The sequence below is a fragment of the Xenopus laevis genome, chromosome 3L (genome assembly GCF_017654675.1).
Source record: "Xenopus laevis strain J_2021 chromosome 3L, Xenopus_laevis_v10.1, whole genome shotgun sequence".
Classification (NCBI taxonomy): Eukaryota; Metazoa; Chordata; class Amphibia; order Anura; family Pipidae; genus Xenopus; species Xenopus laevis.
Window position 1 is genome coordinate 60,714,458 of NC_054375.1, and position 72,089 is coordinate 60,786,546.

The 72,089-nt window shown below is 37.3% G+C and overlaps 1 protein-coding gene across 2 annotated transcripts; it reads right to left on the reverse strand.

Moving 5' to 3' along the window:
- Nucleotides 1-15,835: 15,835 nt before the first annotated feature.
- On the reverse strand, nucleotides 15,836-54,405 carry slc6a15.L (solute carrier family 6 (neutral amino acid transporter), member 15 L homeolog). Of its 2 annotated transcripts, XM_018252373.2 has the most exons (12): nucleotides 54,105-54,405; nucleotides 31,557-32,043; nucleotides 30,210-30,367; nucleotides 29,341-29,467; nucleotides 28,585-28,766; nucleotides 28,206-28,316; nucleotides 25,379-25,620; nucleotides 25,104-25,296; nucleotides 23,029-23,221; nucleotides 21,253-21,412; nucleotides 20,168-20,330; nucleotides 15,836-16,882 (listed from the first exon to the last, which is right to left on the reverse strand). In XM_018252373.2, the coding sequence occupies exons 2-12, from the start codon at nucleotides 31,843-31,845 to the stop codon at nucleotides 16,508-16,510; spliced, it is 2,193 nt and encodes a 730-aa protein (XP_018107862.1). In that variant the 5' UTR covers nucleotides 31,846-32,043; nucleotides 54,105-54,405; the 3' UTR covers nucleotides 15,836-16,507. The 2 variants fall into 2 exon arrangements, with proteins under 2 accessions (XP_018107862.1, XP_041442230.1); XM_041586296.1 differs by lacking the exon at nucleotides 54,105-54,405 and having other exon boundaries at nucleotides 31,557-32,151.
- Nucleotides 54,406-72,089: the final 17,684 nt, after the last annotated feature.

A 72,089-nucleotide genomic window follows, 5' to 3' on the forward strand; every position in this document is an offset into this window, starting at 1 on the left:
TTAGTACAGATTCCCTTAAAGCAATTAGTACCAGTGTTAGGGTTTTCTTCGTGTTTTGTGCCATATTTATAGTTTCATGCCCAAATTCCTAACAGCTGGGAAACATTTGTTAGTGTAAATTATACAGTTCTTTTGCTCCTAATGGAATTTACCATAATGTGTGTGAATTTGATTGGGTTCTTGGGAATGTGCCGCATCACATTTTGGTGAATTTTTTGCAGTTTCGCAAATTTTAGGTGAAGCGGGTCAGATTTGCCCCTAGCTATGAATGATATATAATCTCTTCTGTGGAATATGTTGACCCTATATAAATACTATTAACATACACTTCAATTAAGCATTACAAGTACAGAACCTGTAATACAAAATGCTCAGGACCTTGGGTCTTCCAGATAAAGGATCTTTCTGTAAATTTGATCTCCATATCTTAGGTCTACTAAAAATCATTTAAACATTAAACTAAATAGTGTCATCAGTAAGGATTAATGATATATTAGTTGGGATCAAGTATAAGATACTGTTTTATTATTTACAGAAAACGAATAAAGAAAATCTTGCACCATACTCTAATATGCCTGTAGCTTATAGTAAAGGGAGAAATGTGCACCTGTGTTAAATCTGAATGAAATCAACAAGGAATGGGGGTTTCAAATAAGTAATTGCACCAAAACTCCAATGGTCAGTTAGGATTCCAGTAGTAATAAGAATAAGATTTAACTTGTAATGATAAGAAGGTAAAAACAAAGTATTAAAAACAATACCAAGGTGTATAATGAAAGTACAACAGAGCAAATGGCAACTGTTTATAACTTATCAACAAACAAGACTTGCTACTAGACCACCAATAATACCAATCATTTGCTGCTCAATTTCTTTGGCTTTCTGGGTATTTTAATCTTTGCTTTTTTGCCTCCACTGTTTGGCATTAGCTAGATACTGGATGGGTGGGTAATAAGTACACTGGGGTGCAAATGGGTAGTCCTGTACATAGTTAGAACTTTCCCTCTTCCTTTGCCTCCAGTGAGACAGTGCCCGTGCAAAAGCCAGTTTTTTTCATATCATATGTAACTGCAACTCGCAGCCTCCCTTAGGTAAATCAGTTTGTGCAGAACTTATATTATACATTTGGCTTTTGCCAATCAGAGAGGCTTTAGAGACATTACCTTGCATCTTTTCATGTGTATGATAGTATAACATTTTGCTCCATAACACACCAAAATATCTCTGGTGACTTCAAAGCCAAGATTAGTTATGGAAAGGGTGATATATATATTATCTTTGTAAGAATACCAACACTTTTATCAATGGTTGAAGAACAAAATCCATTTGATCAGCAGTAAAACAATGCAATTTATTGTAAATAGTGATGGGTGAATGTGAGCAGTTTTGCTTTGCCAAAAACTTTGAGAATTTACTGCGAAATTCGCGAAACAGCAAAAAGTTCATGAAACAAATTGAATTCAATGTGCGTCAAAGTAATTTTGACGCAAGCCACAATTTTTATACTTGTGACTATTTTGCCCAAATGCATTAAAGACAATGGTTGTCAAATTTTTGACGCAACAGATTTTCCACTGTTGAATTGTCTTGCAGCGAAACGTGGAAATTCAACACGAAATTGTGTCTGCTGAATTTTTTCGTATCATCTTTTCTTTTTTGAAAGGACAAATATTTTACTGCAGGACTTTCCCGAAGGGCAAATTTATGAAAGGTTGAATTGTTTTTCTTAGTAAAATGTTTAATTTTTCATGCTTTTTTACTGTTCAAGTCTCTACAAGTGTTATAAACAGATGAGATCCACAGTAAGTACAGGTAAAGGAATCTGTATATACAGTATATTTTATATATGTGACTGTATAGATAGGTGGGTTTCATTTGGAGGGGTTGAACTTGATAAACCTTTGTCTTTTTTAACTATGAACAAATGTTTTATCTCAACATTTGAAAAATCTTTCCCTTAGGAACTTTTTTAGAAAGCAATAATAAATATGGGACGTCTTGAATTCTTTGGTGATAAGAATGTGAAAAAAATATATTTTCCCAAACTTTTAATAAATCTGTCCTGTGTTTTTTAAAAATGATATTCTTAGTCATCTAAGCACGACCACCAGATATTAATTATAAATGTCAGTTTCTGCTATTTCATCCTATTTAGAAAAACACAGTGATACAGTTAGCTGTCTATATTCACTAAAATATTTTTAACTGGCATTTTTTTTATTTTAAACATGGGGCATTTAGGAGTTTTTTGCCTTTCAGGTAGCAGTGGTGGAATTATACAATTATTTTGGTGCTCCCAAACTTAACCTTAGATTGTGATTAACATGTAAAGGGACCTGCTATTTACATTAGCTCTCAAGACTTCTGATGGTATGTTTGAAAGTATATAATAAATTTAACCATAAAATGCACAGATGTTGTTTTCATTAATGATCACTGCTCTCTTGGAAATGTTCAGGCCATACTTCTGCAGTTCCTCCCCACACCTTAAATGTATACTACTGGAACATATCATTTATTTTAAAGTATGCACATAATGGGCAAGAATATTTCACTTCCAAGATAGGCTGATGCATGCAATTTCAGACACTATTTTCATTGAATGTCTATAAAATCGCTTGCATCTGGTTTTGCTCTTAGGGACGTACATGATTTTGTCCATTTTTTTTAAATACACTGTATAAGTCACAGAGTTGCAGGTTGAAGCATTATGCCTAAGTTTCAGACAAACATAAAACAAGCCTTCTAGGTCACCTTTAACAGATGTTTGGATCTCTTTGATATGCAATATTGGCAATATTGAATACGTTAATTTGGTTTTTTTTTTTATTATTAAAAATTACTTTTACATTTGCAACCAATGCAGAAGCAAAACCAGATTGTTCATCTATAAAGCAGACCTATATTAGAAGAACTGTTTTTATTAGATTGTTCCAAGAGAAAATGAGCAATTAATCTGGATTTAGATTTATAACAGATGCTTTAAAAAAAAAAAAGATCTGTTTTCTTTTGCAGTTTCAAAGAAAAAATTTATTAGAGTAAAAACATTTCCAACCAGAATCAAATACCACAGAACGGGGTGTACAAGAGAGGTGGAAAGCAAATGAGACAATAACATTTCTTCATTTCTTCGCCTAAAGCAAACGAAAACAAATTCTGTTTTCTATGTATAAGCAGCTTCTAGGGTCTAATCTGCAATATAATTTTGCATGGAAACGTCTCTTTCACTCACTTGCACACATCACTGTTATTCACTGCTCATCTGTTAGGGTAATGCTTTATAACAGCACTGCCAGGTATAATCCACATTATGAGGCTGATTTATTATTTCTGCTTAACAATAATTACTGATCAGTAAATATTACCAAGGCATTGGATTTAGCTATTTAGGAAACAGCTCAGAATGGGATTCAGATAGGTGTTAGCACTCAGCATTGTTTCTAAGATGAATTAATGTATTGTGCCCAACTACTCAAGGCTGTCAAAGAACTTTAGCAGCTTTGATAAAACTGTTAGTTTGTTCATTTCTTCCTGACAGTCAGGACCATTTTGATTAGCATCCTTCTGCATTCTCTAATTCAATCTTACATAAACCCCAAAATGTTTCAATAACACATTGACAAACTGATATCAAAACATAACACACTTTTTGTCTGTCTAGAACATACTGTTATAATGTACATTATTTTATATCAGATACAAAGCCGACTAATCTGGAATTTCAAGAGTAAAGCACTGAATCTTTAAAGCAGGCCTTGCACTATAGAAACTAATGAATACAATTCTCTATATCTCCATTCGTGCCCCACCTGAAGATATCTACATCTAACAAGACAAGAGTTTCTTTTTATGTATTGCAAAGGTTATACGTTGTTATACTGCACCTTCAAACCTACAGCACAAATTAATGAAAGAAAAATATCTTCAGTGCCCCAAATAGTTCCTAGATCCTTTTCCAAATTCCCAGCAAAAGAAGATTTAAAAAGAAAAATGTTACAAGTCCTAGAAAGCTCCTGAGCATTAAATCATGATTAAATCATGATTTAACTTTCAAATTACATTAATTAAACCCAATAGACTGGTTTTGCTTCCAATAATAATTATATCTTAGTTTGGATCAAGTATGTGTTATTATTACAGAGGAAAAGGAAATCATTTTTAAAAATTTGGATTATTTGGAAAAAATAAAGTCTATGGGGCAAATTCACTAAGATTCGTAGTTGCGCCAGGCGCAACTTCGCCGCACTTCGCCGCACTTCGCCACACTTCGCCAGGTGTAGTTTCACTAGCGCTCCGCAAATTTACTAAAATCCGAAGTTGCGCTCAGGGGTAGCGTAAGGTTGCAAAGTTGCGCTAGTGTTGATTCGCGAAGCGAAGTTACGCTAGTGATGGTTTATTTGCATACGGCGCCAAATTCAAATTTCAATGGAGGAATATGTAGCAGCACTACAAATTCCTGGGAAACCTTCAAAACATCAAATAAATTTTTTATTTTGCCCTACACATGTGCCCACTGTATAGTTAAGTTGCCATGAGTTAGGAAATGTAGGGGGAAGGAGGGGAGCCCCAAAATTTTTTTCGATCTTTTTCAGCCTATCACCCATAATATAGAAAAAACGCCAGCGTTTTTTGGGACTTAGAAAAAATTTGAACTTTTTTTTAAGCAATCCCTATCTACTCTTTTGTGCTTCGCCTGGTCTGAGGTGGCGAAGGAAGTCTAGCGTAAAAGGTAGCGTTCAGTACAATGCGCTCGTTAGTGTATTTGCGTAGTTACGTCCGTTGCGCAAATTCGCCAGGCGTAAGGGTGCGAAGTTACGCTAGTGAAGTTACGCTAGTGAAGTTACGCTAGCGTCCGTTAGTGAATTTGTGAAGTAACGAAAATGGCCAACGCTAGCGAATTGACGCTAGCGTTAGGCGCTTCGGCGCTTAGTGAATTTGCCCCTAAGGGAGATGACCTTTCTGTAACTTTCAGATAATGGGTTCCATACCTGTATCAAAAGTCAAAGACTGAATCTGAAAACTAATTCAAGCAGTTGAATTTTTTGCAGATAGACAAGGGGCAGATTCACTAAGGGTCGAATTTCGAAGTTAAAAATACTTCGAAATTCGACCCTCGAATTGAAATCCTTCGACTTCGAATATCGAAGTCGAAGGATTTAGCGCTAAACGTTCGTTCGATCGATCGAAGGATTTTAATCCAACGATCGAAGGAAAATCCTTCGATCAAAAAAAGGTTAGCAAACCTATGGGGACCTTCCCCATAGGCTAACATTGACTTCGGTAGGTTTTATCTGCCGAAGTAGGGGGTCGAAGTTTTTTTTAAAGGGAAAGTACTTTGACTATCGAATGGTCGAATAGTTGAACGATTTTTCGTTCGATTCGTTCGATTTCGTTCGTATTCGAACGAATTTAACCAATTCGATGGTCGAAGTACCCAAAAAATACTTCGAAATTCGAATTTTTTTCATTCGAATCCTTTACTCGAGCTTAGTGAATCGGTCCCTTAAACATTCAGAAAGTGATTAAAACAAGGAAAAAGGACTGGTACAAAGAAAGTAGCACTGGATTTAAAGAGAGACCTCTAGACTTTACAGAGCTCGAATTTTCTCCATTAAGCCATAAAATTATAAATGTGCAGAGTACAGTCCTGTGCCTAACAGTTAGGTGCAGGCACGGGCAGATTTCAATATGGTGATCACACAGGCTTCTCAACCACTCACCCCAACCGGCTTTGTCCATTGCTTGCACCAACTCCACCCTGACCCTCTAGAGACCCACTCCTTTTAAATTTAATCCCATTAGAAACTGGGTGAGTAAGAGATTGTCAAAATCTACTATTAAATCAGTCCCCAGTGCAGACACATCCTGTTGGCCCAGCGCTTATTTCCCACCAATCTGGGACGGAGTATATAGCATTGCGATGCCTTGTGCCTGAATGACTCGCATATTAAGGTCATTTCTAAAAGTCGCCCACATATATGCAGTGCAAATATCTACTCTATTGTTACTGTTTTCACTTTGTGCAGAGCAAAGAAATGAAAAGCACTGTCATTTTGCATCTTATATGGTTCTTCACAGTGAGAGGCAGTTAATCAATATACTCTTCATGCACTATGAACTCCTCATTATACTGTATGTAAGCATTAGACACAGGCAACAAAGTAGAAGAGAGGAGTTACTGGTGGGAATAGGGATGTAGTAAGGATAAAATCAAAAGTGTATTATAATAAAAATAGAGAACATTTTTATTATTAACATAATAGAATATGTTTCAATGTAAATCAATTTATCTTTCAAATACTGAACACAAGTGTATATTTTCTATTATATATCCCTGGGGGTTGTGCTTAAAATGTATTTATGGCCCCCATAAATACATAAACAAGTCAATACGGTATATTGCGGGTGTCACTTCTCCATTTATTCTAAACTATAGAAAGGGTTAAAGGGTGGAATAATGACTTGGTTCTCCCACAGTTTCTGTTTTTCACTAGATAGTGGAACAATTTTGGCGGAATTTACTTCGATTTTGCCACAAAAGCATTAATGATGTTGGGGATCAAGCTTGACTTGCAGTATGTTTTGCAGTATATCCCACTCATGAATGATATTCCTAAAATCTAGGGGATGTGAATAATGTCAGAGAACCCTTGAACCCTCCATCACCTGAATTTTAGTGAGTTACAGTATTTTATTGTGGTGAAAGCTGTTGTTTTTTAATGTTTATGTTCTTCACAAGAAGTGGATATGCTCAGTAATTCTTGTCTGATTTTTACATTTCCTATATCCATTGGGATGATAGTTAGGTACAAATGGCCTCTGCCTTGTAGATTAATTCATCATGGATTATAATTATACCTAATGTCATTTTAGTCTTCCCCTGGAACAAAGCAGCTGTTGCTGAATCTTGTATAACAAGAGTATTAGTAAATATGCTTCATATGTATTGGTTCAAAGATTTGACTTTCCAAATGGTAGGCATTAGTGTCTAAAAGTCAGACTGTTACCAGTGTCCCTTTTGTACCCTTTCCACTTACATTTCCTGAATGTAAAGAAAATTTGCTATGTTTTAAAAGCAAACGTGATATTAAATTGCTAGAGTGCAGAGAGATTTGCTTAGATTGGCAATGTAATTTGAAAATTTCCTGCAGTCCCTGTAGAAACTCTTAGTTGGGAAACAAATTGACACATAAGGAAAAATGGCTCATTTCAAATGAAAATATAATGAAATGTAGGCAGCTTGTGGTAAAACTACTTTGAGGTTTTTTTTCTCTTTTTTTTTCCTTACACAAGTCTTTGCCTGCTGTTTTCTATCAAATACATTTCCCATTTTTAACAGTGCAGTAGGTAAAATTGACACTACTGCTTCATTCTAAAAGAAATATGCAAGATCACACTTTGGGGTCCGTTTACTAAAGTGCGTTAAAAATATTCGCACAATATATAGACAGAATTTTCACCAAATATGTTATTGCCAGTTTACTAACCTGCGGTAAATATAAATTTGCAAATTTTCTTGCGCAAGAATAATTGCTCGCCAGTTATCGCATTCGCTGAAAATAACGATACGTACACATTAACGCATGGTTTACTAAACAGCGAAATGTGCTAAAGACAAAATTAACGCCAGAATATTCGCAAACTTTTACCGCCACCTATGCAGTGGCGTAAAAGTATTTTTTTCGCCAGAAAATTCTCAAGGGGCAGGAAATATCCCATAATACTGTTTTTTTTTTTACCAATCATTCTTTGCTGACAGGAGAGAGATCTGTAGCTATTGCTGATGGGATGTTTTGGCTTCTGCTTCTATCTGGTGCAACAGCAGCAGTTTCAGCTCAGAGTCGTATTATTGGCAGCGGCATCACAGTCCAAGGATTCGTCAGCCTCTACACTTTTTTGGTTTCATTGGGATTGGCTACATTAAACTGTGCATTTCTATGTAGCAAAGAGATTGACTGGCATCATTTCTTGTTCCTATGATTCTATTGGCAGAAGGGTTTATATGATGCAGACATGTTTGATTGGTGTCACTCTGGTAATGTTGTTGGATGGTATATTCATCAGTCAATAAAGTTTATGAGTTTTGAAGATGCATTTCTGGCCATAAATGTCACAGTAAAAATTGCCATAATAACCGCCATAAAACAAGACTATTTTATAGCGTAAATATTCGCAAAAACGAAATTTTTTCGCCAGAAAATTCGCAACTCGATAAAATTACCGCTAATGTAAGCTGGTTCCTTAACGTAGTTACCGCAAGTGATCGCAATGACTTCTGAGCACATCGCTGTTTAGTAAACTTAGTCGCTGTGAATATTCTGGCGTAAAAATATTCTCAGCGATAACATGCGGAAACTTAAAGTCAGATTTACCGCACTTTAGTAAACGGACCCCTCTGTTTCAAAAGGCTAACGTAGATATAAATTGCTTTATTTTAGGTGAGGTTTTATATCTAACGAAACTATTACAGTAACCGGAAGAGAAATGGTGTAGACATGGGTAGTTAATTCTAATATTTGAAACAAAGTGCGATCTTGCAAATTTCTTTACTATTTAATTAAGATTCCTTAAGTATGAGCAATTTTGCTTGTGAGGCCTGATGCAAGTGCTTTGACATTTCCCTGAATCCAAGTAAAACCTTAAGAGCCTTTTTTTAGATCAGTGGATATATATATACACACACACACACATATGTATGGGACCTGTTATCTAGAATTCTCAGGACCTGGGTCTTTCCAGATAACAGATCTTTCTGTAGGTTGGATCTTCGTACCTTATGTCTACTAGAAAATCATGTAAACATTAAATAAACCCAAAAGACTGGTTTTGCTTCCAATAAGAATTCATTTTACAAACTCCCATGAACTCGAAATTTGACCATTGATAAATCTGCCCTAAGGATTTCTCCCATAGTATTCCTCAAATAACCAAACCCCTTACACTGCTGCCAGGGATGCTACTCATGGGATCCAGGAGCTATCCTCCATATTAGGAAGGTTTTAACAAATACTAATAGGACTGGGTCTGCATTACCCAGATTCAAGATTGGACAATATGGCCTGCTCGCACACCATGGCCTTTGAGAGTAGAAGCCTGGTGCTCGGTCCTGGAGGGATCGCACCCTCCCCAAGAGTCAATTGTACAAATACACTGGCACTCACGGCAAGTTCAAGCAGGGAGGTCCCTTGCGTCTTTATTTGCAGAAAAGCAACGTTTCGGGGCTATACCCCTTTGTCAAGTGTATCATGTCCATGCTTGACAAAGGGGTATAGCCCCAAAACGTTGCTTTCTGCAAATAAAGACGCAAGGGACCTCCCTGCTTGAACTTGCCTTGAGTGCCAGTGTATTTGTACAATTTACCCAGATTCAAGGTCACCACAAACTAAAACATAGTGGTTTATGTATTGGATGATCCATGTTACTTCACCCAGCAGAATATATCTGAGCCAGATCCCTGTACCAGCACAGACTTGCATGCAATGAAAGGCAGTCGGTCCAGCTACAGAGGGTATCAAGTGTATCATGTTCATATCTATAGTGTAGAATTCTGCAGGCAAAGGAGGGTCCTGGTCTAATGGGCAATTGCAAGTAGTACGTAGTAAAAGAGTAGTAATGTTCAGTGCAGATGTGAGTTATGATTAGCAGTCTCCAGGTCTTATACTACAATCTCAATCATGGTCCCTGGGATTCAGGGAGTTGTAGTCCATTAGAAGTTCAATAGCTGAGCTATCCCTGATAACAAGCTCACAATGTGACCCCCTGCAGAGAATAAGGGATCACAACCAAACTTCTTAGCACCTCTAGAACAGCTTCATCCACAATCTCAGAACCACCTGTATTCTCTGTACTAGTTAGCTCATTATAAAAACGGAATATCCATTGACTACTGAATAACCTTACAATTCACAGCTTGATTTATAGGCTATGATTTATATGACAGAATGTGGCCATTTGATATCATGTTACCCCCAGGAATGCACTTCAGCACAATGAAATAAATCAATCTACGTGAAAAGTCAAGGTGGCAATATATAGTACATGTCAACTTATTTCTTTGCTGAGTCCTCAGGGCAATGTGGCTTGGCACTACTATACAGTTCAGCAAAAAAACTTACAGTAGAAAAGGGACAAAGGAGCACTCCTGATCCTTTACAAAAAGACCTGCTTTCTCAGGGTGAAATAAAGTTATACACTGGGAAAGCTCCACCCTTATTTGTTAAACAATAAACATATATATATATATACCCTTATGTAATAAAAGGCAAAAAGTCTGCACATGTGCAGTAACCCATGGAAACCAATGCGATATTTGTTTTAAAATAGGTTATTAAGGATGGGCAAATTTCTGCGTTTCGCTGCGACAAATTAATTTGCAAAACTACGGCAAAAATTTGACGCGACAAATTCGACTGTCACTGCAGGTTACCTGTAAATGCTAGTTGCCAATTGGTTACTTCAGGTGATAAGACCTGCAGCAAATGTTGCACCTTTTATTACATAACCCCCATAGTTTCTTTTTATACAGTGACTCTGAACGAGAGACAACACCTCACCCTGTTACAACAGCCATTAAATCTATATCCTATGCTATGTGGTTCATGAGCATACATTTAGATGCATGATGTGTCCCTGCATAGACTGCATTAACCAGTTACTACAAAATGTATCTAAAAAATGTTTGTAATTATGTATATTGAGAAGTTGCTTCTAATTCGGCTTCCTATCATTCTGAAAAACCTATTTATTTTTCCAGTATTTGGGAAGACACCACCTTTAAACGCATCTGTACATCTACTAAGTACTTTTGATTCATCAAAAATGTTCTAATTGTTCAGCTTGGCTTGGGTTGCTTTTAACTGCAGTAATTAAACTGCATGACATTGGTTACGCATTAGCAAGGTAGTACCAATCTATACAAACCAATTTCTCTTTGACCGAATGATAATGACTATTTGATAGCTGAAAACAGCACAATAGCGCCATCTTGTGACAGTTTGAAAGCACACAGTATACCACATAGCAAAGGCTAGGATCTAACAAGAAAGTGGGAAATTACTGGTATCAGTTGATCCGGAAGCTAGAATGGATAGAATGTCAATTGCTGTCCAATATTTCTATTTTTTTTAATTTCCTAGTTCACAGTACTTAATGGCCCAGAGTGACTAGAGAACATTAAAGTTTATAGGCAACACCGCAATTCATTGATATTATTGGAGTTAATATCATTTGATACAATTATTATGATTGCCACAAAAGTGCATTACTTTTGCATCACTCACAACAGCTGTAGCATTCTCTGGTACAGGAGACAGCACCTTTTCCCTTTCCCAGACCTAACTGGCAGGTTACAACTCCCTGTAACTCCCAGCACAGCATGCGCTACACAGGAATCTCTTCTCTTCAAATCACTTTAGGGTTCCCCAAATTATTGTGAAGGTAATTATTTCTAAACTTTGAAACTGCACCCCGACAAGGACCCACTGGTGCCTCTATATTCCCCGCCCTCAGCAGTTGCACTGTTTGTTTCTGATATAAACACCTAATTATTTAGTGGTATGAGCATAAATGTGTGCTAAATGATTTTTTAGGGGTTTAAGGCGACACTGGACATGCTGCACATTTCTGATATTTATGTGTGTGCAGAACTAAATGACAATTCATATTCATCTTTTCTGATAGCTACTTGTTCAGGGGTTGGGTACCAAAAATGTATTGGAGGTACTTATCCTTATGTGATTATTATTATTAATTAATTAATAAATGGCAGCCCCCATGGCGTAGGAGAAGCAAATAACCTATAGGAGCATTTCTGCAGCAACTGTGATGAAGTGAACTTAGCAAAGAAATGTGTTTTTTAATTCTTAAACGTTAATCTGTGTAAAAAGAGACGTATTAGAGCTCCAGGTTTGTACTTGCAGGGTTACTGGGTGGTGAAAGTGTGTACTGCACCTTTGCAAAGAAACATGTTTTCTTGCATTTGCTAAAAATTAAGCACACATTTCCACTGAAGATCTGTCTGTCCAATGAATGCACATTTTAACAGTGCAGAGTAACAGTACATTATATTTTAATGACTTTAAAGGGCTGATTCGCTTTTAAGTTAAGTTTTAGTAAGTTATAGAATTTCAATTGGTCTTCATTATTTTTTATAATTTTTTTTAATTATTTGCCTTCTTTCATATGGGGGTCACTGACTCCATCCAAAAACCAAATGCACTGTAAGGCTACACATTTGGGGGCCGATTCACTGTACAGTAAGATACTAGCTAATGCTAGCGCAAATTCGCCAGCATGACGTCATTTCGTTACTTTTTTAACTTTAATTTTTTTTTACTTTTTTAAGGGTGATAGTATGATTAATAGCGTAAATTTTTTGGGGGGTACCCTCCTTCCCCCCTACATTTCCTTACATATGGCAACTCAACGATACAGTGGGCACATGTGTAGGGCAATAGAACACCTTTATTATATTTTTTAAATGTTTCCTGGGCTTGTGTAGTGTAATGAAGTTGCTGCAGCATATATGTCCATTATATTTTAACTTGCGCCGTATGCAAATTAGGCATCGCTAGCATAACTTCGCTTTGCCTGACGAAGTAACGGTAGCGCAACTTTGCTACCGTTCACCTCCCTGAGCGCAACTTCGCATTTTAGTGAATTTGCCTAGCGCTGGTGAAACTACGCCTGGCGAAGTGCGGTCGCAAATACGGATCTTAGTGAATTTGCCCCGTAGTGAGAAAAAGAACCACAAACTGTATTGATCTAATTTATTTATGCATGTAATACTGTATACATGTTTAAATGTATATGCATTATACATATATGAATATACATAGTGTATACATTTTCAAAATAGCAGAAAAATAGGTAATCTCTTCGGTGAAAAGAGATGAGCGAGATGCATGTGCATCATTTGAGAAAGACTTGCTAAGCTTTGACTCTTAAAAGCAAGGTAGTTATATACATATTTACAGTAGTGGGGATTCTATAAATATACTACATGTCGTACATGATGTAGCTACAATAAATATCAACCAATAATTGGGTTAAAGAAGCAACATTAAAAACTACACAGGTGTCATTTTTCTATTATTTCTAACAAAACATAAAGGGCTCAGTTATGAAACGGGGTAAGACGCAAAGTGAAAACAACAGCCACAAAGCTCCATGGTTGTTCTGCCCAGAATGCACCTTGCCCTGCTGTATCTGTGACTGCAAGTGAATAGCTTGAAATCGGTACAAGTTGCATCCAGCAGGCATTTGGCAGCACGTAGGTAAAGGTGGCCATAGACGCATTGATAATATCATACAAAAAATGTTTTCGTACAATAATCGGTGCGTGTATGGCGGGAGAAGACTTGGTTATTGGTTGGCTCATCAATCGGGCTGGCTGCAAAATTTAGATCGGGTGCCTTTGAACATTGCCCATTGTTAGTGCTGAATCATCAGATACAGGTAGAATTCTATTGTTTGTACTTGTATATCTGACAATTGAGCTCTAACGCGTCTGTATTGAAAACCAATGGTCTCAGGAAAGCTTCTAATTGTTTATGGCCACCTTTACTCATTGCTGAGCACATGCATGGCCCTTTACTAGCGTGTTATCTCTTATGTTATGTTAGATGGAGCAACTGTGTAACAGAACCCTGTACCTAGTACCTGATCAAGCCAGAGGCTTAGTACAGGGCTTTGGAGTGCGTTATACACTAACATTATTCTAATGGACATAAGTTGGCGCCCATTAGTACACGAGCACTTGTGTCTAACCCGTCATAAATGAGCCCACATTATCTTGTAACTAAACCATTTTCTTACTGAAAATATACAGTTTTAGGTCATACAGTACAGCCACAGCAACAAAGGGTAATATATTTGTACCCACAGCCTAAGTGCTATATTTCTTCTGGTTACAAATGATTTATACAGCTAATCCATAAGAAAATATAAAGCACGCTGATTTATCTTACACAGCTAACAGCCAAAATAATCGTTCAATGTTAATAAAATAAGTATAGTCTATAACATTCTATATTATACATTAGGAACATGGAAAACCTAAAAAAAATTAAATTCTCTTACAAGTTAGTAAAATAACAGAATTGGATACAGATTGGTGCGTTAATAAGGGGGGTATAATTCATATTACATACAATGGAGTTTGCTTAATGAAACAATGGGCAGCAGAAAGAAAAAGAGGAAGAAAAGAAAGATTAATGAAGAAATTGGGTAAATGAAGATATGAATACACAAGTTCAGATCTGTCATTTCATGGAATTAAGCCTCATTTTGATTCTTTTCTTTACCTTATTGACCTGTCCTTCTACTCTGATGCTGGAACTGCAACACATCATGCAGTTTCCAGGTCCCTGGCTGTCAGCAACTTGATTGGTCACGTATTATCAGCAACCTGGAAACTCTCAAACTCTCATGACCAACCCCCTCCCACCACAAGCAGCACCTGCGCAGGGAATGGGACAGGCAGGTGGATGGGACAGGTCATATAAGTGCCTCAAATGAGTTTCTGAAGGGGGTAGCCGCCAGACCTTTTTCACTGACCCCCTTCATAACATCAGGACACATAAGTGATCATAAAAAAATTATATTTTTGCACCTTGGTTTACTTTAAATAAAAGGGAAAAAGAATTGCCTTACCTGACAATTTTAAAAACCTTTTTTTTTTTTTTTAGTTTTCAAACAAATTAATATTTGGGAGGAGGGGAATGAAAAAGTCCTAATGGTCCATAAAATACATTTTATGCTGTCTTTTTTTTTTCTTTAGAAAAAAAGTGCATTGTTTCAATTTGTAAATTCAATTAACAGTATGAAGCTTATAGCAGTACATTCTCTGTGGTTGTGCAAAAACTTTTCATCAGTGCTCTCTTCCTTATAGTACAATACTTTCATACATTTAAGAAACTTTTTTTTTTTTGCTTTTCTATAGATGTAACAGAACAACAAAATAAGTCACAGACCCTTTTAAATTTTGGTTTCTATCTGACAACACGTTTGAAATGTGAACCAGCAAGCAAACTGTAGAGCTCTCATCTGAGTACAGTTCACTACTTACAACAGAGGCAGGGCTGTATTTTCTATAAAAGCACCCAAGGGAATGTGGCTAGGGCAGCATTTTTAGCAAATGAACCCATGGATATATAGAAAATAATTTATGTGTTAACCTTTGGCCAACGACAGACAATTTTGGCTAAATATGGCAGACCCGACTTTCCTGGCACGCACCAATTCAGCTGGCAGGGCCACATCTAGTGTGCCGCCTCATGTAAATTCAGAAGTGAACACAGGGCTGATTTATGAAAGGTATTTTCTTTACTGTGCAGTAACATTTACTATAGTTTATCATTTAAATATCTTAACTCAGAGCAAAAAGAGCAACTTTTAATGCAAATCTGCATAGCTTTTTGGTCAAGTCAACCCAAAAATAAAAATGTGCCTAATAAAAGAAAACCTAATTCTAAGCAACTTTCCAATATACATTTATTTAAAATTGCAATGCTTTTAAAGTTATTTGTAAAAACAATTGCTATTGAAAGGAGCAGTTGCTTAACTCCTGGTTGTTACTTTTATAAACAGTGTTACAAAAGTCTTTAGTTCCCCAGCAAAGACAGGTCTGTTAATCAGCTGCCTTGTCTTACATTGTATCAACAATCTGAGCCATCAGGGCAGAGAATAGAAATGGACAGACGCTGCTTTCAGTAGCATAACATATACAAATAACTTAAACACCATAGAAAATTTGTAAAGAATATATATTGCAAATTTGTTTAGAATTATGTTTTCTTTTATTAGGCAAATTTTTATTTTGGGTTGACTTGACCAAAAAGTTATGCAGATTTGCATTAAAAGTTGCTCTTTTTGCTCTGAGTTAAGATATTACTGAGGATAATTAAATGATCTCAACTATCTAATGTTAAAACATTTGACTTGGGGAAGGTTAGCTGATGCTATAATATAATACATCCCTGGTTACCTTCTAAGGTGCTTAAGCACAGTGACTTAGAATTAAAGCTCAAAAATAAACAAAACCAAAATATTATGGCTTGAAGAGTATGTATATGCAGCACCCGACTTCCCTGTTAATACTGCACTTACATTTGGTGTGTGTGACTGGTTCGTTGGTGATAAGTGCTTTTACTGACTTGCTGTACTTACTGTTCTTACAACTGGTCGATCGTATGCATAAATGTAAGACAGTACAAAGATCTTGTATGCTGAAGTATTGTTTTTAGAAAAAGAAACCAATACTGGGACAAAGTTAGGCACAGAGAGGTAAGACACCAAGTAGTAAAGATCCTAGAAAGAACTAAGAACAAGAGCTTTATCCAGTACACCTCAGGCCTAGTAACAAGAGTGGATTGTATATTATAACCCTCTCTTTTAAACACTGGATTATTGATTCCATGAACATTAAACAACTTTGATTCCATTAAAGCCAACCTCTCCTTTTAAGAAGAATAAATGTGCAGTACCAAAGTACTTTTTGTTGCGTCAACTACAAGTCTGATTCAGGCATGTCTGGCATATCTGCCATTAGGTACCCAATGCCGTAACGTCCATTCGGAGCAGTATCCACTTTTAATGTTGGTGATCCGCTCTGCTTTCGATAAATGCTACTTCCAATATTTGGAGATGACATTTCGCTTTGAATCTTCTCGTGGATTAAGCTTGCGTCATCTTCGAGATTTGATGTTTCTTTGATCATTTTTCCTCTTTTATAGGACACCGATGCCAGGCTTCCAGTGCTATCATCAATGAGGTTACAGGAGCGGATGATGAACACTAATGGCACAGGCAACAGTGCAAGTACAATTAGTGATATACAGACAGCGAGGCCCCATGGAGGATAACTTTTAAGTTCTTCACCGGCCTAGGATGAAAGCAAAGAAAATGTGGCAAGTTCAGACAGGATTTCAACTAAAACTACACTAAAATATATGTTGTATTTTTAATTGTTGCAAATCGCTCTATTTTAGGATTGTGTATTCCTACACACTAACACATTTTCCCTCTAGCTCTTGCTGTAATGCGTCTCTGCACTGATCCTAGTCCAGATGTAATAGCTGTATCTGAAATGTAGCAGCCAAAGGAGAAACAGCATCCAACATAGTTATGTTTTCTGCCTGGGCTGGTACGAATGCATGGGCTTAGATTTATTTTTGAGCTGGAATGTTTGTAAAGTATTATAGGCACATTTTTATTAAAATAAAAACTTTAGATTAGATTTCATTTTCTGTTGAATATAATTTATACATTTGTTGAAATCTTCAAAGACCTATAAAAGATACAAATTCACAAAATGCAGCAATCCTGCAAGTAAATTTCCTAAGCAAATCTCTAACTTGCAAACTCCTGATTAATTTGCTCTTTTCCAAAGTGCAATGATTCGCTCTACAGCACAAGACAGCTTTTCTGAATCATTAACTCCCCACTGCTGCGCCTGTGCACCCCATTACCTCGTATTACATTCATCTAACATCATTCTATTCAAATTTTGGTGTTTAATTATGTGGTGGGGGACACTGATGACAGCAATAAATGATTTGATTAATCCATCAATTTGTTAAACATTTTCCTGACAATCACAGTAGTGTTAAATTTGAATGGTTAGAAATTCCTTATAGGTTCCTCAGTTCAATATTCAGTAAAAGTGTCCTTAAGTCTGAACACAGCTCAGGTAAAGAAGTGTCCTGTTCAGTATACAAACTGCATTAAGTGTTTATGAATTATGGCATGCAATATGCTGGTAACAGTAAAACGTTTCAAACAAACCGCACTAAATCTGTGTATTACTTTCTGGGTTGAGTGCACGTCATAGGGCTTATCCACCATAGCTCCTTGAAAATGTACATACATCCTTTAAAATGCCTTTAATGGTCACATGTCAGGGCATCTTTGTACTTTGACATGTGACCATTAAAGGCATTTTAAAGGAAATTACATTTTAGAGTGCTGCCATTTGACACGATATATGTTGGTAACAGTTCAGGCAGTAACATACATAGAGGCCCATGGGACATAGATCATATGCCTTACTCCTTGCCACCATTTTCTACCCACTCACACCTGAAGATGAATTGTGTCTCAAAGGGTCCACTAGTGGTCAAAACCTCTCCATCATTGTAAGTATGAATTCAAGTAGTCAATTAAGGTATATAACACTTTAGGGATGATTTAAGAATGCTTGAGCCTTCATGCTCAGCTACTAAAGCCACAAAAGAGTTCCTAAACTCTTGAGTGGTTTCTTCATTTGAATACCTGAGCTTACTTTTGAGTTCAGGTGTGAGTTCAGGAACTTATTCACAATTTCTGCAATTGTTTGCCCGAATCCGGACAGATGAAACTTCATAAATCTGCCCCTCGGAGTTGCATTCATTAATTTTTAAATTTGACTTTTTTTAGAACTTGATCACAGAACAAAATTGCAATCTTAAATTATAAAAACTCATTTGCATGAAGTTAAAAGAAATGGGGCCAAATTGGGGATGTTCACGCTGGAGAAGAGGCGCTTACAGGGGTAGTTCACTTTGAAACAACTAGTTGTTTTCAGATAGATCACCAGAAATAAAGACATTTTCCAATGACTTTCTATTTCTGTTTTTCTAATATTGAAGCGTGAAGTGTCATTTTTCACCTTCTGAAGCAGCTCTGGGAGGGGGGGTCGCCGACCCTGTAAACTGTTCTAAATGGATACATTTAGTTGATACATTTCTTATCTTTGTCCCTGCTGAGCAGAATCTCTGGGGTTCACTACAGGCAGCTGTTAGAATTGATACAATAGTTGCTAGAACTCCAGAGATGCTGCTGAGAAATGTATCAACTAAATGTTGCAAAATCGAAACAGTTCAGAATCTGCACCTGAATTACTGAGCTGCCAGACTCAAACACCAGAGACACAAACATTCAACTTTAAACTTAGATTTTGGAAAACCAGTAAAAAATAAATAATGGAAAGTAATTGAAAAATGTCTTTATTTCTGGGGAACAATCTAAAAACAACTGAAATTAAAAAACTGTTTGGAAGGTGAACGACCCCTTTAAGCGCTGATATGTGAACTATGCATAAATATATAAGGGGATTATATAATAATCTCTCTAATGCTTTATTTACCAATAGCTCTTTCCAGTTGACGCAAGGTCACCCATTCCGATTAGAAGAAAGGAGGTTCCGCCTAAATATTTGGAAGGGGTTTTTTACAGTGAGAGCTGTGAAGATGTGGAATTCTCTCCCAGGCTGATACATTAGATAGCTTTTAGAAGGGGTTGGATGGATTTTTAACAAGTGAGGGAATGCAGGGTTATGGAAGATAGCTCATAGTACAAGTTGATCCAGGGACTAGTCAATTTGGAGTCAGGAAGAAACTTTTCCCCCTCTGAGGCAAATTGGAGAGGCTTCAAATTGTGTTTTCTTGCCTTCCTCTGGATCAACTAGCAGTTAGGAAGGTTAAAATAGAGTTAAAAAGTTGAGCTTGATGGATGTGTGTCTTTTTTCAACCTAACTTACAATGTGTAATATGTTATTGCAACAAAAACCACTTCCACTCATTTTTACAAATTTGACTGTTTAAAAAGTTTGCTTGAATGCTGACAATATCCTCTTCTGCTGACTTCTACAGAAGCTCATGAGGGTTTAGCTGCTGAATGTTTTTCACTAATAAAACTTGAAAATCTGAGTTGAAGACACTTGAATTTGAAAAAAATGTGTGATAACTTTTTTTGCCATTATTTTTCAAATTGCGCATATTCAATAAACCCGACCCTATGGGACATATTTAGTAACATTCAATTTGAACGTTGCACACACATTCTAGTAAATATTTTTCCCTAAAGTGCAAATATTAGATTCAATTTAAAGACTCAAAGATGTATTTTTTGAGTTCCATTGGATTCTGCATAACAGATCACTTCCGCATACTTCTTGCAGTTAAATTTATATTGCTAGATTTAAAGATAACTTTAAATTCATTGAAGATGTATTATTCATTTTATGATGGAAAGTTTCTGAGCTTTGGAAACATTTCTAACATTAAACCTTAAAAATAACTAAAAGTAATATGACAAAAATGCTTAAATATATATATATATAGATATAGATATAGATATAGATATAGATATATATATATATATATATATATATGTATAGACATAAGAATACCTTTTCTGCGATCCATGCATAGTAGCCTGGTGGACTGATACCCATCTGAACTATACTTGCTATCAGAAGAATAGTTAACAAGACAGGAGAGACGTATTTCCACATATAGTAGTAATATCTGTATGGGGTAAATCCAAGCATGTCCTTTAAATCATCAATGAATCTGAAAGAGAAGACATTGATATAAAGTATCTGTCTGGGTTTTGCAGATTATACTGTCAATATGTCCACTTGATTGTTAAAGATCATTAATCAAATCTAAAATTTGTTAGAGCAGCTGAGGTTGCATACTTTTCATGACGCAAGGCATGTGACACTATAGAGATTACTAATCAAGCCATGTAAACTGATTTACAGCAGAAACAAAGAGTAACAAGTGGCATAAAATATGGCCTTTATAAAGCTGTGTATATTAAGCTGTCAATAATGATCTCTGAAATCAGCCTTTAAAAAGAACTAGTCTAAATAATTGGAAAGTTGGGTATTTTTCCCTGTCCTTGTTTATATTTACACCTCTATAGAACTATAAATGTCAACAGGCCATTTTCCTCTCAATACATTTGTTCAGCCAGTGGGTTAGGCAAGCAAATCACATGAAATTTGTCTATACAGACAGAATTAATTAATGGAATTAATAAGTATCTCAGGAAGAGGTTAAAAGCATGGGCCATGTTATTTATGGGTTGACATCAAAAAAAGGGGATTATTATTCATGTCACTTTTCTTATAACAATGAGCTTGTTTTGATCTTATTCTTCCACTTGGATCTATCCTAGGACCAGCTAACACACAAAGAAGCACATTTCTCAAGGGTCGAATTTAGAATTCATTTGAGTTTTTTTAAAACTCCCATAAACTCGAAATTAGACCAATTGAAATGTATTAATAAAATCAAATTCGACCCGAAAATGTGAATCGAATTTGATTTGAATTAAAAAACCTTGAATCAAATGTAAAAAATTTAATTAGAGTTTTTTTCTCCGGATTTTGATAAATAATAATAATAATAACCCCTTAGAGTTCTGCAATCAAGTTGATCCTTATATATTTATCAACAGTATTACAATGAAATTGCCAGTACTTACTTGTCTATGCCATATATCCAGGCAATTGTAACATTCTCTAAAATGACCACAACCAGCAGTGGTAATGTAGCAGAATAGTCATCAAACATAGTAACAAAGTAATTTCCTGACCTCTGTACAAAGAGTAGGCCAATACAAAATGCAAGCAGGCAGCATCCAACTGGAATAAAGAGAGGGGGAAAAAAGAAACATTTAACAAAGCATTTTGCTGTAGTTTCTCTTCATTAAAGGAAGCACAGAATCCAGGATCTGGTTCTGGATTTACAAGTATCTGCTGTAGTTGCTCTTTATTAAATGAAGCACCAAATCCAGGATCTGGTTCTGGATTTACAAGTATCTGCTGTAGTTGCTCTTTATTAAATGAAGCACCAAATCCAGGATCTGGTTCTGGATTGGGTTAAATCTTGAGTACAGGTTACCAAATTCAAACCTTAAAAGTCACGTGCTTTTAAAACCCTAGTTTGCAGAAAGTAATAATGGTTTTTACAACTATTGTTGGGGGGATTTTGATTTAATCTGAATGTATCAATTACAGATCCTGTTTAGCTCACTATTCAGTAAATATGTTAAGGAGGATTTGGCACAAGGCAAACAAATATGGATTAAGTACATGCCTAATTGTTAATGTACAAACATGATCTAACTGTATCAGTATAGGAACAGGTATATGATCCGTAATCTGGAAACATGTTATCCAGGCGGCTCTGAATTATCAGAAGGTCATCACTCTTAGGGAGAAATTCACTAAAGGGCGAATGTTCGCCTAAGAAGGCTCCGCCACACTTCGTGCCACTTCGTCAGACGTTAAGTTGCAGTGCATACGCTAATTCATCAAAATGTAAAGTTATGGCTGGACAGACGAACGCTGTGAGTTTTTACCTGCTAAACTTCATCAGCGTGAGCATTTCATAGCGAACTTTCGCAACCTTTCTTTTCTGCCTATGAATTTTTACGCTTATAGGCAGGTACATATAGGTCATATGAATGTCTTTTTTAGAGATGTGGGTGAAATTGCTTGAAGTGGCCACTTATTATTACGAATGTCCAAGGAAGCAAAATAAAGACTAAAGAGATCCTCTAATGCCCTAGATATGAGCCCACCCTAAAACAAATGTGTCATGACCTTCAAATGGTTAAAAAAAATAAAAAATATAAATATATATTTAACAGTTACAACTTTTAAACATAATTCCACTTTAAAATATTAAACTTTTTTTTATGACTTTTCGGCATACAGGATATGATGTCACTGACATAAGATTGAGGAGGATGTAGCTTCATCTTATCAGTTTGCCAGGTATAACTCTGGTGAAAGGGGTAAAGTAATGTAAAATTTGCACTTTAGTGAACTTGAGGAGTAGAGATTGTTTGCTTGAGCGAAAAAGAGCGAAAATTCATTAGCGATGTACTCTTTCGATAGCGAATTGTCCTCAACGCCTGTTAGTAAATTGTCGATGTCCCTGTGGATTGGATTTCTGGCGAAAATAAGTACCTTGTAATTGATCCCAGCTAAGAAATAATTAATCCTTATTTGAGGTAAACCAATCCTATTGGGTTTATTTAATGTTTAAATGATTTTTAGCAGACTAATGTATGGAGATCCAAATTACAGAAGGACCCCTTATCAGAAAAGCCAAAGATCCCAAGCATTCTGGATAACAGGTCTTAAAACTGTGCTTAGATATTACGAACAGCTAAATAACTGTCTTCTCACAAAACAAAACCTATGGCCTTAGATACAACACAATGCATTCACTGTATATAATACCAGCTTACCAGTGAGGGGTTCCTTCCGTACTTTAAACGTATCAACAATGGGAGTTATAATGCCTTCAATGGTTCCAAACATACTGCCAAGGCCCAAGTTTACTAACATGAGAAAAAACATCACTGACCAAAATGGAGAAGCGGGAAAATGTGTCATAGCTTCAGTGAAAGCGATAAAAGCCAACCCAGTCCCTTGGACTGACTAAAAAACAAAGAGGAAATAAAGTTAGTAAAACATAAAACCTGAAATCCAAAACATTCCACTCAATAACTTTAACTTTCTTCATTTAAGAACATTTTTAATTTTGACAAACATAAATGACTATGTGTTTTAGTCCCTGCAAATGCAGTCAGCCCCATCCTTCAAGCACCTGAGACCACAAAGCTCCTAGTCACTTATACTGGCGGGTATCTGGGTGTAGAAATTATATAAGCTATGTCTAAGTATGTTAATTGTGATTTGTCACAGAAAAGAAAAAAGCAAACACCTACTGCATGCAAGCAGTCTGATGTTTGCACATAAAAAGCATCTGATACTGTAACAACACTCTAAGGGGCAAATTTACTTACCTTCGAAGTTGCGCCAGCGTTGGTTTCACCGCACTTCGCCAAGCGAAGTTTCGCCAGGGCGCCACTAATTCACTAAAATCCGAAGTTGCACTCAGGGAGGCGAAAGGTAGCGAAGTTGCGCTAGCGTTAATTCGTCAAGCAAAGTGAAGTTACACTAGCGATGCCTCATTTGCATACGGCGCAAGTTAAAGTACAATGGACGTATATGTAGCAGCAAATACATTACACAAGCCTGGGAAAGCTTCACAAAATAAAATAGTTGATATTTTACCCTATACATGTGACCACTGTATAGTTTAGGTGCCATATGTTAGGAAATGTAGGGGGGAAGGAGGGTACTGCCAAAAAAATGTACAATCTTTTTCAGCCTATCACCCTTAAAAAGTAAAAGACGTCAGCGTTTTTTGGGACTTAGAAAAAATGTCATCTTTTTTTGAAGCAAGCCCTATCTACTCCATTGCACTTTGCCTGGTCTGAGGTGGCGAAATAAAGTCTGGCACAAGAGGTAACGTTCAGTAAAATGCGCAAGTTAGTACGTAGTTACGTCCCTTCGCCACAGCGCAACTTCCCCTGGCGTAAGGGTGCGAAGTAGCGCTTGAGGTCCACTTCGCTAGCGAATTTACGCCAGCACCCATTAGTAAATCGGTGAAGTAACGAAATGACGTCACGCTGGCGAATTTTCGCTAACGTTAGCCACTTCGTCCTTTAGAAAATTTGCCCCTAAGGGCTCTTACACATGGGCATCTTTTTCTGCATTTAACACACATTTAAATGCAAGTTTAAGCTCAAATAAACACATTTGTCAATCGATTATAATATATTCTGCCTGGTTGTACTCATGAGTGTTCGGAGTTGCATTTTAATGCATATGCATTTATTGTGTTTGTGTAGACGCAGCATGTTACACTTTATAGCGCTTGACGTGCCCTGTGTAGGAGCCCTACACCAACTACATATTTTAAAAAAATGAACCAATATTGAGGTTGTCGGAATGGGGTAATTAAGAAACTACATTTTTACAATGCTACCTGTTTGCGTTGCTTGACTAGAACTTTGGACCTGTTATGACACTGCAACTATAGCAACATTTCACACTTAAGATCCGATTTATTAAGTGCAGGGCAGGTGGCAAAAAAAATGGGTACAAACTGCTTTGCATTTGCCCACACATTTGCTCCAAGTCATTACACTCCAGAATGATGCTTCTCCCATGAACACACTACTGCTTGCGTTTGCCAGTGCTCTATTCATGAATGGCAGGCTGGGGGACAGTAGGTGGTTGTCCCCTTAGACACTCCGTAGCTTGTAAGTCATTCAGACATGCAAACTAGGGGATGTCAACAAACACAAGACACAGCAGATTCAGTGCAAGATGCAAAGAGCAGGCTGCACTGACATCCCAAACTCAGGTGCTTTGAAACTGAGCACTATGGGATGTGATTTTGCACCCCATTTGTTCTGTAGCGCCAGCCAGAGAATTTCAATTACAGTTAAGAAAATGTGAAAAAGGTTACCTTGTCAAGTTCATCTTCTATCTGACAGGGGTCCAGCCCAAGGCTGTCAAATTCTTCTTCTTTTATTTTCTGAAATATGTAGTAGACCAAGCTATAGTCCTGTGTTGACATACTTGAAAAATTGACATGATGTGGGACATAACTCAAACTGAGATTGCCAGCTTCCAAATATTTTACAATCTTGACTGTGTTTCTGAAACAGAGCAACAATTAGTCATTGGTGGGTTTGTAGGACGCTTTCCCTTAACACAAACAAAGAAGTATTAGCATCTTACTTGGAAATGCATTGCTCATTCATAATATTTGCCTTGAATCCTAACACCGCAAACACCACCAGTGTTGCCAGGACAGATGTGAAAAAGTTGATGAAGGACACCAGAACAGCATCAAAATGACAGTTGTTGTCCCTTTTGTTGTAACTTGAAAAAGCAATAACTCCTCCAAATCCCAGGCCCAGCGCAAAGAACACTTGAGTGGCAGCTTCTCGCCAGACTTTGGGCTCAAGCATTATTTCAAGCTGAAAGCAAATATACAAACATATAACTTGCTAGCAAATTTTAATTTTTTTCAGCAAATCCTCTTAATAAAACTAGTTCCAACATATGATAGATTTAAATAATATATAAATAAACTTTAGTAGCTTACTTCATAAATTCCTCTGGCAATTTTAAAGGAATTGTTCAGTGTAAAAATAAAAACTGGGTAAATAGGTAGGATGTGCAAAAATAAAAAACGTTTCTAATATAGTTTGTTAGCCAAAAAATGTAATGTATAAAGGCTGGAGTGACTGGATGTCTAACATAATAGACAGAACACTACTTCCTGCTTTGCAGTTCTCTTACTTTCCACTGATTGGTTACCAGGCAGTAACCAATCAGTGATTTGAGGGGAGCACATGGGTCATAACTGTTTACCTTTGAATCTGAGCTGCATGCTAAGGATAAATAGCAAACTCACTGAACAGTTATGTCCCATGTGGCCCCCTTAAAGTCGCTGACTAACTCAGAGTTAGAGAGCTGCAAAGCAGGAAATTGTATTCTGTTCTGTTAGACATCCTCTCACTCCAGCCTTTATAGATTACAGTTGTGGCTAACTAACTATATTAGAAACATTTGTTTTATTTTGCACAGCCTATCTATTTACCCAGTTTTTATTTTTTACACTGAACTGTTCCTTTAAGTCCATCTCAAGCGCTGATGAAACCCTTCCCTAAATATATTTCCTGCACAGTGCAGACCATTATACACAAGCACCCTCAGTACTATGGTCCCCTAACTGAGTATCATTACTGCCACTACCAATGTAATCAAAGAAGAAATGTTTATGCAAAATGTATGGCTGAGCTGCTCTCATGAGTCCAGTTCATATCGGCAAGCAGCAGAAAGCGGATAAATGGCAACTACTTGCAAGCAACTGCAGCGTATCCATGCTACACCTCAATCTGATTCTTCTAGTGCTGTAGTATAGATAAATGATGTTTTATGAGTGATACTTTAGACCTTTAAATGTCATTTCCTTATCTTGATCTTGGCGTTTGCACTGTTCCCTTGTGTATTAGTCAGTGTTCCGTGACTTGTGAGTGTTTTGTGAACAGCATTCTAGTTTAAGACATTAGGGCATTTACCAAAACGGCACAATGGACCATTTTAGCCCATGACTAGTTCCTAAGATGTGATGCAAATTGCTTTCCTGAACTGATATACACGCCTCTGCATTATTAACAACAGAACTCTGTGCTGCCCTATTTGCATGGAAAACATATTCCAATAGATGTGATTTTGTTTTATGTTAATGCATGCTTTCAGCTATTCAAAACAACAACAACAACCCACAGAATTCTCTAAGGATGCTGGAATTTGCAGTTGGCTCATACAAAGCAGAAAAGCATCAGTGTATATACATGTAGAATTACTAGGCCCAAAGTATGTGCCTGAGGCAGGGAAGCTCCACTCTTGCAGTAACTAATGTCATGAATCATTCCCTGTAAAGAGTTCTGTAAATGTTTTTGGCTCTATAAAAGATAATAATAGCATTCAGCTTCCTTTACAACAAGTAAAATGCTATTACTAATGCTTATTATCACAAATTACGTATCAGCAATATTGACACTAACCACTAGATGGAGCACGTTTTCTACATACAAAGGATCCCTCAACACAGCTTTGTACAGGAACTGGTAGAACATGCATCGGAATGAATAACATATCCAACATTATCTTAAGTTTGAGTCGTTATGGTGCAATCTGCATACTGCTCTCTACTTCCTGCTCTCACTTAATGCTCTTGCACTTGGCACCAATAATATTACGTGGCCATTTTATGTTTCTCGGAAAAGGAAATATTTCACAGACTTGTTTGCGGTAAGTAAAATCCTGTTGCTTAATTGTATGGTGCATGCTAACTTCTATATTACATCAGTGAAAACACTACTTAAGTACTGAAACAGTTCTGTTGAAGTTAATGTATATCTTCCTGCTGTTTGCAAATTATGGTTTGTTTTGCAAATATAAAGACAAGCTGACCCTTGATATCATAGATTATCCCATTGAAAACAGGGACATTATCTTCCAAAAGACAACTGTAGTTAATATATAAAAATTTGTTAAATAGTGGACTGGGATATAAACTCCTTGATTTATTACATACTTTTAGGGGTTTTTGGGTTTTCTGACAATGAAAAACACCCCAAACCATCACCTTTAACCTCTCATTTTATGTAAAATGAACTGTTGCTGGCCCATATTCATGCACTAGTATCGGTATTCCCCTTTATTAGTAAAGTTTTACTGGAAAATGTGAGTGTATAGCGGCCTTTAAATAGGTTGTATTTCATCCCTGCTAACCTAGTGCCAAATATGAAAATAAGCAGATTACAGAAGGTAGGTATATGTACCTGTAAGTGTGACACCAATGTGTAATATTTCATTAAAGAAGGCTACTTTAGCGGCACAAAATGTTGAATCAAATTGAGAACTTAATGTTGATGCTGCTTTTGTGCCTTTCAGGAGTGAAATATCTCAGTTTTGTTTAATAACCCAGAAAAGCACACTTAAATGACCTACATTTGTTCCCCGAATTATGAACTGATTAATGATTACTCACCTTTGGTGTAAACATGTGGCGAATTCCATCTACTGAACCATTTAAAAGCAGGGCCCGCACAAGAAAACAAGTTAGCACCGCATACGGGAACAGAGAACTGAAGTACATCACCTAACAAAAAGAGATTATATGTTGTTTTCCAAAAATGTGATCCAGTACAACAATACTTTAGTAGGCGACCTGGAGTCAAATTGAATTTATAAATCAAGCCAAGATAGGGTTTATGTATTTCTTAGAGGACCATGGAGTAATTTTTCAGACTTGAGTCAAGTTATGTTCTGGTGCTGATATCCAATAGCCAGATACTGATCTACCAGTGATATAAATTGAGTAGAAACAAGGCAAAGATAGCTTTATATTAAGATTATATGATACTCACTTTCCCCGATGACTGGATGCCCTTGATCATAGCAAGACAGACCAAAATCCAAGCAGCGAGCAAGCAAACTGTAATCTTCCAGTTTAGCCCTCCCCCTTCTGCGATTGAGTTTGAAATATTAAGTGCTTCTCTGTACCAGTAATAGGTAGTGGCAGAGCTTTTTTCACATTCAGGTTCCACAACTGAAAAATATTTTAAATAACGATCAGTGGAATAAAGCATATGTTGCCTGATCATACAATATTTCCACCATCAATGTTACTTAAGAAGCCAGTATGGTACATATCATGAAACATCATTATCTTATATGTAATATTACACTGTAATATAAACCATGAATATTTAGTACAGGTATAGGATCCCTTATCCGGAAGCCCAATATCCAGAAAGCTCAGAATTACAGAATGGCTGTCTTCGATAGACTCCATTTTATCCAAATTTTTAAAAATGATTTCCTTTTTCTCTGTAATAATAAAACAGTAGCTTGTACTTGATCCCAACTAAGATATAATTAATCCTTATTGGAAGCAAAACCAGCTTATTGTGTTTATTTAATGTTTAAATTAATTTCATGAAGACCCAAATTACAGAAAGATCCGTTATCTTGAAAATCCCAGGTCCCTAGCATTCTGGATAACAGGTCCCATACCTGTATTATCCTTATATGTGATACATTAAAGATATTTCCTAAAAGTTTCAGCATCTGACAAATATATTCATATACTGTGCATAATAATTTCACACAAATTGTCTCACAAGCGTTTGAAGCGTTTTTCACCAAAGGACACTGATCCCAAGGCAGAGGGTGCTGAAAAGATTGGGAGAAATAAAATAGACTCCATCCAATAATGACGTTGTAGTATAGTGCCACAAAAAGGCAAACCTGCAAAATAAATCAAAATCAAGCTTATTAGTCACAGTACAATACACTTTATATACACATATAACCACAAGAGTAATGATAACGTAAAAATATGTTTGATCATGTCATGTACAGAAACTCAAGGAAATGTTTTATGGACTGTTATCCATACTGTGTGGATTTCTTCCATTTATGTATTGTTTCAGCTTGCAAAGCTTCCAAGGAATGTTAGAGAGCTTAGAAGTAGCAAAGATGATTCTAAATGGGGAGGGCAGTGAGGTTGTAGAATACCCTGTTGGTGATGTAGTGATGGCAGATGCTATTAATGCCTTCAAAAGTGGCTTGGATGACAAGCATAATATCCAAGGCTATAGTGATCAAATGATCTACAGTTCAGTATAATGTATGTGTGTATATATATATTTATAGATATGCAGACTTATCGATACACTTATATATACAATCACCTATATATAAATACACTCACATTTATTCAAAAAATGGAGGAACTATGGCCATTTATGGACTCGATTTCGACCAGAAACCATTACTGCTTTAAAAGTATCATTTTCACCTCTGCCCAAATAGCTATATGGAACTGATTGTGGAAGTTTTGTGCTTGATTACAGCAACAGTTACCCCAAGTCTTAGCGCCAGATGCCATTTTTAATACATAAATCATGTCTTTGTTACAAAAGCAATTGAATTTTATTAAATTTACAGTACTTTATTTTTAGACAGTAAAAAAAAGCTAATCACTTACAATGCAGCTTGAAAATCCAATTCCACCCATTTTAGGGTTAATATAGTTCCAGACCCCAATACTTCCCCGCCTTATTCTTTGCCCCACCGACAGCTCCAAGAAAAAGATTGGAATTCCAATTACCAGAAGAAGGATTAAGTATGGCACTAGGTAGGCACCTGATGAAAAATAAAACCTTGTTAGTAGTTCTGTATAATTAATATATTAAAGTACAACTAAACCCTAAAACTTATTTCACCAGCCTAAAGCTTCAGCTTCTCAAAAGCAGCAATGATCCAGGACTTCAAACCCTCTTGGAAAGTGTCAGCGACATTCGCATGCTCAGTGGGCTCTGAGCAGCTGTTGAGAAGTTAAGCTTAGGGGTCATCACAAATTATCAAGCAGAAAATTGGCCTGTATGTTGGCCTGTAACATAAGCTGATGCTACAAGGCTGATTACTAAATTCTGATGCTAGTTGCACTGGTTTCTGAGCTGCCATGTAGTAATTATCTGTATCAAATACTAATCAGCCTTTTACTGTGACATTTATATTATATATATTCAGCATATTGTGTCGATCTCTAAGCTCAGTAACTGACAGCAGCACAGAGCATGTGCAGTGCATCAGCAGAAAAGAAGATTGGGAGCTACTGGGGCATCTTTGGAGGCACAGATCTTCCCTAATAAAAGGGCTGTGGTTGCTTTGTGCTGGTATAGAACCCCAAAACATTATGTACAACATTTCTGCACTCCTTCTTTAGTTAAGTTTTAATTCTCCTTTAAAGGGGATCTAAACCGAAGCACTAAGGGCACTTATGTGGAAGGGCAAGGAGTGGCTATCGATACAAACACATTTTTTGCACAGCAACTATAGCAAACTTTGCTCTAATTAAATGGCCACTAATATATTTTTGCTCCCTCTTCTGTCATTTATTACACAGACGTGAACACAATGAATACAGATGCTTCTCTGAGAAACCCATGATTTAAATTATTGTAACAGGTCTTGTGCTAGCCCTTATAATATAGATGTGGATACAGGACTGCTCTGCTGTATAACAGGGCAGCATTCCAGTGAGCACCCAAATATAGATAATTCAAGGGGCCTTTTCCTACACCTCATTACCATGCTCCATCTACCACCCCAGTTGTGCCCTCTGATCATCAACCAAATTACGTCTCATCATCCCTCATTAACTCCTCCCATTCAAGACTTTTCCTGTACAGCACCAATAATTTAAACACATTTCTCTGACCCATTTGTTAAACCACTGGTCTTCAAAACATTAAGAGAAATTCAATACATATTTTGAAGGCAATTTACTTCCTGCAAGAGTTTTAAAAGTGTAATTATGTTAATTTTTTACCTCCGCCATTCTTCTGGCACAAATAGGGAAAGCGCCATACATTCCCCAAGCCAACTGAAAATCCAACCTGTGCAAGTATGTACTGCAGTTTGCTGTTCCATGCCGGTCTTTCATCGTCAATATCAGAACCTTCTTCAATATCTCTGTCCTTATCTAAATCTCTATGGACCACCAGCGAACTCTTCTTAAAGTTTTCATCCCCTGAATCCTCATTGGAAAGTAAATCTTTAACAGATTCCACAAAATCATCATCCAGCTCTCTCTTTACTACCTTACTGTTCTTAGGCATCTGAAGTAGAAAAGCAAGTCTTGCCGATGTTCAAGGTATACAGAATATATACTGTCTTTTAAAGAGCTTTATGGGGATGAACTCAGCTTCAGATCAGTAAAGTGAATTGTCAGAAGAAAAAGTCTTTTTTTTTCTTGAAAAATATCAACATCTAGAGCTGATGTATTCAGTTTTCAAAGTTCCATAATCCTGGGTTACCTGTAAAAAATATCAAGAATCAATATAAAAAAAAAGTTGTTAAAAGAAAAACCACCAGAAAGCAATATAATACTTAAGGTACTACCTTTATTTCCGTGAATCATTTTGTATGTGTGCCATAACACTTCATACATTTGCAGAAGGTTAAATTTTTTTTTTGCAAATAAGGTCGGCAAGAAACTGCATTCAAACTTATCATCATTTAACGGGTGACAGGAATACCTTTACTCATTATTCCCAAAGGAGCGCTCTCGTCAATTGCTCTGAATCTCTTAGCAAATCTAAAAAGTGCTTAACGCCCTTCTGCTTAGTAGTTTCTAGAACTGTAGTTTCTGGATGGCAGTTCTCAAGGTAAAGAACACAGTTGTTGGGAGAATAATGACAACATCATGATGAGGTTAGAACTTCCTGCATCCTATAGAAGTTAAACCCACAAACTCATTAAAATGTGGGTCATCTGGAAACATTATCATGTTATAAAGTATCTATACTTTTTGACTCATGCCATTAGAAAGACATGGGCTTTTGCACCTGTGTATCGACCTTCCATCTTGCTTATGATCTTCTCCCACAGATTTTCCATTCTCTAATTTCCCCTTTCATTTGGATTTCTACATTTTTCTTTGTAATTGTAACAGTTTTATTGGAATATTTATTTTGCCTCCAATATAATTACTTATATTTTACTATACAGCTTTTATTGGAAAATTCCAAGAATATGAATTAATTTGCTCTATCTGTTAATAAACAGATAATTGAGTATGCTAAAACATCGCTATAATCACATCTATTCATCACTGTAATTATTTGTGGTAAATTACAAATCATTGATTGTTTAAACAAACCCCATGTTAGAATTGTGTCTTTCAGACCTTATTTTCATAGAAAGGTTTTTCTGTTATATTTGTAACTGGATTACAGCAGTTGACTTTCATACTGTCAAAAATGAATGCAGCATTTGTTTATGAGTGTCAGTATACTGGCTATTTACAGTGCACTTAGTCGCATACCTCCCAACATTTTAGGAAATAGAAAGAGGGACAAAACGATTTGACCATGCCTATTTTTTGGTCACACCCCCTAATGTCCATTTTACAAAATGTGGCAGGTTATGAAAGTTTGAACACAATACTTTGGTTTTATGTGTTATTACAGTTTTGCTAATGAAGGTGAATTAAAGTTAAAGAAACCCTACCCCCTACCCCCTACCCTACATAGATCCCCCTCCCTCCTCCCCCCAGCCTAAGTGTTACCCAGGACAAATGCCCCTAATGTTTTACTTGTTTTGCAGATTCAGGCATCGGAGTTCATGGGCGACATCTTTAGCCTCTTCGTAATGAGACTGGCGCTTTGGCAATTCTGGTGCATTTCGGCGCAGTTGTAACAAAACAGAAGATTGCTCCAACTGTGCATATGCCGACACGCCGGTCTCATTACGAAGATTACCGAAGCAGCTGAAGATGGCGCCTGTGAACTCCGATGCCTGAATCTGCTGTAGGGTAGGGGTTTTTTTTAACTTTAGGGTTGAATTCTCCTTTAAGCTGTGAGTCTAAGTTCTCGCAAGAGACTGTCTTATCTTAAACTGTTACAAAAGTACTTATTCTGGGCTCTCTGCCAAAAGGCAATTAAGTTAGAAACTTATCTTTTTCTGGCTGTTCAGTGCGAGAGATCAAAGTCGGGACATTTCAGTGTAAAAATCGGGACTGTCCTGCGAAAAACGGGACAGTTGGGAGGTATGGATCAGTAGCTTTTAACATATTAATGAATGAAATATCTTGAAACATATGGCTTTTCAAGGAACAAGGATGTGGTCTCTCTTCAGTGTGTTACTATTTTGTGGTTTTATGCTTCCTCCCTTTTCTGTGTTTTCAGTAAATATGAACTGAAACATTACACAAGTATATATATATATATATATATATATATATATATATAAATATATATATATATATATATATATATATATATATATATATATATATATATATATATAGATCAAATTTTTAAAAATCAAGTTAAAGTAAAAAAAATGCTGGTGATTGTTGAAACCTTATTTAACAATTTGCTTGAATGCTGAAATGCACTTTCCATTGACAATAAGAAACATAAATGGATCTGTATTATGCAATGTGCTGAAATCATTCCCATAACCACAATGTATGGAAAAACCAAGGCAACCCAAATAATGCAATATACATTAAAGCACTGTAGATATATGTGGAATTGGGGTTCTGTGAAATGGCCACAACACTAATGACTTGCATGGATCAAGTGAGGATACATATAACATAGTAAATTTTAATAGACATAGAGGAAAAAAAATATTTTGCAGGCCTGTGGGTGCAGCTCAGCAGAACAGGAAGTGAACTGACATCATAGCATTATGTGCCACTTTCATTGGCATAAATGTGTTGCCACAGCAGTATGAATGTGTCCTAAACTAAACACATATAGGTAGAAATGCTGTATTTAATGTTATGAGCTTATTGCACCAGCCTAAATTTTTTGAATCTCTTAAACAGTAGTGATTCAGGCATGTACATTTTGGCACAGGGGGTCACCATCTTGGATTTTGTTAGGAGTGTCAGTGATAACGCACATGCTCAGTGTGGTCTAGGCAGCTGCGGAGAAGCTAAGCTTAAGGGTATCCACAAATCACCAAGCAGAAAATGAGGTTCGTATGTCATAGAAGCAGATGCTACAGGGCTGATCACTAAATTGCCCTTGTTTCTAAGCTGCCATGTAAAGAGTATCTGAATTAATTGCTGTTTAGCCTTGGCTTTTATATTTTATATATGCAGTATATTGTGAGATGGTCCCTAAATTCAGGTAAATGGAATCGTCTGATCTGTTCTTTTACTATTTTATTTGATCTGAATGGTTAGTGGCAGGGTTGGGAGATGGCACCGAATGATCGTTTCGTCCGATATGAAGGTAAATATGCTCATCTATGGCCACATTTACTAGGGGAATCTTTGGAGGCCCAGATCTTCATTGATGAATGGCTGTGGGTTGCCTGTGGCTGGTACAAAATCCCAAAACAAAATGTGCAGCGTTTCTAGCCTACTTCTTTAAGCTTTAGTTCTCCTTTAACACAGCCTATTTAGATGCAGATGCTGTTTTATTTTATTTAGAGTAGTCTTCAGAAATAGATACAAGATTGATACTCTTAGCTAGTGACAATTTCAACAGTTCCTTTTACCTATTAATGATAAGTACATTTTACAGAGCAGTGATGACAGTTACCATTCAGTAAAATAGATTTAACAATTCATTTTCTGCACTGGAATAAATTGTTCTTGAAAAATAATTGTCAAAACCCTTTCTCCCCCGCATATGATTTTCATTGGGAAGTAAGAAGCGCAATAGTCGTTAGAGCTTTGCGCTCTGCTCAATGCAGTTGAACTCATTCCTAAGAAATTGCAGAGGTATTGTTATTGATTACTCATAATAATCAATAATAATCGATTTGATGAAAAAAATGTCCTGATTGTCAGGAAAGTTTGATAAAACCTAGAAAATTCATTGAGCTGCTGAAAATCCTTTTGAATTCTCCAGTTTCAGCTTAAATGTAAGGCGATAAATTAAACCCAAGGAAGTCTTTGTAAATATCCAAAACTTACACAGCATGACATATAGATTACAAAAATATAAAGCTTTTGTCAGGAAAAAAAATAAAGCAACTGTGAATGTCACTTTATTAATTGCACCTGATTTATTAAATAGAATATGCTCATTTTATTTTTGTATACTGTGTTCCTAATTGCTTTCACTGACCTGAATCTTAATGTTGGTTCAGGGAGCTATAAACAATAATTGCAAGTAAAATGCTAGTTTTGGGAAAGAGAGTGGTCTTGCTTGTTCCAGTTAGCATTTACCGATATAAATGTTTATTAAACCATATATATCCATTAAAATGCAAATCTCAAGAAATAAACCAAAGCGGAGTCTTTGCAAACATTTTCCCAAATAATATAGAGCATTGCACTTTTTGGATATAAAAAGCTTTGGTGAGAAAAACAGTTTTTAAAGCCACATTTCCCATGACCTCAAATGATGTGTCTTACACCAGAACAGAACATGTAATAGTTATTCTCATTTTATTACGTTTTTATGCGGAACAAATGTTACAGTAATTTCAAAGTAAAATATGACATCTACATTAAATCATTGGTCAGCTGCATGAAAGGCTTTAACGCTTACCCATAGCAAACGCCAACATTAGTCACAGCAATCAAAGAGAAGATGCGCTAGCATTCAATTTTGCCTAACACAACTTTGTTAGAGGTCTTCGCTCAGGCTAATTTGCATACGGCGGGAAATTATAGTTTATAATATAATGTAAGTTTAATGGACGTATATGTTGCAGCAAATACATTACATTACACAAGTCCAGGGAAACTTAATGAATAAAATATAGTTGTTATAATGCCCTACACATGAGTCCACTGTATAGCATGTTTTCCATATGTTAGAAAATGTATGGGGGAACCCGGTTACCCAAAAAACATTTTTAAAGACTTTTGCAGTCTATCACTCTGAAAAAAGGAAAAGACGCCGCGATTTTTGGGACTTAGAAAATTTTTCCACTAAAAATTGAGGAAGTCCTATGCACTCTATTGCACTTCGCCTGGTCTGAGCTGGTGAAGGCAAGTCTGGCGAAAGAGGTAACGTTCAGGAAAATCTGCATCTTAGGGAATTTGCGGAGTTACGTCAATTCGCTAGAGTGCGCTAGCGAAATGTTGCCTGCGCAGTAAAGAAATGACGTCACGCTGGTAATCATCACCAGCATTAGTCACTTCGTCCTTTAGTAAATGTGCTCCTAAGTGTCTTGTCACATATGAATCTTATGCAGTTTTCCCAGCATGCCCCTTAATTTCTTATTAAGTGGGCTCACCTTCTTAGTTAGGTCACACCATAAAGGCCAATTATTTGACAATTCACATAGTATGAAGGAGGCCACAAAACATCCACAGTACTGTGCTGCAACTTTTTATTCCAAATTCCACAACATTTCTCGAGTCAAGGACCCTTCTTGGAGGGGAAGTTGAAGCACAGTACTGCGGATGTTTGTGGCCTCCTTCATACTAAGTGAATTGTCTTGTCACATGAGCACAGGCATTTTTTCTCATTTTAGGATATTCTAAAAACCTGCCTTGTTTGTGAACAATAACATAACATGTTAAGGAAGAGTCCATGGTGGCTTCTAATACACTGATCATTTACAGTAGAGGTTATATTATAACACATACTTTCTCATTTACAAGCAATTAGTATCTGTTATACAACATTAACACAGCTTTATATATAGTTCTTCTTTCCATATCCCAGAAGAGCTGGCAATCTAAGGCAGTCTAAAACCCCATTCACATTATATGGTTTGTGGAGTATGGATTATAATGTTTTATTGTAAGTCTTTTACATTCAGTGAGAAATATTACAAAACTGTTCCTAAGCTTTTTTTTTTATTACAAACAGTTCCCAGTTTTTCTCCTGGAAATATAAAGTGGCACCTAGAGGTTTGGCGAAAGAAATGCTGCACTTCTTACAATTCCCCGAATGTTACTTTATGCCAAGTCTTACTGCTGTTCATGGGAACTTGCAAGGTAAGTGGAAAGTTTTAAAAGAATAATGTATTCTAGGTATATAACAACACCACAAAAGGGGCATTGGTGTGCACCATGGAACCATCATATTGACTTTATGCATCCTTTAAGTTAAGGTTTATGTGTTTGAGTTGTTTGAGTTGTTTGAGTTGTGAGGCAATGCTCGCTGATTGGAAGTGACATGAGAAACAGATTTCCCTTTGAACATGAGACAGACTGCGCCACATCTAAACAATAGGCTGAAAAGAATAGTGCGTTTTAGGTATCACATTTATAATCCTCAACCAGACAGAAATTAGGCTGTTGGTAGATTATTAGCATGAAATAAAGGTGTACATTGTCAAATCTCATTTTTATCTTTATAAATATTTATATCTAAAATTTTTTTTTTAAACACAACTGACAATTTTCCCATGTGAGTTTTACATTTTAATATTCAGGAGCTTGGCTCAGCTTTTTAACAGATTAATATATTTTCTGCACTGCTTACCCAAAAGAGAAAAAAAAATCCCAATTCCCAATCTCTGCTTCAAAAAGAAATATATAAAAAGGAAAATGTAATTTGGAAAGACAAAGTATTATGAATAATCAAAAATATCTTATTCACATGATAGACAGAGGCAACTTCAAAGCTGCCATTCAAAGCTTTAAAAGCATGCCAAAAGGCCAAAAAGTGGTATTTACATCATGTGACCACAATCCATAGCGGATTAGGGTGAAAGAGAAGTCTTGATTGTTTTATATGCCTTCTACTGTAGCTATGGCAATATATTGTAACTACAAGCACTGACTAAGCAGTGTGAAGGTATCCAAAGGTTTTAAGGTTTAGCACTCTTTATATCCCAGTAATCTTCTCTAATTTTTAAACACTGCTTAAGTCACAGGGTGTGAGTGGCATTCATTCTGTCTCAGCTTGATGCAGAACATTGCCTCATGGCATAAAATTATATGTAAGCAAACACACCAAAGCCATTTTATGAAGTCTTTGCACCAAGCTTGCTGGAATTCTTCTATTCCTTCAGAATTTTCAATGGTTAGTTAAAAACATATTTCATGGTGACACTACTGGATTTCTTTTATCTCCAAGAAAATTATTTGACAAAGTATTCGCCAATGCAGCATGCATCAACTTAATCACTTCTTAACATGTTGTTCTTAAGCATTGCCCACAAGATTCCCTCATGGATCTATCTCTCAATGAGGTTCTTAAAGGTATGTCACTGGCTTGAAGACTTACAGCATGTAGCTGCCGGCAACACTGAACAAGCAGTGGGCAATAAACATGTTACTAATCTGCTGGCACAATATACGTTAAATTCTGCAGCAGAGATACAAGAGTACATCTCTGCATCTGGACCAGGTTTGTTACATGGCACGACAGCAGGGTCCATTTATTAAAGGCCGAGTTTTGTTTTCTTCTTCACTAAAAAAAACTCAAATTTTTAGAGAAAAAAAAACCTCGAACTTTTAGAAAGTCATTATGCCCCAAAGCAGCAAAAAATCTGAATCTGAAAATACTCCAGCTAAAACCTGTCAAATAAATGTAAAAGTCAATGGCAAACGTCCCTTTAACTATATAAAGATTTTTTTTGCCTTCACAATTTTTTGGGTGCTTTGGGTGTGTTTTTTTTAACACTATAAACTCAAAAAATTCGAGGTATTCATAAAAAAAAATGTTTCGAGTTTTTTTCAGATCTGATTTATTTGAGTTTGATAATTAGCAAATTAGCCAAATTTGTGGATGGGAGTTTGTTTCTGGTAAAATATGAGAAAAAAAAGACACTTAACATGACAGTCACCCTGTACAACCTTTGGCAGCATCGGTGCTTCAGTCACAGGAGTGACTAACAACCTGTTGTAGTAAAATAGTAGGAATGTCTGTGTAGTGTTGTGTATCCAGCCAAACTACTCCTATCCAGAAGCTGCTCCATTTACATATTGCAGTCTGCGCCTGACTGAATTACATTAGATCAGATACCACCACATTGGCAACTCTGTAACATGTATGCACTCCACCTTACTAAAAACAACTTCCTGCAAAATAAATACCTTTTTTGTCTTTCCTTTTACAGTGTTTGAAGAGATCTAGATCAAATAATCAGTGACACCCAAAAGGCTACTGCATTTAATTCCTTGTAAGTGAATCTAAAAATAATAATAACCAAACAACATCACTTGCAAAGCTGATACAGCACACTGCATGGCAAGACATTTAACCAATTTACTCACAGTCAGGATTTAACCAATTTACTCAGTCAGGATTTAACCAGTTTACTCACAGTTAGTTTTTAACCAGTTTACTCACAGTCAGGATCTAACCAATTTGCTCACAGTCAGGATAGAAACCACAGATTAATGTTTCAGAAGTAACACACAGGTCGTGATGGAAGGAGCTTGCCACCTCCCCAAAACACTGATCTGTGGTGATTTAACTGGTTCTGAATAAATTAAATGAACCCTAAATTATAATATTATTGTGTGTTGTGCGTGTGTTATTGCTGAACAGTGCAGCCTAATACAGTGTTTAATCAATTCAAGTGCTGAAACCCATTCTGGTTGCTTATAACTATTAATGTCATATATGAAGTATTCAGTTGTTTGACTGGATAATTTCCTATTTCTAGATAAAAAAAGACAACCATATACCCCAAATCATTTAACAATGCAGTTAGGAATATTTATGTTGCATGCACCAAGCAGCCAAACACTGCACTGTTGTCTCACTTCTGCTTTCAAAAGAAACGGAAAGTACAATACAAATTAAACTGAATGTAACATAATAACCATTATTATTATATCCACCTCTATTATTATCATGTCAGAAAAAGGACTAAGGTGCAAGCATTTAAAACTGTAATTTAACTTGCAATGGAATTGAACTTTACTGCAGCCCTTGGGTTTTTCCCAGCCATATTGGTTCTGGATGGATCATTAAAATGGCATTACATGCAAACTGTGGGGGAAAGAGTAGTGCAAATCATCTGAAAGGGATCCCACAATACTTACACAATTCCAATTGAGCCCTTACGTCCCAAACCTGTAGAGATCTTACTTTTTTTCCCAGACAAGAGGATTTACAGAAAAGTTACCCACAGTTTATTTTTAAATATAAATATAAAGGAAATAAAATGAGGACTACTAAATTTTTTCAACATGGAAAAGATCCACCTCCTCTATACCTACCAACTATGCTGGCTTTCATTGTGCAGTCCTGGGAAAGATAAATTAGTAGTGGGGTTACAAAAAAGTGTCACAAACTAAATTGGATTGGGGGCATTGTTGAACAGCACAGAGTCTACATGAATCAGGTGCATGGCAAAAATGTTAGTTCTCACATTTCCCTTTTTCTTCCTGACTTGCTGCCTCTCGCTCACTCTCTACCTCTACGAGGCACATTAATTGCATTCCGCTCAGGCAAGTCTCATTGTAGCCCCATTTATTCATTCAAAGAGGCATTTGTTTGGTGAGGTCGAGGTAGTGGCCTGATACATCAAACCTGCCAAATACGTATCTAGTCAACAATTAACAAGATATTAGAGAAGAAAGTATTCACTTTGGTCCTGTACAGAGGCCAATATTTAGCAGACAAAGAACTAGAGTTGTAGCTACTCTTCATTTTATTTTTAGGCCTAACGAGCATGAAAGTATGACTGTTCTCATGAATCTCCATGTGGCTGGTGTGCTTCCCAGTCAGGTACCATCATAATCAACCAGCTTTATGCTGATCATGTGGCAATGCTAGTGATGAGGGAAATTTTTCACTGTGTTTCGCTGGGAAAAAAGCTCTCAGAGGCTCCAATGTAATTTGTGCGGCTTGCTCAACAAAATGCCTACTGACTTTAATGCATTACAAGAATATGCGCTGTTTCACTATTTTTTGGTGAAGCAAAATGGGATAGATTCACCCATCACCAGGCACTGCCCTTATATGGTTTTACACATGATTATGTATCTTTTATTGTCCAATATAAAGTATATATATCTGGCATGTTTACACAGCACTTTACAGACATTTTATAAAGTACGCTTCGGTTTAAAAGTTAAAATTTGGGTACTTTTATTTTAATCGGATGTCTGTAATCTAAACTTCACCACTGTCTATTCCCTGGGGGAGAACTTTAATGTGGGTGTGGGAGTGGGATCATTATCTCAGTTTAACAAGAGTCGGAAGACGGATTACTATCAACCTCACCCTTAAGTGTCGGGAAACCTTTTGTGCATTTTAAAAAACATTTCAAACAATACAGATTTTCTAGCCAGGATTAAAAAAAAAAAAACCATAGGCTAGACTGCAAGTATAACAAAACCATTTAGGTTATGATTGTAGGTGGGTTGAAGATGAAGAGAGAAAACTGTTGTGATTTTCCTGTACTTTGGTTAAAAAAAGTCATGTAGTTACGAATTATGTTCCATATGTCCTTGCTTAGAGGTTGGCGGGGCTGGAAACTGACTCATAATCAGCACGGTATCATTGCATTATGAGTGGAATAGATCATTAAGACACGTGTTAACGGCATTAAAAAAAAAAAAAAGAAACTGAAATACACCAGAAATAAAATAAATCAATATATAAATGACAGCCTTACACAAGTACATGCATGTGCAGTGCAAGTGAAAAACACAAAAAAGGCAAGTTATCAATTAAAACCTCTTTAAAGGATCTTAAAAATAAATGAATGTAAAATTGATGAGGCTGATGGTCTATGAACTTTTGAAATGTACATTCATTGGTTTTTTTTTTTTAATTCAAAGATAAATCTTGTTCTTCTGACTAGGAAAGATTTAAGAACGGTTTCTATTTTCTTTCCTAATCAGAAGAACATCAGAGCAGCATCTTTCTTTCTCCTGACAACTTTCTTGGCTACTTGGTGGTCAGACTGGTCAAAAAATGACCAGCAGGGAGGGGCGTGGCCAAGCTGACTTCCTGAATGGCAGCGTGATCCGCGAGCTCCGTGCACCCGCTTCATTAGCACCCAGCAAATAAGCATCTTATTCGGGTTTGCAGCTCCGATACCGAGCAGATCCTGATTGATATCCACCAGATGGCTCCCAAACCGAGAGCCACCCACAAACCTGGCGAAGTGGCCGAGTTTTTCAAGCGCAAAGATCCGGCCTCATGCGGCCAAGATGGCGACGAGTCGACTGCATCAGAGCCCCCGTCAGATGCGACCGACCAAGTAAGCAAACAGGATCTGAAGGCCCTATATGAGGACTTGGCTAAACTTATAACTACCTCGCAACAAAGAACGGTGAAAGAGATCACTGCAGAGGTGACGGCCCTCGGGGAACGAGTGTCCGAAAATGAAGACGCCATTGAAGGCCTTCGTGCTTACTGCGCTCAAACTGAGGCAGACATCTCTGATATGAAACGACACCTGTTTGCCTTGCAAGACCAGCAGGAAGACCTCGAGAATCGCTCGAGGCGCAACAATTTACGCATTAAAAATGTGCCTGAAAGTTACACAGACCTGGAACCGACTGTTCTGAAACTCTTTCAAGCTATTTTGCCGGACATTGAGCCTGCCAAGCTCGAAATTGACCGGATCCACCGCACTTTGCGAGGCAAACCCAGGGAAGGTGACCCACCCAGGGATGTCGTGCTGAGGATGCATTTTTTTAGAACCAAGGAAATGCTCCTCCGCGGCACGTATAACAAAGAGACTAAGCTTGAAGACGACACGGTCGTCCACCTATATGCCGATATCTCTCCAACTACGCTCAAACGACGACGAGAACTAAAACCCTTAACGGAACTTTTGACTCAACACCAGGTGAAGTACCGCTGGGGCTTCCCGTTTAAACTGTTGGTGAACCACAACGGACGGACCACCGCAATCTCTGATCTGAGCGACCAGAACCGGCTGCTGACGGCCCTAGGGCTCCCTCCGACAGCTGATACTGCCCCACCCAGCTCTAAGCGGATACCCCCGCCGACTCCGAAGTGGTCCTCACCCAAGCCACAACGCACCTCGGAACCTTCAGCGGCACAGCCATCCTCAGCCGCACAATGAAGATGAAGCCTCTCTCTCTGTCCATTATTGGCCGCCTGCATACCCGCGACTGATCCTACAGCGGGTGCCCGGGCGTGAGTACATGCCCCCTAATGATTGCTACCTGCCTGGAGGGTAGCAGTGGGAAAGTGCCCGCTCCGTCTAGGGAACCCAGTGTGGTTCCCTTTCTTGTTTCTCTGTTTGGCTTGTGGGCATTGCCATTCACAGGCACATATTTTGTTTGTTTATGTTTTTGTTTCTGTTTAATGCATTACGTAGTTATCATGTTGTCACCGTGTCACGATTTGTTTGAAGCGCTCCCTGGGTCCCACCCATCACTACTTATCCATATTAAGGGTCTCCATGGATTTGAAATTAATATCCCATAATGTCAAGGGCCTTAATAACCCTCGTAAAAGGCGACTAGCAGCGGAATACTACAAAAAACTTGGTGGGGATGTGATATATATGCAGGAGACCCATCTTATTAAAGGCAAGGAACCCAAATACTGGGCAGGAGGTTATACAACAAGCTACTATGCTTCTGACCAAGTCAAAAAGAGGGGAGTAGCGATCCTCATCAAAAAGAATACCCCCTTTGTTGAGAAGAAAGTGCTCAGGGACCCCAGGGGGCGCTTCTTGATTATTGAATGTGTATTGAATAATAGAGACACCACCTTGGTTTCGGTCTATGCTCCTAGTGATAGGCAAAAACTGTTCTATACTGATCTGGAACTGAGATTAGCTACACTTCAGTCAGGCTATGTCCTAGTGGGGGGTGACTTTAATATCACACCGCAGGCTAGTCTAGATAGGTCAGGCAATCCTCACCCCTCCCAAGTGCCCTCGCCCACTAAAATACTTACCACCTTTATGACTAATCTGTCACTGTGGGATGTGTGGCGTATTCAGCATCCTGATGACAGGTCTTACACCTTCTACTCCAACGCCCATAAAACCTACTCTCGCATAGATCTTTGGCTCACAAACCCTATAACTTTACCCTTTATAAAATCCACAGATATCACCGAAATCTCTTGGTCTGATCACGCGGCGATTCTTCATACATTAACAGATTGGGGGACCTCTCGCACGGGCAAAAGATGGAGGCTTAACGAATCACTATTAGCTGCGGAGAGCATTACCCAGGAATTAGCGGATGAGACCAAGCATTACTTTACACAGAACACTTCTGCAGACGTTAGTGTAGCAACCATCTGGGTGGCTTACAAAGCCGTAATTCGCGGCCACCTTATCAAGCTGGCGTCCCAAAAGAAGAGGTCTAGACAACAGAAAATATTGCATCTTACGTCTAAAATTAGGCTCCTTGAGAAAGAACACAGCCAGGGGGGTGACGAGGCCATAGAACGGGCTCTTATACAATGTAGAGGCGAACTCAATGTGGTTCTGTATGAACAGGCGGATCAGGCCATGAGATACACTAGTAATAAATTTTATGACAAGGCTAATAAAGCTGATACGCTCTTAGCACGTAAACTCAACCCCAGAGCTCATGCCCAATCCCTTCACCCGCTTAAAGACCGCAATGGGTCACTGACGTACGATTCGCAGCATATAGTGCATTTGTTCCAGAATTACTACTCAGACTTATACTCTGGGAGAACAACTGACCAGGTCACTAATACCCCTATTCAAATTGCTTCCTTCCTTGATAAATTAGACATCCCTCACCTCCATTCTAATGAAAAAGATGCGTTAAACGGTTCGATCACTGCTGAGGAGACTGAGGAGGCTATAAAATCCCTACACGCAGGTAAAGCCCCGGGGCCTGATGGCTTCTCTGCACAATTTTATAAAAAATTAGCTACCAATATTTCCCCACATCTCACTCGCTTTTACAATGCGGTCCTAGATGGTAAGGCTTCGTTTCCCTCTGAAATGCTTCAAGCTACTATAGTTGTGATTCCTAAGCCAGACAGAGATTTAACCAATGTTAGCAATTATAGGCCAATTTCGTTGATAAACACGGATGTTAAATTGCTGGCCAAAATCCTGGCTAACAGATTGAATACAGTGATAGGCAGATTGGTCCACCCGGATCAAACTGGTTTCGTTCCGGGCAGGCAGTCCACTGATAATGTCAGGAGGGTGCTAGATATCATGGCTTATACTAAGGCGAAGAAGGTGCCGTCGGTCACTCTGTCACTGGACGCTGAAAAAGCTTTTGATAGAGTTGACTGGCGGTACCTTCGATGTGTCCTCGTGAAATTCGGCCTCCCCCCCAAGTTTCTTAATGCGGTCATGAACCTGTACTCCAGCCCTTCTGCCAGAATATGCAACTTAGGTATATCCTCAAATGACTTCCCTATACTCAACGGCACCCGCCAAGGATGCCCGCTTTCGCCACTACTGTTTGACCTCTGCATAGAACCCCTAGCAATACTTGTCAGATCTGACCCCTCCATACAGGGGATAGATATAGGTCAGGGAACTTACAAGGTCGCTTTGTTTGCTGACGATACGGTTTTCACCCTCTCACGTCCCCTCACGTCGCTCCCAAACCTATTTCGCTGCATTGCATCCTTTTGCGCTGTCTCTGGCTTTCGTATTAATGACTCCAAAACGGTGGCCACCCCACATAGCCTCACAGCCGCCTCTTTGAAGCTGCTTAAATTAAATTTTAACTTCAGGTGGATAGGCAATGGTATGAAGTATTTGGGGGTTAAATTGGCTGACAATCCCACCACGCTTCACCTTCTCAATTTCACACCAATGTATATCCACTTGAAAAATCTTATGTGTAAATGGATGTCTTACCCAATATCCCTCCTGGGTAGAGTCAATGCGGTAAAAATGATAATCCTTCCGAAACTCCTGTACTTATTTAGGGCCTTGCCCATCATACTACCTAGTAAAGAATTAAAGACCTTCCAATCCCACATAACCTCTTTTATATGGCAAAACAAGAGGGCTAGAATTTCCACGGCTATGTTAGCTAGGTCGAAAGGCAGAGGTGGGTGGGGATTGCCGGACATTAAAAGCTACTATTTGGCTGCAAGGATGGCACAGCTAGTCCAATGGAATTCTATTATAGGGTCCCATAGATGGGTCGACATTGAGCACTCCCTCACATTTCCTGTTGGGGTCCAAGGGCTTCCCTGGCTCGCAAAAAGACACAGACCAGCATTGTCAGATTGCCCATCTCCCTATATACATCACACGCTATCAGTTTGGGATTCCTGTCGCATGAGATATAATCTACAAGGCTCGCCAGGCCTGGTCGTCCCAATACATAACAACCCGGATTATGCCCCGGGCCTGGTGACCCTTGGCTACAAGCGCTGGGCAGCTAAGGGACTGTGGTCTCTGCACCAATTCATCCAATGGGACAAAGTCCTTACATGGGATGCTTTCAAAGATAAATTTGCCATGGCAGACCAAGATCAGTTCCAATTTCTACAATTGTCCCATTACATTTCTACTAGATTTCCTACAGGGCCCATAGCTAAGCCCACTAGATTTGAATGGTTATACTGCAACTTGTCTTTTCGTAAAGCCTTGATTTCTGAACTCTATAGGATGATATGGCATGATAGGCCGCCGTCAAAAACTAAACACCAAATACGGTGGGAGACCCACATAGGCGAAAGTTTATCGGATGAGCAATGGACTGATATTTTTCTCACCATGGCAAAGGTATCAATGAATGTCCTTATAAAAGAGAAGCCATACAAAATTCTGTATGATTGGTATGTGTCCCCCACTCTGCTTCACAAATGGGACCCCACTAAACCCAAAACGTGCTTCCGTGGCTGTGGCCAGGACGCTGATAATTGGCACAATTGGTGGACTTGCCCAATCGTCCAACGAGTATGGACTGACACGTTTGCTTTGATTTCTTCAATCCTTCAGACGCATGTAAATCCGGATCCATGGGCGGCGTTGTTTGGCAGGCGCCTCAAACTCTCCAGCCATCACAACAAGTTGGCCACACAAATCTGTTCTGCTACGAGATGTGTGTTAGCCTCAATGTGGAAGGGCCCTGGCCCTCATCGGTCTGAGCTGGAGCGGAAAATTTGGTGGATTGCTGCTAACGAAAAAATTACTTACCTGATGAAAGATAAACTGGACACTTATGACCTCATATGGTCTCCCTGGACTGCCACAGCTGGCCCTACCTAATTTGCTCATTTGCTCCTGCATCCACTATCTCCCTGTTTTTTGCCTATACGGTTACTATGACTCGGTGACACGGTGACACTAGACATTGTATGCAACATGTACTTTTATTTTTTTTATTTTATTTTCTTCTGTTTGTTTTCCTTTTTCTTTGTTTATGTCTATGTGTTATAACACAGGTTTGCAAATCACAGCTATCTTTTGACATTCTGTATCTGATGATGCACCTGAATAAACACAAAGTTGAAAAAAAAAAAAAAAATGACCAGCAGGTGGCGCTGTTGTAACAATCATTCATGTTAAAGTACGTGTATCCTTTAATATCTTGGAATTAAAAATAAATAAATAATGAATGTACATTACAAAAGTTCTTAGAAAAGTACTCAATCAATTTTACATTCACTTATTTTTAAGGCTTACTTAGCCTTTAAGGGCACTCAACTCAATCAAAACATTCAGTAACTGCCAGAGAACCTTCCCAATAGCATTGAATCAGAAGTGTACTAGTGTGTAATTCTGGGAAATATGTATCCAGTCATAGATTTTGCGCAAGTAATAATAATATGTCAATTTAACAATAAAAACAGCAAAATACAGAATGTGTTATTGATGATACAGACTTTCATGCAACAGAATAAAAACAGACTTGGGTACAATTATATCAAATTATATAAAAGTGAGTAAGAAAAGTGGTCACGCTGGTCCAGCACTTGCTGATGATTTGACTGAGCCGGTGTGGAAGAGCAATGAATGTCGAATAGACACCAGGGCTTCAGGATGTGACGTGAGAATGAACACCAAGTGGAGCAAAATTGACACCTTAAAAAGACCATTTACACCAATGGATGCTGACAGTCTATTGTGCTAATTATGGTCAGTTTACTATGGTAAACCCTCCTCCTATCCATGAGTTCTTGGCCCCTCCTGACTCCCATTTGCTGCCTGCCCTAATCTGTTGTCTACAAACACACAGTAGTGGAGAGCTCAAAATCACTGGTTATAACACCTTTTGTGTCTTGTCAGATGCCGTGCTGGAATACCCATGCCTGCTGCAGGGGTCATTAACATATGTAAAAACAGTACCAGCAGCATACTGTAGCAGATATAGTGTTGCAAAAGTTTTTTCAGCCTAAAAACATACAAGTAAGGTCATTTGGGCCCTCAAGGCCCTAGACATTGGACTTTGTTGCCTGGACATTAGACTTAAAGGTACATTTATTTTTAAAAGCATTTTCTATATAGATATACCTGAGAATGGCCCTTGTCTATATAAAAATTAGGTCCTGTCTGTGAGTCGGCCAAATAACACTGCTTGTGCCATTACTTAGTCTCAGCCTTTTCTTGTTACCTGCCTGTGCTTCTATACGAGTGCCTCTCTTCTGTAAACCCTGCCTGTGCCTCAATAAAGTGTGTTCTTTGCATCACACCTGCCTGCGTTTCCCAGCTCAGCCTCCTTCTAGGTGTCTACTCCAAACACTACGAACAGTGGCCCTTGAGACATTTTTGTGGCCCCTGGTCCTAAAATCAAACAATATTGTCAGAAAACAGATAAAGCCCGCAACAACGTATTTATTGAAATGCATGGGGAGAAGAAGCAATAGTCATTCTATTTACAGATCTCTAGACAATTTTGAATGAATAGTGATGAATACAAAAAACACGCAACAAGCACTGCATCAAGGCTGCAGCTATTTTAAGGGTGTCAGTGTCACATCACATATATCACAGAAAATGCCTAATTTTAGAGAGGTTTTAACACAATCCTTTTTTCCCCATTCAAAGAGGTGATCTGGTGTTTCTGCTACTTTTTTTCACATTACCCTCTTCCTTTTACGCTAATGGCATTTACTACATTGACCCCAATTCATTTTCTCATACAGTTATGAAGCCCAAACTACAATCTACAAACACTACATTTCAAATGATCTATTGAATTCTATCACTATAGAGAAGAGAAATTATAAAAAACAGACGATTTGAGTTTCTTACATTTGTACTAATGTTACTTTATAAACAGCATATGAATACATATAGACACACAAAATATACCAATCACACCTCTCTGAGTAGGTAACTATTGCCTATTTCTTATTTAATACATAAAGGTGTACTTCAATGGCCACCATGCCAGTAAAATTTTTCATGGCAACTATGAAACCTCCTTGGTCAAATTTACTGGAATATTTGATTTGACCCATAAAATGAAAGTAAATGTGGGGCCAGTTTATAGCATGGGAATGCTTTTTGGATGTGCTATTGCCTGCCAAAACATGTTTCCATTCTGAAAACAAAATCCAGAATTTTATATGTACTAATATGTAAATATGTATTATATGTACAAAGACTACTTTTTTCATCTTGATTAAAGGGAATGTCAACCCAAATAATGTTTTGCATAATAAAAGAAAACATAATTCTAAGCAATTTTGCATTATACATTCATTATATTTTTTATATGGTGTTTAAATTATTTGTATATGTGTTGCTATTGAAAAAAGTGATTGTCCCTGTCTGTTCTCTGCCCTGGTGGCTTATACTGTTGATAAAATGTAAGACAAGGCAGCTGATTAACAGACCTGTCATGACTTTTGTAACATTGTTTAAAAAGTAACAAAGAGTTAAACAAATGCTGATTTTAATAGCAATTGAATAGTAATAGTAATTTTCACAAATTACTTTAAAAACCTCTGAAACTTGTTAATAAATTTATATTGGAAAGTTGCTTAGAATTTTGTTTTCTTTTATTTGCCAAATTTTTATTATGGGGTCAACTTGCCATTTAAATGTCTTTTTACACTTTTCAAAAAGTATTGCTGTAAATAAAATAATTCAAATCCATATTGTTCAGGCTGAACTGACTTTCTGCATCATTGACTGGAAGGTCATTCATACTTTTAACAACACAGCAAAGTAATAGTTTTCATGGAATTAAATGGTAACAAAACAGCAGGGCTTTGTTTATCTTTCGATTATCCTCATTTTCTGAGCACTCAAAATGCTGCACTCTGTAAAGAGGCTTATCAGACATGAGATACTCAAACACTGTCTGTGCTGTTTCAGCTCTACAGAGGGCAGTTCTGCCAGTCACTGTTTAAGTTCAAGTGGGTATTCTTCAATAACTTTGCATAAACCTTCTATCCTCATATTTTCCAACTCTTTCCATTAAATGTATAAAATTTTCATTATTTTTCATGTTTCAATATCCCTTCTGTAAAATTCTTAATGCACACAAACCTATCAGAGTATGGAGAAAAAGATTAGTCACTATTAGACAAGGTCAGGTGGGGTAAGTGGAATGCTATCCTACTGCATTTCTAGGACCACAATAAGTCCTATGTGAGGAAGTAGGTATGTTGAGCAGAGTTTGCTGTTTTTCGCTTGTACACATAAAGCCAATCAGGGAGGAAAGTCTCTGTGACATCACTGGAGACATCACAGTGGGACTTATTGATCAATAGTAATTTGATTGGTTGCCATGGGTTACTGCCCATGGGCAAATTTGCCCAGTGTTGATAAAATGAGCCCTACTATGCCCATGCTGTAAGTCACTGCCCCTCAACATATTAACAGTCATGGTGAAGTCTTTAAGTGTCCGTAGGTCATCTATGGACACTGGCACTTTGACTATCCTTTGGCAATTAGCAAATATTGTACAGCACTTTCAGTTCCTTCTTAGCGCCTGTAAAATGATGCAAGAAAAAAGCATCCCTGGCACTGAACATTAATAGAGTATGGAAATTAGAAATGACCAGCCTGGCTCCAATTCTGTCTCCATCCTTTTTCAGAGCTACTTCAATAAAACAGTCTAAAGGGGATGCTAAACTTTAGAAGTCCTTGCCAAATAAACCATATTTCTAAGTGAAGCCCTTTTAAACAAATTTACAATTTAAATGTTAAGTACTCACAAAAGGTCTGCATGGCTGACAGTATAATAATGCGGAGGGGTCACCAACCACCCTCATTCTCTGAAGCCTAGGTCAGTGGTCAGATTAGCATAATTGATTACATATGGTGTTATATTATGAGGCAGAATATGTACATTTATATTACTATAGTGGAACAGAAAATATGTTATTTTCTGAAGAAAAAAGGTAAACGAAAGTACAAGGAGCAATAACACTACCTTAACAGTAGTGCTACAGATGTTGTTATTGTGATCAGTGTACTATCTTCCATTCAGCATTCAAAACACAAACAGCACAAGAAACTGGATATCTGGCCTTGTAAAGGATTAGAACTGTAGTACTTTGTAGCTATTGCCAAGTGAACTATTTTCAGCATTCTAAAAAATACTTTCTTATTCTGTGAAAAACACCCGGAATGCATCTGCAAAGTTTTTGTTGAGCCCTTTGTGCTCTAAACATCCACAACTATAAAACTGCTAAACACAGACAAATGTAAATGTTAGTTTACCTTCAAATTAACTTTAATTAAGGTATACAGTAATCAATTTGCAATTAATCTTTATTTATTTTTTAATTATTTGTATTTTTTTTGTCCAGCTATCAGGCTTGGAATTTAAAGTGCAATCTACTTTCTAGGGCTTACTCTCCTTAACTACCATCCAGGAGTTGGCAATCCAGAATGGAGGATTGATCTAATTCATAACATATCACAATAACACCAACATTTACATCTCAAAGTCAGTGTCCTTTTTTCTTCAGGGTTGTCTAAAAAATCAGACAGACTTTTCAGTTTAAAACACAAAAAAAAATTGGAAGGCTAATGCTACCTAAACCAAACTTAAAATAGACTAATTGAATATTTGCTTAAAATAATGGCTATAATGGAAATAAAATTACCCCTAACCATTCAGGACAAATAGAGCAGAGTCATTCTTGCCATAATAAATGCAAGCAAATCATGAGTAATAGGTGGCATGTGTATTTGTCATTGATTATCTCAGGGAGGAAACCAGCAATGTATAATAGGGGTGGTTCTCATTGATTATTCCAGGAAGGATAACCAGTTGCGGGTGGAAGGGTCTTTCCCACTAAATTATATGAGGGAGGCTCTGGATGATATTGGTGGAAAAGGAAAGCCAGTTCTGGGTGTCAGGAGTGGAGTGCTAGAGATTAAGGAAGAAATACAAGCAATACAATATTCGGCATGGGGGTACCAGCAGAAGACGCCTGGTGAGGTTTACTCTACCATACCTAAAATGGAGGAAGGGGGGGCTGTGGAGGCTGCAATGTGAAAACAATCCGCATGAGCCACCGAAGCTCCGTGTGGCAGAGTACAAAATAAAAATACTGTATACAGTATAATTGCCATACCCAGCTTTGTTTGCAGTATTAATGCAGTGAAGGCAGGCCGGGTCTCTCTATACATCTCCTGTATATAATGCTGCAGCGCATTTATCCCTTCACCCACCCTGTCAGCTTAACGGATTAGCACTTGCAATGTCCTAAAGAGATTTCCCGGCAGGCCAATGGGGAATGGTGGTGGCAACAAGATTCCAGGAGCTGCTTCAAACTTCACACGTGCAGCTGGGAAATACACTGCTCCGTCATGCAGAAAAGACACAAATACATGTTCAGCAATAACAATAGGCAGGTGGGAAGCAGCACATACATACAACATGCACTATTCACTGGGTGAATCTCTTATCTGGATACATTGGGGCCTGGTATTTCCTCGATAGGGGGAGTTTCTATCTAGGTTACTAAAAATCATTATACAGGATTGTGGCCCATGGATGCATGCAGTTTAGTTAGCAGAAGTAACCAGGCATTATTATTATTATTATTATTACCAAGAAAGGCAAATCAAAAAAAATAAATGGGAAATGGTGTTGTTGCATATTAGAGCTTTCTGGATAATGGTTTTGCCTTAGGTGCAAGTATGGTAAATCCTATAGCACATGATGAAATCAGCTGTCAGGCCTTTAGTACTACTGACATGGGCAGTGGTTATTTATATAAAGCAGCCCCGCCAGCAAACCTACTAGTGACATGGCACGACTGCAACACCTGCTGCGGATCCCGGGGAAGAGCAGACTGGCAGGCCTCAGCATGAACACTGCGATAGGTGTCAGAGGAAGCACGATGTGTAAATCCCCTACCCCATGCCATGTGGTGTTTCCTAAACACGCATATTTACATACTATCGCGTCCACTTTATACACATGAATGAATATACACAAGGAGCTCCCCCCTACAGAAAGCGTTTGGTAGTGACCCCGACACCTCTGCGGCTCATACAAGCCATAATACAGACCGGCGAGCATCAGAGAGCTCTGTAATGCCGGGGATGCTCTACGCCCCTCCCAATCGGATCCTCTCCTAACCGGTCCCGTTATTCCTTGTTCCCGCCGCATTCTTACCTCACTGAGTAGCGAAGGAGGCACCGGGCAGTGCAGGTGTTTGAGCGCGGAGGGACTGTGTAGGCGAGGGCTTGAGGGCTGCCGCCGTGTTGTTGCCAGTGTAGCAATGACGAGGTGCGCACATGTTCTCTGGCTGATGTATAAGAAGAATGGGTGGGAGGGGATTCCGTCTGGCGAGCCTCCTCCTGTGCAAGCTCCGGCAAGCTCCATTCCGCACGCTGGACCAAGGGAGTGGCTCCTTTTTGCTCACAATCCTTCAGCTCCTGAAATCACATAAATGTAACAATTCTGAGAAAATGCCGTGGAGTGAAATGAGTGTGAACCTGCAGTCCATGCCAGGAACAGAGCGTCTCTCTTTTAGTCACTTATGTTATCATCTGAGGGAATGTACAGGACAAAACATGCTCCTGGAACAAAACAACATTTATCGCACAAATACCTTCTCACAAAGGATATTGGGGGTCATTCATTTATGGCAAAACTACTTTCTCTTAAAGGATATTTTGGGGGGTCATTCACTTATGGCAGAACCATCTTCTCTCAAAGGATATTAGGGGTCATTCATTTATGGCAAAAGGGAGGTCATTCATTTATGGCACAAATACCTTCTCTAAAAGGATATTTTAGGGGTCATTCATTTATGGCAAAACTATCTTCTCTCAAAGGATATTAGGGGGTCATTCATTTATGGAAAACCATCTTCTCTCAAAGGAGATTTAGGGGGTCATTCATTTATGGCAAAACTATCTTCTCTCAAAGGATATTAGGGGTCATTCATTTATGGCAGAACTACCTTCTCTCAAAGGATATTAGGGGTCATTCATTTATGGAAAACCATCTTCTCTCAAAGGATATTTTGGGGGTTATTCATTTATGGCAAAACTATCTTCTCTCAAAGGATATTAGGGGATCATTTATATGAAGCAAAAATACCTTCTCTAAAAGGACATTAAGGGTCATTCATTTATAGCAAAACTACCTTCTCTCAAAGGATATTTAGGGGGTCATTCATTTATAGCAAAACTAACTTGTCTCAAAGGATATTAGGGGGTCATTGATTTATGACAAAGCTACCTTCTGTCAAAGGATGTTAGGGGATCATTCATTTATGGCAGGCACAAGTGCAAATGACTGCACACCCACAAAGCTATTGCAGAAGTTAAGTATATGGATCCCACTGCACATTGTGTTTACAGGGGTTCTTTCTAGTGCCTCTTTCTATGGGTGAAATAACACCCAGTGGCAACCCAGTGCCAACTTCTACCAGAAAGGCCTTACTTTTCTATGACTGCTGGCAATTTGCACTCTTTGCCCATCCTTAAAGGTTGGCATCTAACAGTGGCAGCAGTACGGCAGATAATAATGCATTGTTGGCAAATAATTCTATTTTTCCCTTGCTTTTTAAAGCTTGGTACCTCTTTAGTAAATGAGTAAATTTTTGTTGCATAAACACAATGAAGCAAAGCAAAAATCACACTAAAGAGGCCAGGGTGTGCTGGTGGGTAATTTTTTGCACATTGAAGCAAACACAGAACAGTGCCTCCATTTATTGGAAAACCATCCCAAACCAAACCTGCACATATCCACTTCCCTTTTACATTTATATTGATGCCCCCTAAGTACTCTTGATTTTGCGCATTGTGGTTTGTGTGCTTTACATTCATACAAAGCCAAGCTGTTTGCCATGCATACCACTACAGATGCTACAAGCATTTTATGTGGACCTGCAAGCTTTACATTATCACTTTCGGTGACTCTTGCAGGAGATTTCTGATCGTTCTAACACTATACAGATACAATACAGATGTTCACGACTGTGTAGAATCAAATGTTAAATGGAATTTTTCCTACAAAATAGATACATATAGAACTCTTCAAACTCTTTGCAGCCCTTTGATCTAATTTTTATAATGTAACTCTTGCTTTTTAAATTATTGCAAGCACCTGTTTGTCATGAATTAATGTAAAGCAATGTGTAACTTGCACTATATAAATAAATGATGGCAATGATTTTCCATCAAAACATATTCATTTTATGTTAAGAAAGCTGTATAGTTATGAAAAATGTAGTTACCCTACTTCTGAAGAGCTTTTTGTAATCTCAACTGTGTATCTCCTGGTTCTCTTGTGACTGTTTCCTTTCTGGAACAAACAGCTTTGTTTTGTGGCAGGGATTCTAGCTACGTATGTTTTACATTCAGGATCAGCGCATTTGAAGCCACATAGCAGAATCATTATTAATTATTTCAAAAGCTCATCACTCTCTACTTGGCTTGGGGAGATCTTTTCTATTTGGAATTTTAAATGTGGTCTGAAAGTGTAAAGCCGGTCATGCACTCACCTATATAATTTTGTTTTGTACAATTTTCAATGTGGTTATGGCAACCAGCTTGTAGTAGAAATGTAGTAGAAATGTAGTGATACAGTTTATTGCCTTTCATACACATTAGCCATTCATTTGGCCCACTAGACTATAGTTTTCCTGTCAGCCAGTATATGACCACCTTAAAAGATAAGGTTAATAATGCCAAGACTGCGTTCCATTCATTTAAAATGGAAACAACTTACAGTGCCAGTACTGGCATTATTGATGCAAATAGGGCTATTACTGTAAATTGTAATAGCCAGGAACAGTTTGATTTGTTGATTGTAGTAAGGACCAGAAACATTGAAATCTGGGTCCAAATCCCTTAGTTGAAGTTACATGCTGTATAGGTAAGATCACTGGGCACAAATTCTTACCTGTACCTACATATAAGGCACAATATAAAGCTTTTGTAAAATGCAGATTATATAAAAATGTACATAATATTTTTATTTTAAATGCTTACGACAGCATAAATAACTTGGCAGATCAACTTATTCTTTTGTATTTTGCAACTGTTTTCTAACACTCTAACCTTATAAATCAATCATTGTTTGTATTCCCTATAATATTAATTCTTATAAGGGGCATGTAACAAATTTAATGACCCTGTCTGGCACTGTACTAACGCGTTGAATGCATGTCATTTTACATATTTAATACTCTTAACCAAATGCCTAAGCAGCGTCAGTCTGCTTTAATTGGTGCCTAGCTTAAAATTCCTTTGGGATTTTATGTTGCTAGACTCTATATCTGTCTATGTACTTTAAAAAAGCCAAGGTAGAAAATTCCTAAGACCATGAATGTTAAAGAATACTATTTTTTAACTTGAAATACATCTGAATTAGGGCAGCCAGGGTCGCTAAACCCTTGTTACATGAAATTTGATACTTTGGTTGGAATTATTATTAATATACTTGTTTTTGTTAATAGTATTTGAATTAACTTGTATGGATATATTTCCTTTTACTCTTACAGTCATGCTAACGATGCTCTAGCAAAGCCATGTAATGTACATTGTATTTCAGTTCAGTTGGAAGCATGCCAGCAGTTCAAAAAACTGGACCACTGTATTTATTGAACTTAGCCATGATCAATAAGAACTCCAGTGTTTCAGGTCCTAATTCAGATTTAGCTTTTAACCACTGTCCAAGAATAGTATTGCCCAGAAGCTATAGTTTGTGACAAAATTAGCCCAATATCAATCCATGTCAGATTTGTCTGAAGTCAAGGTTGCCACACAGTAATCAGAATCATGCATTATTGACAAGGCATTACTAAATATAGTAATGGCAAGATTTGTAAATATGTACCATAAAAAAAGTCTAGAGCCCCAGTGCTAAAAATGTCATAGAAGTCCCATTTAAACTCTCTGTAATACTTACTCTCTGGATTCCTGGTACAAAAATACACTTTGGGTATACACTTATTATCATGTATGTTTTTAAGCACTTAGTACGTGCTACTGGTTTCTGCTTTGCTTTTGGTAGAGGGGTCAGGTTCTTTTGATGCACAGAATGTAAGCTTAGTTGAGGCACCTGTCAGTCAAAGCCAAGCACCAATCATAAACTGTGTCACAATCCCTACAAGTATACACAGTTTACCTGAATATACAGTATGCTACAAATTAACCTGGTGCCCAATTGCTAAAATAAATCTGCCTGTCTACTGGCCTTTCCTTAAGAAAACATAGTGTGGGGGTCTACATGTACTAAACTTGGGTTGAGATTTGTATCAGCTCCCCCAGATTCTTCCTCTTACAAAGCTGAATATTATTAAAAAACTTTAGAGCTTTAAGGGTCATCAAGAATTCATAGCAATGAAAATGTACCCCCAGGTCACGGACATGCACAGAGCCACATTGATTGCCAAATGTTTATAGGCAGCCAAAGCTACTGTAATGTAACTAATTAGTCATTGTCACAAATATCCCTCCAGTGCATGAATGTAGAATAATAAACAGACTAATCATGAACTGTTAGATACAACTACCCTAATTGCCACACTCCATTACCGATACAGTGACTAGAATGCATAACTACAATTATTTTTTACAGATGCAGAAAATAATATACACGGTTTTGCTACAGGAATAGTACCCTCTCACTTTTCTTAGAATTTTTGGTATCTAATGCAGGGAACTAGTGTATTGTTAATCTGTATATGTATTTTGTATTTTGGTATGATATGAGAGTATATATAAAGGTTTTAACTATAATTTACACTTTTATAGCTTTACAATTATTACTTGATGAATAGTGCTTGGTATAGAACAGTTGTTCCTTTCTGGGGGAATGGGAACAAGCATAGGAGATGCAGCATTAGTAGGTGGGCACAGGAGGGGGGAGTGTCCTAGAGACACTTTTTGGAAAGCAGAAAGGAAGGTGTCTGTGTGTGCTGTATCCTGGGGGCCCTACTGAGCATCAAAGAAAGGGCTGAGCACTTGACGTATAAAACCTCTGGTATAGTGAAATATACTGTATGTGTTTCTCCCTGACAGTGAACAACCTTAGTCCTGGGGAAAATTCACTAAAGGGCAAATTTTTGCCAGTGAACGATCCGCCACACTTCGCACAACTTCATCAGATGCAAATTCGTTGGTGTAAATGCTTGAAGTAGCCACTTGTTATTACAAATGTCAAAGGAAGCAAAATAAAGACAAAAGAGATCATCTAATGCCCTAGACATGAGTCCACCCCAAAACAAATACGGCGTGCCCCTCAAATTGGTTAATAAAAACTGTTAACACAAAAATCTTTAAGAGCTAGAACTTTTGAAGGCAATCCCACTTTAAAATATGGTTTTTAGGACTGGTATGATTTTTCAGCATACAGGATATGATGTCACTGACATAAGATTGAGGAGGATGTAGCTTCATTTTATCAGTTCTGTGAAATTTTCACTTTAGTCAATTTGCAGAGTAACGATCATTCGCCTGAGTGAAAATTCGCCTGACGACAGGGCATAAAACCATGATAGCGATGGTGTCTTTCTCTAGCGAATTGTCCTCTACACCTGTTAGTGAATTGTTTATGTCCCTGTGGATGAGATTTCTGGCGAATTTTTACTAACGACGGCCACTTCGGTCTTAAGTAAATCTGCCCCCTGGTGTTTCTGACTAATTACTTATTAATTAAAAACACCACTTTGGTCACTAGGACAATGCCCTGATGCCATCTCCCCTTACACCCCACATTTACATAATTGCACTCTCTGAACCAGAAGAGCTTAGTTTCTGTTCAAATGGAAATCTGGTTCTTAAAGTTACTGAAGAATGCTTTTTGCACCCTCTGGTAACCTGCCACATACACTGCCACCTCAGGCCAAGTTCTCACCTTGCCGAGAGGAGTAGCTATGTGATAGAGTACAAGGGTTGCATTTTAGAATGCTGCCCATACCAGTACCACTAGCTTTTGTTTGTTGATAACTTTGTTTTCAGTAGGTGAATAAGCCCTACCATGCAACCTGACAGTAATGGAAGCTGAAAATCAATACTAGTAATATTTCAGCCTGAAAAAACTTTTGATTGAAATTCACCTGTTTCCATGAGAGATAGGTGGTTTTCTTTAAAGGGGTTGTTCGCCTTTAAATTAACTTTTAGTATGATGTAGAAAGTGAGACAATTTGATTAAATGTTTTCATTATTTGTGGTTGTTGAGTTATTCAGCTTTTTATTCAGCAGCTCTCCAGTTTGCAATTTGAGTTCTGGTTGCTAGGGTCCAAATTACTCTAGCAACCATCTGATTTGAAAGTTGAGTAAAGTTGAAAAATGAAGCAACAACAATACATTTGTAGCCTTACAGAGCATTTGTTTTTATATGGGGTCAGTGACCCCCAATTTGAAAGATTGAAAGAAGGCAAATCAAATTAAGGCCAATTGAAAAGTTGCTTAGAATTATTCATTATTTAACATACGAAAAGTTAACAAAGTTGAACCATCCCTTTAAAACAAATAGGCTGCAAGGCCTGAAAAATGCCAGCAGATTAAACTCCACATGGAACATTAGTTTATGTTTATGCATATTTAAACAATATAGGTAATGCAAGAGTGAGAGCACTAAGGGACTCAGAATCACACCTCTTAGTGCTCATTCAAGAAGCACTTATGGCCAGGCTCTGGCTATGTCCAGTATTCTTTGCCAGGATTAATTCACAAACTTTGTCTGTGACTGTAGCCAGTTCTGTGGATGGAACACCTGAAAACATCTGACTTTTGAGCGACAAGCACTGGGTATGAACAGACAAATAGAAGAGATACTACAGGGTACACAGTTTTTGCTGGAGGCATTCAGCAATTACCTTTCTAGCAGCAAACATGTAAATAGAACTGTATTGCCCTTTTATTGTTTTTTGTTATATCATTAAAACTAAAATGTGCAGCGATTTCAATATGTGAGATAACAGCAATAAGATTGACATGGCACAGGTAGACAGGATTATTAGGGAATGCTTAAAATCTGTTAAAATTTTTGGGTCACCTACTATATAGAGATGGGGAGTACAATGAGAGAGTTGTGTTGAGTCATTTCTTCTCCTTTAACTGTATTAAAGTTTGAAAAACACAGAAAAAATCTTATTTATCAATGCACCAGATTCAACAGTATTGACAAGCAGCCATGCATTGAATTATTATTGATTTGTTGAATACCTATGAGGATCAGCCTACTGTCTATGTATGGCCTCTGTAATGTGACAGGAGTCAGTTCTCATGCAATTGAATGGTTGATCAGTCAGCAAGTTTCAGGAGTAAGAGGTGTGAAGACACAGTACAGCTACACAGATATGTTTACACACAAAATCTTCAAATAATTAATATAGCAAAGTTGCTTAAAATAAAATTTTCTTTCGATTGGCAACATGGACTATGCGCAGTTATAGCCAGGTCTGGATTTGCTTCAACTGAGCATTCTCTTGTAGCGACTGGTGATCTTGAATAGAAGAGGACCCAAATCATTTTGAGATGGCAAATATCCAACTCCACTGCAAAATTCTGCATTTGTAAGGAGGTACACTAATATTGAAACTCTTCAGACATAGGGGCAGATTTACTAAAGAGCAAAGCGTGTTTTTTGGAGAAAATTCACCAAAACGACAATTAGCAAGGACATCATCAATTAACTAAAAGGTGAGTAATACACTTTGCTAGCGAAACCCTCAACGCTGGAGAAGTGTTGCTCTGTTTCGCCATGCAAATTTTCACTCAGGCAAACGATCATAGATTGACTTATTTATCAATATGTAAAAGTTTCTATTCGTTATCCTTTTCGCAAAAGTCTATTTTGCCAGGTTCTGCCTGGCAAATTAATAAGATGAAGCTATACCCTCAACATTATGTCACTGACATCATATTCTGTATTCCAAAAACTTCATTAAAAAAATATTTAATTTGGGATTGTGTTTACAAGTTATAATTGCTAAACATGTTATTTACACTTTTTTAAACATTTGAAGCTCATGCCACATTTGTTTTACAGTGGACTCATGGTCTAATAGAGGATCTCTTTTGTCTTTATTTTGCTTCCTTGGAAATTTTTAATAAGAAGTGGCCACTTCCAGCAATTTCACCAACATCACTAATAAATACATATATGTGACCTTTATATACCCACCATATTTAAATTGACATAAGTGTAATTATGTTAATGAAGTTAAGGAAGAAAGTAAAGCTAGAGAAAATTTACTAAGAAATTTGAATTGTTGCTGCTCATGTTAGTAGTTAGTCTGCCCCTAGGTGTGTCTGAGTGTGTGGAAGGAACAGGGAGGGAGGCCATTGTAGGGGCAGGAATAAATATTATAAATATGTACAATACTGAGTTTCTGATCTGGGCATTATAACCAAGTTGTTCTCTCTGTAAGTTTCCTCCAGGTTCTCTGGTTTTCTCAAGATTACCTGGATTCCTCTTAAATACCAAAAATGTACAGACAGATTAACTGGTGTGTTGTATAATTGTAAAGGGTTTTAGATTCTAAACTCCAGTGGGGTAGAGACTAATGAGTAGGAACACACTCTGTAAAGTTCTGTGTAAACTTGTTTTACAATCTACTTGAAGGTTTGGTCTTTTCCTTTTTTTGCAATAAAATAACTTTACCAGTAATACATTTTATTTCATACTCTGAGCACTGCCGTTAACTATAAAACAAGCAATGTTTCTACCTGTGGTGGGTGACTCAAGACTTATATTAAATAAAACCACAAGATTTATATTAAATACAATCAAGGGGAAACTTGTTAATCCAAAGGAAGACTTGTTTGTACTGCACAGATATTTCAATAAATCGCTTTTATTGCATTCTTCATACGTTTTTACGCAATGATCTGAGAAAGGCAAAACTTTGCTTTGATGAATTCATACACCTTTTTTGATCCACTGATCTACTGTACTTATAGAAAGATTTATCAGTTAAGGTAATATTATGGTTTATACAATTTAGTTCATAATGAAAAAAGATTTTGAATATGGCCAGGGGGTCAAAATATATATGTTGGCAGCATGTAAAGCAAAGGAATCTAAACTTCTAACTTCTTTCTAAAGAATGCTTAAAAAAATGAGGACAGAGATGAGTCAGTGTTCAATACACCCTGAGTGGCAGTGGGTGGGAGAAGTGTATTTAGACCTTAATGTACAAGGAAAGTAATTGTACTAACCTCTGTTAATTATGAAGGCAGTCCCTCTTGATCCCAGTTTTTAACTCAGTTTTCATTGCTTCCGTCCCTGTAGCTTCTAACTAACACTTGGGCAATTTGTGTTCCGATGCCTGTATCACTATTTTGTAGGCAAGGTACAGCAAAGCCTGTATTGCTATAGTTCACACATGCAGTTTAAAGGGGATGTAAAGGCAAAAAAATAAAATCCCATTTTTACTTTCTTTAATGAAAAAGAAACCTATCTCCAATATACTGTTTTTATAAGAAACCTGACTGTATGCAGTGAAATTCACCCTTCGTTTTACTTGCTTTGACAGCTGCAGTTAGGAAACTTCAGACGGTGCCTAACTGTTGTGCAGGGAAATGATCATACTTTCAAACGACACGGGAGAGCCCCCCCCCCACCTTACTTCCCTGTAAAAGCTGTCAAGATTTGTATCCACAGACCCAGTGCAATCTATATATTCTGATTATTAATAAGTCTTGCTTTATCGGCTTCTGTCAGATATTATTTGACTTGTGCTGTTTTGATCATTTATGATGATCCCTAAGCTTAACATCCCAACTGAAGCCAAGACCACACTGAGCATGTGCGTAGTCTTGGTATTGCAAAGATGTTTAACAAAGTTACAAGATGACAGACCCCTGCCCCAACTTTAAAAGCACAAATAATTTGTTTAATTGGGCTTCTGGTACAGTAACTTCATGTTTATATTTAGCATTTCTAACATTATTCTATTTTAGACTTTAGTTGCCCTTTCAGGCCTGGGTAGCACATTTCAAAGAAGTTCATGGTTTGCTCATTACAGCTATATAATGCCCATGATCTAGGATGCCAGGATTCTGTTTGGGTATAGGAGCAACAATAGGCAAGCATGGGTTGAGAAACAACATGAGAAAGGAAATAAGCATCAGAGGGTCAAGGGGGTGGTACACTCCATTGGAGGAAGGGTATACAACCCTCTAACAAAATTTTGCTGCTCACAATTACTTGGCCAGCAGTGGTTCTTAAATGGGTGGTTCACCTTCAAGTTAACTTTTAGCATGTTGTAGAATGGCTAATTCTAAAAAAAACTTTTCAATTTGGTCTTCATTGTTTATTTTTTATAGTTTTTTTAATTGTTTGCCTTTTTCTTCTTATAATTTCCAGCTTTCTATGGGGGTGACTATTGTTACTTTTTATTATTTAACTTTCTGTGCAGGCCTATTCATATTCTAGTCTCATATTCAAATCAGTTCATAGTTGCTAGGGTAATTTGGATCCTAGAAACCAGATCGCTGAAATTGCAAACGGGAGAGCTGCTGAATTAAAATAAATAACTCAAATAAATAACTCAAAACCACAAATAATAAAAAATGAAAACCTATTGCACATTGTCTCATAATATCACTCTCTACATCATACTAAAAGTTAACCCAAAGGTGAACAACCCCTTTAAAAATAACAGGTACTTTTTTTTAATTTCTTGGTGATCAATCTGCCATATTGCCGAAATATCATGTATTAATAGGCAAGCCTTCACTGGGTACAGTGAAAAATGTTACCTATCACACTTTCCATCATATTGTAAAATATAAATGTTACAAAAAGATTCCTCAATATTGCTTGAATAAGGCCAAATTGAAAATAGAAATGATTAACTAGGATCCCTTATTATCTTGAGTTCTTCCATTGTAGATTATAATCATAATCCTATCCTCTTGAGACTTTTATTCCTTCTGAAAACTTTTCCATTTATTTAATCTTTCTCTCTTTTTAAATCCCATTAACCTTAAGTTTAGTTGCTCATATTTCTCCCAGAGTCTCATAATTTTCAGTACTTTAATCTGTATGATTTATGGTGATGTTTATTTTCAACTAAAGATGACCTGAGTTTTCCTGCTCTGGACTTGTGTAGGTACATATTTGGTAGCACCTGCTTCTGTACTTGGGTATTCAGCCCTGGTGTTCAGTATGGTTAGGGTAAGGGTCCTGGTCACGTTCTGCCACTCCCATTTCAGCAAACCCATACTGTACGCATGCTGCCCCTGTTACCATGTGACATTCAGTGCATCTTAAAAGCTGGCATTACTAAAGTGTTGTAAGGGCTGGAGCTACCTGGCACAGATGTAGGGACAGAAAGCTGTGCAACTCCAGACAATGAGTTGGAACATCGTAAGGGAATGTAATAAAAGAAATTTGCAATTTTAAGAACAGATTTAGCATTTCCCATTGTTATGTTTTTTATTATACAGTAATTGCATTGAAGATTGAGGGGTGGGGGCAAAATTAATGGCTTTTCCAGCATGAAGTTTTATTATAGATGTGCTGGCATAAACTGAAAAACGTGCACTGTTTTCCCAGTATGGGTAAAATTAATATATACATACCAAACCATAGCATGTGCTGAGTATATATTTTCTTAAATACATCCCAGCACATGTATTACTATCACACAGACATGTGATACTATTTGATATTTCCATACAATTAGTAGACTTTTTTTAGGGCTTTTGTTGCCCATTCATGACAAATGCTATCGTGTAGCTAATTACATTGTGTTCTGTTTCTCACATTTATGACGAAAGCCATGCACTGCAATTAAGTGTTCTTCACGTGCGCATTTCCTCACGTGTGCATAAACTTAAACAGCACATCGGTGCCACATCCACAAATAACTAGTTGCCTAATAAATAGACTGTGGTAGACTGAAAAGTTGTTATGGTATTTCTTGTCTAAATTCCAAAATGTGTGATCGCTTGTTGTTAGAATTATATTCACAGCATGGTACAGATAACAGGAAACACATTATCTAAACTAAGATCCTTGAACAATGAATGCAGTAATTTGTGTATGTGGTGAGTTGGCCATTTTATTTCACACACTTTTAACAGGTTTATATCATCTATACTTGTTTTTTTTTCTGAAAAGAGCTTATATGTGTAGGCTGTATGTAGAAGTTTACAGAAGTGTATATAGTTATAGTACAGGGGTAGGTATTGTTGAATATTTATACTACCGGCTTGAAAGGGAAAACTGAAAATTATATACTCAAATTTTGCATTGTATTTGAACTTTTTTGCCCCTGTATGTGTTTACCATGTACTATACTTTATTCATAATAGTTTTAAATTAATACTTGAGCAACAGATTAGTTTATATCAAATTAAGTGGCTTATCAAACTGGAATATATTTAAAAATAACCTTGTAAATATTGCCCTTTTACATTTCTTGTCTTGAACCACCATTTTGTGATGGTCTCTGTGCTGCCTCAGAGATCACCTGACCAGAAATACTATAACTCTAACTGTAACAGGAAGACGTGTGGAAGCAAAAGACAAAACTCTGTCTGATAATTGGTTCATGTGCCCTAACATGTTTGGTATGTTTGTGTGCTATGTGAATCATATGATTCCAGGGAGCGGCCCTTATTTTTTAAAATGGCAGTTTACTATTTATGATTACCCAATGGCACATACTACTAAAAAGGTATATTATTATGAAAATGGTTTGTTTACATGAAGCAGGGTTTTACATATGAGCTGTTATATGCAATATATTTTTATAGAGACCTACTCCCCTTTAAGCTCCTTGGGAGCACCACATGCCTTCTACATCCAAAATTCGAGTGAGAATATTACTGAGCACAAAGTATTACTGAGAGTATAATATTGTAAAACCGATGACCTGGGCCACAGACTAATGTAACAGGTCAGTTGTAATAGATCACAGAGAATATAGTTGCAATGTACCTTGTTTCAGAGTAATATGACTTTCTACAAAGTAGAAAAACTGGACATTCACTAATGTAACTTGATCACAGAGTGGGAATGCAGCAGAGATTGCATTCAAGTGCTAAAGGCTATGGCAAACAGGGAGATTTTGAATGTTTTTTGTCGATTTATCAAAATTTAATAGTCACAATGTATCAAAGAAAAAAAACATGAAAATGAAAGACTTCTATAGAAGTCATTGTAAATTGTCTAATTTTTTAATCAAATAAACTAGTACTCAAGGAAAAAAATGTGAAAAAAATCACGTTTTGTTGTGTTTTTTTTCCTTGACCATGAAAATTAATTAATCGACCTCCCTGTCTGTTGTGAATACAACAGTAAAATTCACTCCTGCCAATCAATGGCCAAAAAATAATTTAGATGGATACAGAACAATGTAAATGAGAATGACATAAAGAGGCATATGATTTACAGTACCAGTATGGACTGGGGGTCTCTCTGTCTGAAGGGTAACTGGACATCAGTGTGCAATTATATTTCTAAGCGTTTCTGCACCAGTATGAGCTTGTGATCAGTAAGGCTTTATAGCTAGAGGGAAGCTATAAAAGTAATAGAAACCAAATTATTTGTGAATGGATGCTTCAGTGTTCTTTATTCACACTTAAATGTTCAATGCTACAAGTGTAATCTTAACTGATATGTTGAGTCATTCTGTTTTTAATAAGTGTTATGTGTGACTTCTATTTTTGCACTGTTATTTCCCAAGATAAAACATTTATCATTGAGTTTTGCTGAACAAAAATGCCTGAATGAGGCCTTTCTTTGTTTTTTGTATTTGATATATATTATGCTTTCTATAGAAAAAAGAATAGTAATCTGGCAAATAAAGCAATGGGACAAAGAAAGCAAAGGCATAAAAATAATATAATAATTTATTGTCCTACCCAATAACCGTATATAATTCCACAATAGCACATACAGGTCAACAAGGACCAGAATATTACTCACCATTTACATCTCTTTCTTGGCATTCAGCAAGAAGATGACTAATTGAATACACTCAAATTCTGCTTAGAGGCCACAGTTCATGGTTTAACCATATTGTAGAGGATCATTGCAACCACAAGTAAAAGGCCACATATTCTGAAACATTGCTGTAATGCCCTAAGTATACAATAAAGGCATTTTAAGTGAAAATAACTTGTGGCGCAGTTCCAACTATCCTGTTCATGGTGTGTCAGTGGAAAGTGGCCATTGGAGAACGTGCACTACTCTGAGAAGATCATACAATTGTTGTGCTGACTACTTCTCTCCTTAACCATATTGTAGTGCATATTTTTTCGTATTCCCCAGGTACCTTTTATTAGTCAATATACTGTAGTCTAATATAAGAGGTTTCTGTCGGCAGCTATTCTTTTAATGTGGAGCACTCAAGTTGAACAGCGGATAATCATACTTCATACCATCGTACACACAACTGCAAAACAAGAAAGAAAGACCTGTTTTGATCTCTTATTCAAAGAAATTTCATCTACTAACTTAAAAGTGCTTGACTGTTGCCTTGGCCAAGATGAAAAGTGTGGGGGCCCATAGTAAGTTAAGTAACAGAATCTGATAAAACTGCTCTGCATGTAATTGAATTTCACAGAGCTGATTCTGATTTGAATTGATTATAATTATGAGAGTTATAATAGTGAGCATTTCAGTTTAATGGTAGGGTGATACATATTATAATTTGTATGGAATTTCAGGAACCTCTTTTCACCAACAGACAACACAAGGAGACCATGATCTATAAAGCTATGTTACAGTATATAATAGATGGATAAGTAATCCTTATCCACTGCTAATCTGAAACATTAATATACAACAGTATCCTGTACAAAGCCTCAAAATTTTGCATTAAAAAGGGGACACAAACTATGGAATTAGTGAGGGAAACGATGCTTATACAATTAAAATTATACAATTTCTTTTTTTAAAATCAGAACTTGAACATGTCATAACTTTGGTCACATAGCAGATATGTGGTATAACTAGGAATTACTGGGAAACACTGCAAAACATTTTAGTCACCTACACCCCTCTTTAAAGATTAGAAGCAGCATAGGTAGTAGAAGCCAATTTGGTTCTGGCTTCTATTGCACATGCTTCTGGTTGAGGAGACATGGTGGCTGCCAACCCCACTTTATTGCGCTGTATTTTAAGGTAAAGCAAGGGTGTTTGTTTTACTTTGTATTTGTGTAATAGAAAATACACAAAATATGTGAACATATTCATTGCTAAACTTGTAGTGTTGGTTAAAAGTGAACCCCAGTAAACAACATATTAAAACTGACTATGGGGCCTCTTATGGTCACTAGGGACCAGGCTTGAAGGACAGTTAGGGATAGAACCTTTTTTTAACCATGAGCCACATTCAAATGTAAAAAAAGATGGTGAGCAACATAAGCATGAAGAATGTTCAGGGATGCCAAATTAGGGATGTGATTGGTAATTTGGTATCCCCCTATGTGGACTGACAGCCTATAGGAGTCCCTCCTTGGCAGTACACCTAGTTTTTATGCAATTAAAACATACCTCTAAAACCGGAATTCAAAAATATGCACCTGCTTTGAGGCCACTGGGAGCAACATCTAGAGGGTTTGACACAGCAAAATGTTCACAGATCTGTAACCTTGTTTTAAGTTAAAGGAAGGTATGGGGCTGAGGCTTGAATCCAACAGGCTGAAAACCACAGTAATAGAAGTTTAAAATGTTAGCTCTTCTTCCACTTTACATTTTAATATTGTTCAGCTCCAAAAAAACACTCCCGAAGAATCCACATGTGTTGATATTAACAGTATATTATAGATTTCCAAACCTCCTGTAATTCTATTAAAACATTGTGAATTTTAGGGGGAAGCTGGAAAATGTAATTCTGCAACCCTTCTGGTAATCTTTACAGCAGTTAAAGGGATACTGTCATGGGAAAAATTTTCAAAATTAATCAGTTAATATTGCTGCTCCAGCAGAATTCTGCACTGAAATCCATTTCTCAAAAGAGCAAACAGATTTTTTTATATTCAATTTTGAAATCTGACATGGGGCTAGACATATTGTCAATTTCCCAGCTGCCCCAAGTCATGTGACTTGTGCTCTGATAAACTTCAATCACTCTTTACTGCTGTACTGCAAGTTGGAGTGATATCACCCCCTCCCTTTTTCCCCCCAGCAGACAAACAAAAGAACAATGGGAAGGTAACCAGATAACAGCTCCCTAACACAAGATAACAGCTGCCTGGTAGATCTAAGAACAACACTCAATAGTAAAAACCCATGTCCCACTGAGACACATTCAGTTACATTGAGAAGGAAAATCAGCAGCCTGCGAGAAAGCATTTCTCTCCTAAAGTGCAGGCAAAAGTCACATGACCAGGGGCAGCTGGGAAATTGACAACATGTCTAGCCCCATGTCAGATTTCAAAATTGAATATAAAAAAATCTGTTTGTTCTTTTGAGAAATGGATTTCAGTGCAGAATTCTGCTGGAGTAGCACTATTAACTGATGCGTTTTGAAAAAAACATGTTTTCTGATGACAGGATCCCTTTAAAAGTCTTCATTCAGTTTAAGTAATGGGAGACTGTCCACGCCAGACTTGATTAAAAAAATGTAATACTATCGTTATCACTATTTACTTATTTATAATGTGGGGGGAAATGCAGCACTTTAAAATAGTACTTTTCAGGAATATAGTTTTTTTTTCTTTGAAAAGTTTCAATTTTAATTTTCATCACTCATCTCCTGTTAATTCTCTCATGTGTTATATGACACATATACATTCATTATTTTGGAACATTTGAAAGACTGTCTACATGTATTTACCTCAGGTTAACAGAATTTAACAACCTTTGCTGATGGATCAAACATGGCAACTGATGAGATCTTAAGACATACCTGGAATATAGGAGGTAATTTTTTAATTTTAAAACATTTTAATTATTTCACTGCTGGCATTATTAGCACTTTTAAATTGTATAAACACTGTGTCTGTGTTGACTAAGCAATTGCCTTTACTTCCTTACATTTCTGCAGAGTAATCAATCCAGTTAGTTCATGGACAAATTTGTTGCAATTACAATGAAAAAATCAGTGCAATTACAAAAAAACAAAAAACCCTTATCCGGAAAACCCAGGTCCCAAGGATTCTGGAGAAGAGGTCCCATACCTATTCAATTGATGCAAGAATCCTTAACCTATGGGATTGAATGGGTTCCCATGTTGTTTGGCATGGTGAGTCTCCAAGGTCTCCTTTAATATTAAAATTATTAAAATAGAAAATGTCCCAATGTCCACTCTACCTAATGCTCCAGGTTTGTTATGTTTTGCTGACAGTACAGGTACTTTTTGTTATATTAATTATGGCATCAACAGTATATAAAGTAAAATACTGATAGATTTTAGGTATTTTTTTAGTTATTATGTTTTACTAATTTGGAAGTGACACATCATCATCTATTTAAGGGGAAAGGCAATTTAACATGGTATGATTTTCTTCTGACAGGACTCTTGTTGGTTTGTTATGCAGCCCTATTAGAAATAAGAAATGGATATATAAGGTATAGAGATACAGGGCTTGGGAGGGAACATAAAGATGTTGACACAGCAGACAGGCAACAAATTCAATTACACTCAGTTTTGCATAACAAATAATGTTTTGGCATCTACAAATTATGTTTTTTAATAGAGCACAAAGCAACATGCACATCACTAAGCATACATGTTATTCCAACTTCATTTTAATTGTTTTGCCAAAGATAAAATGTTGTTTGTCATCTTATATTTAGGCATAAGGAATTGTAATGAAAAAAATAATTAACATGGATGCAGAAAGAACAGAGAGAAGCAATTAATTTGCTATTTTTACGTTTCAGCTTTTCTTGGCTTTAATTTCAAGGACAAGTAGTTTGGAATTGTTGGGTACTGGACCATGTGATCTGCAATGCTAACTTCTACCATCTGCTAATTTTTAACAACTAAAATCCATGTGATAATGCTGCTATGAAACAGCAAAGAAGAGAGAGATTAAGGAAGTCATATTTTCACATTTGGTGACTGAGTCTGGGTCATTTCATGCTGAATAACAGTAGCCTTAACTATTTTGCCAAGTTTGGCTGTAGTATACATGTCATATATTCCAACTGCTGCTTAAGAGTAAATTGGTTCTGTTAATACTGTAATTTCTTTTACAAGTTAGTTGATTATAATAAGACACAGAT

Bases quoted from the DNA above. Each gene is read 5' to 3' on its own strand.
- slc6a15.L (XM_018252373.2), bottom strand. From the start codon at position 31,845: ATGCCTAAGAACAGTAAGGTAGTAAAGAGAGAGCTGGATGATGATTTT. The intron at 29,468-30,209 runs GTAAGTGATTAG...TTTATTTTGCAG, and splicing joins TTGGATTTTCAAGCTGCATT to GTTTGCCTTTTTGTGGCACT. The intron at 20,331-21,252 runs GTAAGTACTGGC...CTTCTCTTTCAG, and splicing joins TGGATATATGGCATAGACAA to ATTCATTGATGATTTAAAGG.